We start from the raw sequence: 64,855 nt of genomic DNA on the forward strand, positions 1-64,855 counted from the left end.
AGCATGCCAAAGCGCAGCTGGAGTTTGGAAGAGATCCCCCCCCCCTCGAAGACTCCTTAAACTGCTCAAACAGACTGTGTGATGTAGTAAGAATCAGAGGATGAACACATGGGGCACCCTGGGGACACTGAGCTTTCATGTCCCTGCAGATATAGAGCATTTAGGAGGTTTCTACAGTTAATCGCATACATGTGGTGAATCTGTTTGAAATAGAACAGGATAAAGAGTAGACTGACCCCCCCTACTCACAAACACACACACACAAATGGACCTCGCTTGTGTCTGCTGGTCTGGTTGCAATTAACAGGCCGAGTGAGCGGAGTTTATACTCAATATAAACACTAACAGGCTGTACATGAGTCTGCTCACCATGTTTATACGCGTGTAGGTGCTTCGGCCGCCCGTTTGCCTATTTGTACGCCTATATGTGTTGGTGGACATGGTGGGAGGTCTCGCCCTGTTACCGTGTATGTACACATCCAACTACACTGTGAATGTGTTCCCTGTCATTTCATTGTTGCTGATCATAAACACTTGTGCGTATACCCAAGGGTGTCCAATTTGCTTGAATTCTCTGATGTTTGTCTGCAGAGCTGCCAATGCATTAACCAGTAACACTGCCACTAATGTGTTATCCAGACCGGGAGGCGATGTGGGGAACAGGCTTTAACATCCCAGTTCACATCCGTTACATGGGAGGTTATCAGTTCGGAGAGGAAGAGATGGAAAGGGTCATTCGGGGTCATCTGAGTGTGACAGGTGCTGGTGTGAATCCATATTTCTTAAGAATATCACACCAAATGTGGAGACTTTATTCAGACCGGTAGCATGGTGGGAAAAGTGGGCAGACTACTTGTAATATATTGTTAATGTGGACAGATCTTGAATACTTGCATACACGGCACACATGTACACTCTTTATGCGTCTGAACATAAATTGTCTGCTTGTAAATTAGATTAGAACATGGTGCAGATTAAAGCTTCAGTAGAGAACAAGTTTTTGGCATCATTGGGCAAATAATACATAATAATCTTTCAGCATATTGTAATTCAAGTGTTCTGAGAGAAAAATAGACTTCTGCACCTCCTCATGGCTCTGTTTTCAGGCTTAAAGATATAACCCCATAACGGGAGACTTTGACCAATCACAGGTCATTTCAGAGAGAGAGCGTTCCTATTGGCTGCGCTAGCTGGTGGGCGGTGCTTGGTATTTCCTCAACTGATCTGGTCACAAACTTTCTCCTTTTACAGCTAAACAGTACACTACTAGATGTTTCTGAAAACATTTTACGGGAGAAATAGGCATTACAGTAACAGAATATTGATTCATATTTGGATCAGCGCTGCCTAGTTTGACCGTTTGATCGGAGTTCGTGAGTGATTGCAGCTGCTCATAGACCAGATGCCATTTGGAGCGCTGGAGGACACAGAGGCACATGATTTTTTTTCAGATTACCTGTCTCATGCTCTAATGTCAGGATATAGTGACCGTTTTATAACTTTTTAAAATCATATTTTCTCCATTTCTACCCACTGCAGCTCTAATGTAGGAACATGTTTTTGATTTGTGTTTCTTTTTGTAATTTATTGGTATTTTATTATTATTTTGTGGATATTTTATTTTTATATTATTATTTTGCATATAGGTGTCATTTGATTTGTTGATCAAAATGCCATGTAAAAAATCAATAAAATACTAAATACAAAAAAAAGGATATCACACCAAAGAGGCAGCCGTTAGACAATGCTGCTTTTGCACACACACGTAGACATAGCGTAGTTATGCACACAAGTTTTGATGTTTTAATCCTTCATTTATCTGAAGGTAGAGTGAGCTGTGATCAGTTGGCTGGGGGTGAGACAGCAGTACGCCAAGTGCAGAGAAAAGGAGAGTATAGTAGGAGGAGAAGGGCAGCTGCTGGCCAGAGTTATATTACTCTCTGAAGCTGTTCTCTCTCGTCTTGGCCCAGGAAGAGTTTTTCCTTAAAAAGAGAAGAAGAGAGGAGCGGTGTGTGTGTGTGTGTGTGTGTGTGTGTGTGCGTGTGCATGTGATGGAGATGGAGAGGGAGGGGGTTTTGGTCTCTCTTAAAAGTGTGACTCATAGAATAGGAATGGCCTCCCTCCCAAATGAGAGTAAACCAGTCTCTGCCTCTCTCTCTCTCTCCCCTCTTTCTCACACACACTCTTTCACTCTTTAATTCTTTTTTTTCATTTTTTTCTTTCACATGAACTGAAAGAGCGTTTCAGTCTGGGGGGATTTCTGTAATCAGTTCCAGAATCATAAAAAAAGCTCAACTTTTGCCGCAACTTTTTTCCCTTGCTGTTCCGCGGAAAGCCAACACGAGGAACTGACGTGAACTCAAAAGACAAAGCATATGCATGTAATTGCACAAATCCACACAGTCAAACAGCAGATGCATGTTCGTGATATCTGCAGCCTGCACAGATAGGATGGGATGCAGACTGTTCTTCCAGATGTTTTCCAGTGCAGCTCCTGAATCTGAAAACGCCATATTGAAGAACAAACAAACAGGATATTGCATTAAACTTATGATAAGCTAACATTTGCTCCTCTTTTCCCTTTGTTTCTTTTTGGAATCTTCTTCCCCCCCCTTCCTTCTCCTCCAGATGTGCTTTCTGCTCAGACAAGGCAGCTGGGAGTCGTTATCCCAGTGCATCATGAACACGTACGGTAAAGTCCATGTGCGAGACTTATGTCAGTACCAGTGAATTTCGGTGGAAAAAGGGTTGCGCCGAGGTCTGGGAGTAAGATGGTAGTGAAAAGTCCGGTCGCCAGGGCTTCAGAAAACAAGGAGAGAGGAAATTGGGTCTCAGAAATACCTACGGGGAGCCAAGGCAAATTTCCGAGGAACAGTCCCCCTCGCACACCAACACATGGACACATATGCACAAATCACACGTGCACACGCATGCTGTAAAATCCCGCACATAAATATGCATCGCCAAGCAAACGGGCACACCCATGCACATGCACACAAACAAACAAACAAAAACAAACTCAGGGGCTCTGTGGAATGCTTTGATAAGTGCAGTTTTGGCTCCGGATCTTCAAAAATGACCGGAAGGGATGTATCAAACAGTGCAAACACGTACAGAACAGCGCATGTACATGCACACACAAGAATGCACGCTGCGAATACAAAAACAGTGGCTCATAATCAGGACCACAGGAAAAACAACTCAAACTGAGACAGTTCCACTGAAATTCTGCAGAAGTCTGAGTGTGAACAATAATATGAAACATGTGTTTCATTGAGACATAGTTTGGAAGAAGACATTTTGGGACATTTGCGTGTCCACACGCGGTGTAGTTAAAGAATAAATCAGCTTCTTTTGACAACTTTGTTAGTGGTCATTATTACATTTCACTCTCAAAGTTAATTGCCGAGGTCAGGGGGCGTGATGACATCACTAAAGAATAACAGAGTACAAGAATGAGCAGCGGTGTCGGCGGTGTACGACAGGTTGGAAACATACCCTCACTTTTGACGTATTATTTAAACCACTGAGGCTCTGGGTTACTTGGGCACAGAGGGGCTAGAGCAAAATGCTAGCGTCAGCATACTATGACAATGCTCACATGCTGATGTTTAGGAGTAGAGGCGACGGGTCATTTGAGGCAAGCAGAGTGGGGCTTTGCAACAAAGGTAAGTGTGGTTTTAATGGCACTGAGTCTGGATTAGTACATAACATAAAAAAAAACTCAGTTGCTGCTGTTATTTGTCTGTCTGTGGCTGGATATAATAGTTTCAAAATGGTGTTTTGTTTTGGCAGCGAGTGTGGGAAAACAACATTGCACATGTCCAAAGCCTTTGGCAATGAAAGCAGATGTGCTTAGCGAAGGGTCAATTGCAGCGGGGCAACAGGTAATCAGCTGATTGTCCCGCCCCTTGAACGCAGAGTGGCCAATCATAGCGTAGCATCGGCCAGCTCCGACCATCTCTGCTCCATAGACGGGTTTCTGTGCAACGTCGTCATCACAGAGATGCGTGCACAGCGAGGGGGCAGAAAGTACGGCATGTCTAGCGGAGCCAAGCTGCAAAGCAGAGATGACGAGTAGTTGTTGTGCAGTAAACTGCACCAACCACAGAAAAGAGGGATTGACAATGTTTAATAGTCTGAGGGGATCACATGCTACTTTGCTAAAAATAGAAGGAGATTATGGATCCAGACAAGCAATCTAGTCACACAGCGCTAGCAAAGCAGCAGGTGATTATGGCGAGCTGTCATGCTCCACAGATCGATAAAAATGAACTGATCAACAACAGGGTGATTGACCCACACTCTAAGGAACTATTTATATATATTAAAGGGACTGTTTGTAAGAATCAGTGCATTTTAAATAGGTCTTTCAGTAACAGGCTGCTTCACCCGCGGTGTGTAAAAGAGAGATACCACAGGTCCTTCTGCTGCTGGAACACTTTATCAACATATAAAAAAGGATCATCTGACCTAACGCGGACAAACTGGTGAAAAATCTCACTTCATTACCAAGGTGGTAACTGAATTCAACAAAAGGAATATATGATAAATATCGAGTTAATTGTTCGAGTTATGGAGAAGGTGTAGGACCATATACTTCTTCCAACTTCTTTTCGGACATATATAACGTAATATATTTATTTATGTTGATTATTTTTTAATTGATTGTTTACTGTTCATTTTATTTGTTATTCTTATTTTGTTTTTTTACGTAGGTATTTTTTACATGTTCGAAATAAATAATTAATTAAAAATAAAGTGAAACGAAATGGTTGTCACTGTCCACTCATATTAAACATGAATCCCAATTAGTGTATGAAAATATAAAATAAGCATATAGTTTGTTTTCATGAACGGCCGAATGGCACGTCGCTTTAAATGCTGCGGCCGCAAGGAATTGTGGGATGTTATTCTCTCGTTTCCTTTGGTAAAGGATGCTCCAGTGTATCCTATGCTGAAGGAGATAATAAAGGAAGCATTGAAGCTCCTTTCCTTAACTTTTGGTGAATTCAAACAGCTCTTATCACGGCTGCTACTGAGGTACTTCCGCGTCATTTCACTCCGTTAGGAACCTTCCTAAGCAAAAAGGACTATTCGAACGCAACACAGGTGTAAATCTCCACTCTCCACTGGAACACTTGAACACAACAGAGCCATCGTTAGTGTTATTAGTAACACCTGTGCTTTGCCTACTAGGACAAGTCAAAATGTCTGCTATGAAAAAAGATTGTTGTTTCAGATTTTTTTCATTTTCAGGGTTGGTTTAGTAAAGTAAAAGTTGTGTAATAGTGACATTCATTACCAGGAAAGGTTGAGAAGGAGATATACATTTTCTAAAACGTTAAACGCCAAAAATACCCGGATGTCATACTGATTTGGAAAAAATCTCCAGTAAGCATCGGACCAGTCTATCTCGCCTACTGTATCCCATAATGCAACGCGCTGGACCGCTACAGGCTACGGTTACAACAACAGCAGCAGCTAAATACGGCGCGTTTTTTAAATTTTTTTTTAGCCATTTCATCACTAAATTCACTTCTGAAAGTTTTTGAGGCGAGAAATCAACTGTGTAGATTATTAATATCGCCAAATTTACGAAGTTAGATGGCGAATCGAACATTTGTTCCATCGTTGTCGGAGTTTAGAAATGCCTGCCGGGGTCGCTACCTCTCCAGCCGGGTAGTCACGCTCACAGACCGCTATGAGCTGCTGGAGCTCTCTCAAGAGACCGGTGTCGTAGACAAGAGGCTTTTATTTCCTTGTTGACAGATAGCTTGTTTATGTTATAAATTAACAGGAACCTGGAACCACTGTTTAGTTGCTGTAACTGAAAAAGCTGTTTGAGGAATGTAAATTTTATGTATCAATATTTAATATTTCCCGTCTCCCCTCGTTGATCATCCTGTTTTTCTCACTTCATTATGAGATGTTAGAATAAATAGTTTAAACCTGCAGTATCTTATAAAGTAAACAACAGAACATAAACAACTAAATCAAAGTTGTATTGTTCCATAATATTGCAGTAGTGATACGAGTTTGTTTTTTTGTCAAGCACTTTAAGAGCTGGTTTAAAGGCTAAAGCTTCATCTAGCATACTGCAAAATACATCACTTTAACCGTCATATACTGCATACTACTGAGGAACGCATGTAGTATGCAGTAGACGGTTTCGAATACAGCCATGCTGCTTCTGCTTTGTAATGATTGTAACAGTGAATACAGACCTACCCGGCTTTACAGGAACAGTGTAGATCCTTCTGTCTGCTTCTCTCTGAAGTCGCTTTTTTCAAAACCTAGACATTTATTCAGGGAGTGCAGTTCTGGGCTCCATAGTACCTCCATGGTAGTAGCTCCATGTGGTGGCTCCATGGTAGCTCCATCGTGGTAGCTCCATGTGGTAGCGCCATGCATGGTAGCTCCATGGTGGTAGCTCCTCCGTGGTAGCTCCATGCATGGTAGCTCCATGGTAACTCCATCCATGGTAGCTCCATCGATGGTAGCTCCATGTGGTAGCTCCATCATGGTAGCTCCATCCATGGTAGCTCCATGGTGGTAGCTCATCCGTGGTAGCTCCATGGTGGTAGCTCCATGTGGTAGCTCCATGTGGTAGCTCCATGTATGGTAGCTCCATGGTGGTAGCTCCTCCGTGGTAGCTCCATGTGGTAGCTCCATGGTAACTCCATCCATGGTAGCTCCATCGATGGTAGCTCCATGTGGTAGCTCCATCATGGTAGCTCCATCCATGGTAGCTCCATGGTGGTAGCTCCATGTGGTAGCTCCATGTGGTAGCTCCATTGTGATAGCTCCATGTGGTAGCTCCATGTGGTAGCTCCATGGTGGTAGCTCCATGTGGTAGCTCCATGCATGGTAGCTCCATGGTGGTAGCTCCATCATGGTAGCTCCATAGTAGCTCCATGGTGTAGCTCCATGGTAGCTCCGTGGTAGCTCTGACAGCATGACAGAGAAGCAGTGAGGGTCTGGGCTTAGTGAAGGCTGATTTTGATAGTATTTCTTTTAAAGGAGATAGTAACGATGTGGATTATCTGCTACAGCACAAATTTGAAAGCAATTCATCCAATAGTTAGGAAATATTAGGAGATATTTCACTTCATACAAAAGTGAAAAATCAACATTGCCATGGAGTCGCACCGCAAGCATAGCTCAAAACTGAGCCTGCAAAGTCTAGTGACCGTTTACAACTGAAAAACTGAATAGTAGTTTTAAAGTTTGCCACCATTTTTATCTTTTTTACGGCGGAGTATTAGGGCCACATTGAGGGGAAAAAAAATAAATCTGAGATTTTGAGAATAAAGTCATAATATTACGAGAATAAAGTCATAAGTTTATGAGAAAAAAAGTGGTAATATTCCGAGAATAAAGTCATAAGTTTACGAGAAAAAAGTCGTAATATTACGAGAATAAAGTCATAAGTTTATGAGAAAAAAAGTGGTAATATTCCGAGAATAAAGTCATAAGTTTACGAGAAAAAAGTCATAATATTACGAGAATAAAGTCATATAATTATAAAGTAGTAATTTTACGTGTTATTTTAGAAGGGAAATAGAGCAGCTTGCCGCCTGTGTAAAAATGAGGAACGTGGAGCATCTTGTGAAGTTATACTTTAGTTTAGGTTTCACAAATAATGAAATACTTCATCTTTTGGCACATCAGCACCACATCATCATCAGTATCAGGACCTTGAAAAGATTTTGCAAGAAACTGCGTTTATTCCGAAGAAAGAACCACACAGACCTCGATGGAAAGTCATCAAAGTCTGAGAGAGTAAGCGCCATGTCGCTATTGGGCTAAAATCACATTTGTCTTTTTAGGTAAGAGTTGTGGTTCATCATCCAGTGTTTAGATTTCACTGAGAGTGAATCTATGTCAAAGGAGGATCTTATATTTACGCATGCACATATGAAAATGGATCTTTGGAAGCTGCAGATTTGTGTGTTTGGACAAAAGTGAGCGTAGACACTTTGGTGTAGCAACCTTTATTGAAGGAGCTCTTACAACACTACTGAGGTTTGGTATCCTCAGGTAAAAATATCTTCTTGAACAACATGGGTAGAGGCTGATACACTGAGAATAATAGCACCACAGATAATAACAACAACAGTACAGTGACTCTGGGCCACTGATGACAACGAAACTTGAAGGTGTGGAACTTGAGGGGATCTAAAAAGGTACACACCGTTTCCTGTGTGTACGTGGGCGTGAGGAGCTCATAGTCCCACTAGGTTTCTTTTCCAGCCTTCAACCATGACAGATGTTTTCCTACCTCACTGATGAAGCACAGCGGTGTGTGTATGTGTGTGTGTGTGTGTGTGTGTGTTTGACAGAGGCCTCCCTGCTGCACAGACAACATAGAACAGGTTTCTGTCAATCTGTCGTTTGAACCAGTGACCCCAGCACAACTGTTTATAGAACAGTCGCCCAAGGCTACACGTAAAAAAATCACCTCCACACACATATTAGACAAGTAGTTGATGTAACCACAGAGATGCTCTCACACACACATACAGAGATACACACACTCGGGCAGAATCACACATGTTGAGTCCAGCTGTCGTGTCCTCATTAGTACCAGGTGAAGTGCTGATGGGTTTTGTTTGGGAGTCTGCCTGATGTCATGTCCTGTTTTCCCTGTCGGCTTGGCGATCGAATAGAGCTTTCAAGTGATGTCGGGTGTGAGTTTTCACCAACTTACGAATAACTCAAGGCTTTTCCAAGTGACCTTTTCAAAACCTAAAAATAAAGTCGGCTGGACAATCGTGTGCCAGCCTTCCAGGTTAACGATCATTTAGGTACAACAAGTAAGTCGCCAAGGAATTTTTATGCGCTTGGTTTGCTTACGTTGTAAAATTGTGACACCACAAATCCGACATCACTTGAAAGGGGTGGTAAGAGATACAAAAATGAGTCCACATTAAACCCTAAACACAAATCCTTCGAACGGCAGGAGCTCCAGTCCTGGAGAGACAGGAGAGTGTAGCCTCGATGAGCCATTTTCAACCCACACTTAGTTAGTTGAAGTAAGGCAGAGCGTGCGTCCAGACTAGCTAAAAGTGATGCGGAATACCTGAGTAGAAATCAGCGCAATGCATTTTAAAAGCTATAAATTTAGTTTAGGCGTGGCCATTACTGATGGCTCTCCAGGACCGAAGCAACCCCCCCTTTGACTTGGGACATTCTTTACCCTGAAATTTGCCTTACAGGCAGCAATTTCTTCCAGTTGTGTACTGTCACAACAAGCTTGTTTAGGTTAGCACCATCATTTGGGTTATAGTCTAATGACCTCAGCATAGAAGGTGGAAATTGTACACGGCAGATAATCTGCCTTGGAGGCTAAACTCAGGGTAAAAAAGTCACAATTTTGTTTCATGAAGACATTTCCATTTGTCTGCCACACAATCATTTGTCATTTTGAGACATTTATTATTTAACCAACACAGTGTACGGTAAATGAGTGAGACTGAATATTCATATTGGGACTAAAAATCTATTGCATGTTGGAGACGGACACCCTGCGGGAGACGGTTTGGTGGAAGACCCCGCGGAGCAGAGAGGCGTAATCTGAGACGCGGAACAGGTGGCGCTGGGCGTAGGTGATGTCGTCCGGCCGCCCCCTGCTCACCAGCGTGCGCAGGTTGACCTCACTGACTTGGCTGCCAATGGCGATGACAAAGAGCTCAATCCCGGCATCCGATACCTCGCGAACGCGCTTTTCCAGCTGGGGCTCGGTGATGGCCTGAGACCTACCGTCAGAGAACATCACCAGCTTCTTCTTGCCTCCCGATGCGTCCCCGCGGCCGCGTAGATTCTTGATGGCGAAGTCCATGGCCCCTAGCACGTCGGTGCCGTCATTTTGGAAGGCCGCCTGTTCAATGTTCAAAGACAGCAAGGTCAAATTGGTAGTTGGCGTTTGCTCCATGCGGGGGCTTCGGCTGTACTGGCCCGCGCCCACTTTGACAGTGACACCCCTCTTCCTCTCGCCAGTCAGGAAACGCTCGGCCAAGCGGCGGACAAAGGTCTTGCTTGTTTCGAAGTTCTTCTGGCCCACACTGGCCGAGCTGTCCATCATCACCAAAATCTCGGCACTGTCAGCGAAAGAGACTGCAACAAACACACACAGACGCACAATACATCTGATCAATAGCTGTTTCCAGTGGTTCTGTAAATGTCAGACGTAGCGAGGCGCAAGACAGCCAAATAGTATTTATAGACATTTTCAAACTTGGCAACATAAACATTCTAAATGGGTCCCTTTGTATTTCCTGTTTTCAGTGTTTGTGAATGCAGTAGGGTCATGTCTAGAAGGTAACCTGTAAATTGCGAAATCTGATCTGAAATCTGCAAAATTTGGCAAAAACTCTCGCGAGACTCGCTGCACGACGACCTATCCTAACCTTAACCATCTCGTGAGAGTTTCCCCAACTCACGGGTTACCTTCTAGACAAGCAGTAGCTGAGAGGGGGTAAACTTGGACCAAAGCTGTTGCCCTAGCAACAGAATGGCAATGAAAAGGTCTGTACAATTCACTACATTTCATGGGTTTAAATTGTTTGTTGTTTTATTGGAGCCTTCAAATGGGGTTGTGTTTACCGTGTTCACGAGATGAGTCCATATGAACGCCCCCCTCATGTCGTATTCACGACCTCGTAAGTGGAAAGTTTCTGAAAGCTCAGAGTTCACGACTTGTGAAATGTTTGTTGATGTTGTCAGAAATGGCGGAGCCAATGCAAGTTCATTTTTCAGTGCATAGTAAGTTAATATATTGTAATTTTAGTCGTATATTGTTTTTCTTGATAATTTTATAATATGTCTGAAGAAAATGTTGATATTCCCAATGACCTCATCTTTTTCCTCTGTCATTACGCCTTTACATTTACTGCATTATGTTACCCACTTGCTAGCTTGCTAAATCGTTAGCCTCTGTGGCTTCTAGACGCCGACAGTAACGTTAATATTGCTGTTGCTTAGCAGCAGTGTTCACACGACTTAACCACTTAAACGCCAAGCATATCGTGTACATGACTTCCCGTGTTGTAAACACGAGCTCACGAGTTTCATTTCAACTCTCATTTACTGCGTGTCTTTGTTTTAACTTATTATTTAAATGTACTTTAAACTAATATAGACAAAATGTGAGAAAGGGAGGAAAATGTTACTAAAGATATAAATGGCAAACTGGGTCAACAGCAGTAAGATAAGACATTAAACATTAAAAACAGTTAACCAACCAGTGGTCAGACCTAAAACTTGTATTGTTGAAAAAGAAAAACAAACTTACTGGAACATTTGTAGTCTGGGCACCTCTTTTCTGAATGAGAGAACAACAGGAGTTAATAAGTTTGTTTATTTGGAGTTGGTACAAAAGATTGACTTGATGGAAATTACCAATGATGTGTGTGTGTGTGTGTGTGTGTGTGTGTGTGTGTGCGTGCACTTATGTGTGTATGTTTACCTAGACAGATTTTGGCTGTGAGGTTCTGCAGGAAAGTGTCATCTAGCAACACAGCATAGTTGTCCAGGACAAAGGAAAAGCCTGGTTTGGGGTCAGTCTTACAAACCAATTCCCCAAGCTGCTCGGTGTTGGGCTCACGGCCTGAGTAGTCCTTCACTCCTAAACCACCCACCTGTAGTGGAGGAAAGAGGTTTTTAGTTTTGCGGGTTCTACGAGTGCGGCAAGGACGCTTATAGTGGAAATGAGTTAGCATCCGGTTCCCTCATCTGGAAGTCAATGGGGTTTTTGAATGGGTTTTTAGTTAGATGCCTGAATAAGGTCTGTGGTTAACACAAGCTTGAGAGATTTTAACGTTTTGTTCTACGATATAAAATACGTCAGTAAATATTCCACTCGTGAATTTTGAAGCTTTTATATGTCTTAAAAAAGGCAGTTTCTAACAAGTGGCTAAATGAGACTACTAAACGTCATCACGCCAACTCGTCCGCCTTTACAGCCTCGTTGCTTATACTCTCGCTCATGTGACCGTGGTGTAGCTCGTTTATAGCCCAACGTTAGCTTTTTACTTCTGCTGATTGCATTCACACTCCTAACATCATAGAAGTGGTGTTCATTTGTGTCGATTATTTTACGGAACATAACATATCATAAAGGTTTGTTTGCCACAGAGCTTATTTTCTGCAATAACCCAAAACCCAATGGAGCAATCACATTGGCTTTTTGTCGAGGGAACCCAGGGCGATGCTAACTTCTGGTCGGCCTACAAAAATACGTCATCCCTGCAGCACTCTATACGGGCATTCACGACATTTTAGTATCGACTACTCCCAAAAAGTCGTTATAGTCGATAAATCGTGGGAGATGTATCTTTTTTTTTTTCAACCAATAACAATGATTAATTCTCGTCAAAAAGGTCTCAAATACAACCAGTAAAGGGTTAACTAATGTAAGCAGAACCCAGCTAGGCTCTGATAGGCTGTTTACAAAATGAGCCACGATCTGATTGGACTAAACCCAGCAAGCTTTTCTGAGCTGGAGATACCTTTTAACTTGCAGTAACGATGCGACTGCAGAAATACCGTTTTCATTATTTATCAATTCAAGTTTATCACATTTAATGTTTCTATAATATAATGAGTTTTGAGACTATTCTGTGTCTATCTAGGTATATTGTACTCACCCGGAGATTTTTACCACAGAGTACGTTGAGGGGAACCGTGTCCCTGATAATATCAGAACGTCCATCAGTGAGAACGATGACGACTTTGTTCTCTTTCTTCATCTCGGCGATGGTGTTGGTCAGAGCATAATCAAGGGCCTCACCCGTGTACGTAGCCTCAGCCAGCCACTCCAATTCTCTCACTTTCCTGTACAAACACACAGACACACACACAGAAATGTTGTCAGTTCAATCACTGACATTAAAAAAGTCATTGTAGTGCAGCTAGTTTATTGGGAGCAGGAGGAAACGGTTAGCCTCCGTCAAAATTGAGAAGAAATATGCCTACAGTTCGAAATTCTTTTTAACAGTAGCATTGTGTTAGCCAGCAAGCGAGTGTGAAGCAGTTGTTCAAGAAATAGTAAATACAACATTTCTGCTTGTGTACAGATTAAACAAACAAGACACAACGTGTTAGTTATTAATGTTTTAGAGGTGTAGCAGGCTAGCTAGTACACAACGAGACCAGGCTGCACCCGTCTGTACGCTAAGATATAAGCTAATTGCCCTCTGGCTCCAGATCCGTACTTATCACATAGACATATGGTGACATGATTTTTTGATCTTCACGTCATTCTTGGAGAGACAGCCAATATGCGCATCACCCAAAATGTGAAACTATCTATTTAAACTAGCGCTGTCAAACTTAACGCGATAATAAGCCGTTAACGCAAATTCGCCACTAATTTCTTTAACACATTGACGCAACGTGCAATTTTTAAAGCCAAAGGGAAGTTACAGGCATCATCGACTAGAAAACCTAATGAATCCATTGGTACCAACCATGTCATACTAGGAGTTTAAATAACGCTACAAACTTTCGCTAAATTTTGGCGAGGAAAAACTGGCGTGGCCATTTTCAAAGGGGTCCCTTGACCTCTGACCTCAAGATATGTGAATGTAAATGGGTTCTCTGGGTACCCACGAGTCTCCCCTTTACAGACATGCCCACTTTATGATAATCACATGCAGTTTTGGGGCAAGTCATAGTCAAGTCAGCACACTGACACACTGACAGCTGTTGTTGCCTGTTGGGCTGCAGTTTGCCATGTTATGATTTGAGTATATTTTTTATGCTAAATGCAGTACCTGTGAGGGTTTCTGGACAATATTTGTCATTGTTCTGTGTTGTTCATTGATTTCCAATAATAAATATATACACACATTTGCATAAAGCAGCATATTTGCCCACTCCCATGTTGATAAAATTATTAAATACTCCCTTTATTTTGAACTGATAAAAAATGTGTGATTAATTTGCGATTAATCATGATTAAATATTTTAATCGATTGACAGCCTTAATTTAAACCAGATGTTCACAAACTTTTTCAAATCAAGGACCCCTAAACTGACACAAATTAAACTGTCATCGTGTTACTTATAGATTTAATTATAGTGAAAATAAAGTATTCCCCTTTTTGCTGGGGACCCCCTTGGAATCGCCTCAATGACCCCTGGGGGTCCCCGGACTTTGGGAACCACTGATTTAAACAACATTTAATTTTCTATTCACAATAAAGACAGTAAATACACAAATGTGTAAATAAGAGAACCGAGATGTAACAAAGTGCTTTTGATAGAGCTAACTGTATTCCCCTGCTTACCGTCATTTGCTAAACTAGGCTGAAAATGTGGGGAGACAACACAACTGAATTGGGTGCAAAGAGATGATTTTATAATTGACCTCCTCACTCTTAATATGACAGCACTGTTGAAAATATTAATAGCCAATCCTGAGTTAGTAAATTAGAAACTGCACTGCTAGTTCTTGGAAAGGATTAGGGGCTTATTGCAATACTAAAACGCAAATACTGTCTGACTGATGTAAAGTTGTGGCCTGGAGAGGTAACACTGAACCAAGGAAATCAAACCTCGGCAGCAGCGTCGATGACATTGAATCATTTACCGAACCACCACTACAGTACACAGTCAAAGAGCAAGCCAGCAAGGCAGGCAGTGCTCTGGTCGCATGCATTTGAACTCACTGTTTAAATATGTTGAGGTTCCCGACATCGATCAGTCGGACTTTTTCCTGGGCTTGCAATCCACTGTACTGGACGACGCTCAACCCGGACTCATCAGGTGCAAACTGGAAAGAAAAGCAATGCATGGTGACCATGTGTTTTGGTCCGTGTGTGTTATGTCTACAAGCATGTGTTTTGCTCTGTCAACATTTCTGCGTCCCACCCATCCTGACTAATTATATTCAAACTGGAAGAGGAGAGTCACTGGAGAGACATAAAAGCAAGTTCCAAAACCCCAAGACTATTTCTTTCATTCACACTTTCTATTTTGAGGTCTGTTCTCAGGGCAACGTCTCGGAAAACAGTTTTCGCAACGTTTTTTTTGGTGTAATTTTGAATAAACAACACAATCCACAAAGGTCAAATGCCGGTTATCCTACAGAGGCTAGGCAAAAGATGGATGAATATGAAATATAGTGGAGTTAAACCGACTGTAGGCAGAATATTTTTGGCAACATTAGGCAGAAATTCCATATTAACCTTTTCAGCATATTATAATTCAAGTGTTCTGAGAGAAAACTAGACTTCTGCACCTCCTCATGGCTCTGTTTTCAGGCTTTAAAACATCTAGCCCATGACGAGAAACTTTGGCCAATCGCAGGTCATTTCAGAGAGAGAGCGTTCCTATTGGCTGTTCATTCAACGGAGGCAGCTGTCTCTCGTGAACTCCGATCAAACGGTCAAACTAGGCAGCGCTGATCAAATATGAATCAATATTCTGTTACTGTAATGCTTATTTCTTGCCTCAAATGTCTTCAGAAACATCTTGTAGTGTACTGTTTATCTGTAAAATGAGAAAGTTTGTGACCCAGCATTCATGTTGAGATCAGTTGAGGAAATACCAAGCACCACCCACCAGCCGGAGCAAACTTTCTCATTTTACATAGCAGCCACTTTGTGTTTCTGAAAACATTTGAGGAGAGAAATAGGCATTACAGTAACAGAATATTGATTCATATTTGATCAACGCTGCCTAGTTTGACCGTTTGATCAGAGTTTGTGAGTGATTGACAGCTGCTCAGAGACGGCAAGGCTCCAGCTCGGCTCTGATTGGTTGTTTTCCTCCGGTCTGTGAAATCTTGCAGATGCCATTAGGAGCACCAGAGGGCACAGAGGCACATGATTTTTTTTCCAGATTACCTGTCTCATGCACTCCTGTCAGGATATAGTGACCGTTTTATAAAAATAACTTTTTTAAAATCATATTTGCTCCATTTCTACCCACTGCTGCTTTAAAACCAGAGATAAACAGCTCGGACATTACCTTGAGTTGCTGGTCTTTGCTCAGCCTGTCTATGACTGTGATGATAAAGTCTTTGGAGAGTTCAAAGTTTGAGGAGCCGATACTCTCTGAGCTGTCCACGATGAACGCCAGGTCCAAAGGTGCACACTTACACTCTGGAGACACACACATAAGCAAAACCAAAAAAGGATCAGGATAAGCCACGGAGCAAAAGAGAAACTTCCAAATTATGACGGTGACTTTGTTTTAGATTGAGCACAAACTTACCACAACAAGCTGCGACGCGATTAGGAGAGGATGGGGGGAATAAAAACACAAATCAAAGTTAATTAACTGGGCAGTAACAAAAAACATAACCTGCGTTACCCTCACATTCTTCAGGTTTCGATTGCTAATCAGGCCCAAAGTTGAAAAGGGCAAAGTGTTTAACGTGGAGTTCACGTGGCTTCATTTCAGTCGAGCGTTTCGACTTACAGCAGAGCTTCATGATGATGTCCAGAATTTCACATTCCTGAAGAGAGAGAGAGAGGGAGTACAATGTTACAGTACAGCAATGCACTGTTAAATCACATTACATAACTTTATGTAGACTAGACTGTTTCAAGCTGCTCCAGAATGAAAAATGAAACACTACAACGGCGATATTTTACTCAGAGGAGTCGTCGGTGCTCAGGAAATTGAATGTGTGGCTTTTGGACTGAACATACAGTATCAGTTTTAGAGTCAAAGCTAGCACAGCCTCGAGGGGGGACTTAAGTCTGTGGTGCTTAGCCGACCTTTCCTGCGGGCGAAAATGAGGGCGACGGTTCAGATTAAATGGACTGATAAGATTCTTTTTATACTCACATCAGTTCCTGGTGGTCCAGGAGGCCCAGAAGGTCCCTGAAGAGAGAGGAAGAACGAGGGAGAAGAGAAGATAGGGGGGGGATTGAGTGATTCATAGATGTGTTTATCTGTTTCAAAAAGAACTGGCCGGACAAAAGTTAAGCTGGTCTGACTTCAAGATGACAGAATAAAAAAAATAAAAAGTGATTCTTTGGAAAAACCATTACTCCTTTGACTGCAAACCAGAATCCCTCAGTCATCGAAACCCACATCCACACCCACACATTTGGTATCTTTCTGCAAACAACATGTGAGAATCTTCCCAAAGTTCATTGCCACAGCGTTTTATTTTTATTTTGTTCACTCGGCTGCAGGAAAACCATCTGTTTTGTTTTAACAGACATTGAACTCAGTTTAAGAGCATTCTTTTCGGTGACAAAGACGCCAGTGTAGCTTGCATGTGTGTGTGTGAGAGAGAGAGAGAGAGAGAGAGAGAGAGAGAGACTACCGTTAATTGCAGACGAGAGAAACTGTCTCGAGAATACATGACGCAAACTGTTCATATAGAAAAATATGCAGCAGAGACACAAGCCAGAGGAGAGGTGGAAAGAAGAGAGGAAAATAGGGAGGAGAAGGAGGAGAGACAGAAAGTAGGGGAAAGTGTGAAAGGGTAGAGTTTAAGGAGAACATGTCTGCATGCACGATGTTATATTTAGATCCGATCTTTGTTCATCTTTTCACATGATCCAATACCACAAGATTTCACTTGCCAGTTGGTGAAAAGGAAAAGGAATTACACCATCTTTCCGACATACTGTAAGCCAAACTAAGGGATGCCATTTTCTTTTATGTCTTTGCATGCGGTTTGATGTTATGTTGAGTGGTGAGATTAGCTAACCTCAGCTCAGTTACTGGGATAAGTGTCAACCTCTGCCCACAGGTAGGGAAACACACAACCCTGGGTTACGAAAGGTCATGTGATATTCTGTATTTCTATATTCAATGTCAACGAATCCCATAAAAAGACCAAAACCAACAATTGATCCTACTAACAAGTAGCACCTGTGTAGCCAAAGCCTGTTTTACAGCTTATTCCTCCTCGACACAGAGCTCCATTGTTGTCCAAAAACTATTAAAAACACATCAGTGAGCTATTATCATGAGCACAGGCACTGCAGTTTATTTTATTTACTGTTCTGGTGCTGTCAATACCTATTAGAGCACCAAATGTGTATTAATCCACAGCTGAAAATAGTTCCCAACAAATACAAATTTTCTCCTGTTATTATTATTTCCACGAATCCTTTTTTAAGTCTTTAGTGGGAGCAAAATGCTTGAGGCTGAGTAAGTCACACACACTAACACATTGTTGGTTTGGCTTTGTAAATATGTAAATTAAAATGTGACTAATCTATGCTAATCTAATATGGAGCTTTTTTCCTATCTTTAATCAAGAGCGTGGTCTTTCCATTTGAGAGCATGACTCATTGATTTCACGTTCAGATTTTGTAATGCTTTCCCTCAAAACCCTGTCCTCGCACTCAAGTAGCCTCTGCTTGCACTTGGATTTGCTCTGCTTCTGCTCAAACTGAATGCTCGTATGCACTCAAGATACGTTGTTGCTTACACAGATTTCCTGCGCTCCAGCTTCAGCTCTTCTCCTCGCACTCGGACTGCTGCTGTGCGCTTGTGAAACTCTCAGATTTCTCCTCTGCTCTCGGATGTTTTGTGTGCAATAAGCCTGTCAAAATTCTCCAACCAATAAAATGCCAGGCATAGCGTTGACCAATGAAATGATCCCTGCCTTGTTGCGGGTGTGTCCTCCAGGAAATTTAGCCTCTCTATGGCCTCTATCCATTTGGCGTAGAGAGGAGGTCGTGTTGCTCTGGCTCTATCTACTTGGCATGGAGAGGAGGTTGTGTTGCTCTGGCTCTATCTACTTGGCGTGGAGAGGAGGTTGTGTTGCTCTATCTCTTTGGTGTGGAGAGGAGGTCGTGTTGCTCTGGCTCTATCCGTTTGGTAACGCCGGGAAGCTGCTTGACATCTTCCTGGATCCACCTTCTCACATATATGTTCACATTATATGTATTCATTTTTGTCATATAGATCGTCTATGCAGTATTTTCATTACGTTGTTACTCTGTGCACACGACATCTATTCCACGTCTGTCCATCCTGGAAGGGGGATCCCTCCTCTGTTGCTCTTCCTGAGGTTTCTTCCATTTTTTCTTTTTTCCCTGTTAAACGTGTTTTTTTTTGGTGGGGAGTTTTTTGTAAAGCCCCCCCGAGGCAAATTTGTGATTTTGGGCTATACAAATAAAATTGACTTGACTACTAGAACGTACCTGATGGGCGGTTACTCTTTAACCCGGCGCATCCACTTCCGCCCTCCAAAGCTTTATTATATGTACTTCCCCTTGCTTTCTTTTCAACTTTTCGAATAAGAGGACAGTTAATATATAAACCAGCGCCTGTACTTTTGTTTTTTTTACTGCTCTCAAATTGAAAGATCACGTTCTTGAATAAAGATATAAAAAAAAATCTACAATCTTTAACATAATGTTCTCTTGACGGTATTTACAACAGTAAAACAGTAAAATGACCCCAAAACTATGTTTGAATGTCAGAGTAGGTTAAAGGTTTAGAGGGAGGGGTCTGCTTTATATGTGTGGACAGCAGTCCCTCCAGAGTCTCAACTTGCACACACACACACACACAGTCAGCTCATGCTGGGGCTCCATGGTATTCTTACCGGATTGCCCTCGGGTCCTCGGTGACCTTTGGCCCCTTTAGGTCCTCCAGGTCCTGGGTCGGTGTTCTGTGAAAAGAGAAAATTAAAGGAGATTGAGAGAGAGGCCCATACATGCAATGAGTTTCTTTCTCTTTGTTTTTACAAGAGTACAAGGTGCTACAAGGATGGAAACACTTTATAGTTATACTACAATGTTTTTATATGGTCTCTATGTTGAATGTGTACTGCTATAAAAATCAGTCACGGTCTGGGGCGTAATTTAATTCTTTTATGACATGATGACAGCTTTGTGTCCTATAGGTATGTTTTATCAATTAGGAAGTCTTCATATGGCTGCAGGCCAGCTATGTGCATGTGCTGCTTCTCTTCTCGTCTTTAGTAACATGAGTGTTTCTGTACACATCACATCCAGGGCTCAACTCAAATCTTTTCACGGCATTACTGACAGTGTTAGCCATGATCAGCCTGCAGTACAACTGTACTGTTGTACTGTTCAATCCTTTGCATTGAATAAGGCTTGGTGCTTAAAAAATTATATTAAAAAAATGTCTAATACTGGATTGACTATTGCTATAAATACTTAGTTCTGCCAAAAAAAAGGTGGTACTAAGCAGCCATTCGTTTTTTTTCTGACTGGGAAGGCATAGGAAGCCACTCAAGTGAAAACTGACTTGGTGTCTTTGATTTGTCTTTGATAAGAATTCTTGCTGCTGTATTTTGGGCTGCTACTGAATTTGTAATGCTGCAATTTGTAAGGTCTGAGAAGAACACATCACAGTAGTCTAGTCTGGATAACAAACGCGTGAATGAAATTATGCACCTGACTACAAATGGACATAACAGAGAAGGATGAAAGCTTGAGGACGTCATTCATGTGTTGAAAAAGAAGTTCTCCAACAGCTAAACGGTGGTTTAACAACACTCAGTTTGGAGAAATAATCTGGACCACCTGGTGGGATAGCAATGTAAATCCGGGTGTCATCAGCATAAAAACGGAAATTTACATGAAATTCATGGCGGATGTGACCAGATAGGGGCATAACACAGTGAGAAAAGTAATGGTCCTTAAATGGAGTCTTGAGATACCGCCACTGGAAAGAATGTGACAATGAGAGAAAGTGTTTTATAGATTACAGTGCGTGTTCAGGGGGTTGGATGATATAGTTAAATTATTCTATCACAGAAAATATAATTTTGTATCACGATAGCAATATATTGTGATATAGTACATGTTTTGGAATAGGGATGCTCATTTTGAAAGATTTTCTTAACCGATAACCGACCCTCATTAACCGATTATTAACCGTTAACTGACAAGATTTGTGCCTCGTACCAGCTGCAAGAGCACAACAGATATTCGTTGATGGTAGTCCCCAGTTCACCCGTCCAGGAACGTTAATTTAGCACTTTTGCATTTATCTGGTGGCTGCAGTTACAAAGTTACTTTGCAGATCAAAATTTTTGCTGAACATGTGAAAACCTTGTGGGTGTGCAGGGCCTTTAACTAAAAAGTTCAGCCAATATTTGACTGTATTTCATTTAGGCTTATCTGAAATGTCAAAAAGGTCTACAATATATGTCACAAGACGTAGCGCTTTTTAGAAAATGGAATGAACACATCGGAACAGTTTCAAAGAGTAGAGTCAGTCTGAGAAAAGCCTCTGAATCCAGTTCAAATCTTAATTGAGGCCAGGTCTGGTCCTGTCTGGCTCACTTATCTGCCACACCAGCAAGGCTGCAGGGACAGAGAGAGTAGCCGAAGCCACTGCAGCTGCTGCTCTCTGACCCACAGCTGATCGCTGTGAGATTACACTGATGTGTGGAGAATAAAGAGCTTAAACACTGAAAATCAAGTTCCATCTTCCTACAGACACTGTTACACACTATAAAGGTTCTCTATGCGATATCCAGAGCATTAATATAGTATATATATAATTGTCTATGTAAAGATATAGAGGAGTAATGTCTACCTGAGCAGAGGATGAAGCCGGGCCGACAGCACGTACCTTTTAGTGTATGTTCGTGCATGTGAGCGTGCCCTACTGGCAAGGCGTCATCACGAAAGCGTAGCACCCACCCTCCAGCCCCCCCGCCCCCAGGTTAACACTGTCAGCTCTGTCAGCATTGTTGCGGTTGTTAGCACCGTTAGCTGCGAGCCACTGGCTCAGCCGTCGCCATGTTGAGAGCCGTGCGGAGGCAATAGATATGCTCCAAATCTCGCATTTAGTAGCTTTAGAGAAATGTGGACATCTTGGTTTGAGGAAGTCGGCAGACAGCTGCAGAGAATTTCAAATTGATGCAAAATTGAGAGCGGATACCGCGCATAATGGAGTTATGAAACAGCTTTCAAAATGTCCTGCAAACACATGTGCAGATTCAAGGGTAGCAGATGTTTTAAAGAACGTATTTACTCACGTACAATATTGAACTCTTTAACAAGCTCATTTTTTAGAAAGAGCTGTATGTATTTCTCTTCAGCAAAAAAAAACTGAGAAGGTTTTGAAAAGTTTTGTCTACACAGTTTCTCTCCTCTCTGCTCCAAATACGTTTTGATTGATAGTTACATAAATACGTTATTTGTAACTCAACGTGCCGGACAGAAATGAAATGCACAAATCATCCCAATTAATTCATTTTACTTTTTGATCGGAGCTGGAAGCCGACTCAAACTAGCAGATATGCACCGCTGCTATACAACCACCGACCTACAGTGGACAGATATGAAAGAGAAAGAGAGACAGAGAGCGAAGGTAATGCCAACCACCTGGCTTTTAACTCACACACACACACACACACACACACGCATAGTTGCTGTCAGCCTTGAATAAGTACAGACACACACACACACGCACACACCTGTATATACACACACACGTTTCCTATTACTACACGCTCTCAACTTCAAACACTCTGATGCAAAGAACATGGGCCATATCATCCACAGTTACACACACGTCCTGACCCTGACTCAGATTTGACGACACACAGCCAGATGTGACCGTTTGTTGTACCTTGACAAATATATCGTGTATATTATCATTCCACAGTGCGTTAGCTAACAAGTTAAAAAGGTGAACAAGTCAAAAGATCCGTCTCCACCTTTATTTTCTCTGACACACTTCTGTGTGTACCCCCGAGCCCTCTGGCCAGGGAAAGTGCAGGCAACAAAGTACATGCCTGCACAGTGTGAAAATATTTAAACAATTTAAAGTCCTGTCGCTCAAAAATCCCAATGAAACCAGTGGCATTAGGCTCTCTGAATATGTTGTTGGCCAGTTTGGTGTCTCATGATTTCAAGTCAAACTGGTAACTGTTTCTTCCGTTGTACTGTCCAAAACAGCGAGTGTAAAACTCGTGGAAACAAACAAGTGATTGTTCAGAGAAACGGATATAACCGACTGTTAATAGAGAAAATAAGAGTTGGATGAATGCCTCTAGGGATAAGTGAAGTTTAATGGATTCAGGTTTTTTTTTTTCCAATGAGATGATCTTATTATGTATTTTTATAAAGGACATGGTCATGGACTGAACAATGGAACAGCAGCAGGGGGAAGATTAGAGATATTTTGTTAAAGGCATTTGGGATATGCGCTCGTTCGCTTTTATGCCAAGAGTTAGATGAGAAGATTGATACCAATCTCATGTATTGCCAAGTTAGCTTAGTTTAGCATAAAGCCTGGAAACAGGGGGAAACAGTTAGCCTGGCTCTAGGGGTCACTGCTTCAGGCAAAAATAAAAAGTCAGGCAGATAACCTCCCGGCAGCTCTTCATTTGTTGTATGAATTAAACAAGATTATGTCTCAAAGTTACTACAAGGAACTTTACGAGGACCTACAAAAGTTAACAAGACCATCAGAGAAAAGATAGGCTATTTCTATTCAGTTATTCTTAATGCTGGTCATCGGTGCCACCGGGTCCGATTCTAGAGAATTCAGACAAAATCATGCAGGTTCACTAGAAACTCCTTCAGCTCAGACTCCAGCAACCAGCCCACCACCGACAGACCCAGATCCAGCTTCTCTGCTGCCTTCGACCTGCAGTCGGATCTCCGGCAGGAGGGACTCTGGTGCTCGGAAACACTACCGCTTTTGTCCACAGGGACCGCCAAAATCAACACAAAATTAAAGTTCCTCGTAGTAACTTTAAAGGTACAATTCATATCGTTGTATTTACGCAACGTTGTTTTTAAGCGACGTTGTTTTTAAGCGACGTTGTTTTTACGCGACGTTGTTTTTACGCGACGTTGTTTTTACGCGACGTTGTTTCACGCGACGTTGTTTCACGCGACGTTGTTTCACGCAACGTTGTTTCACGCAACGTTGTTTTTACGCAACGTTTTTTAACGCAACGTTGTTTTACGCAACGTTGTTTTACGCAACGCTGTTTTACGCAACGCTGTTTTACGCAACGCTGTTTTACGCAACGCTGTAACAACGCTGTAACAACGCTGTAACAACGCTGTAACAACGTTTGTTACATTACGTAAGAAAGTCTGCTATGATCGGTTATTTATTTACAAGAGTTACGTTGTTACGGTTGCTGCAGTTGGTACAATTCGCGGTTACGTTATTACGTTAATTATTTTAACACAAACTATGGTCTTTTTTCTAAACTTAACCAAGTAGTTTTGTTGCCTAAACCTAACCAATCGTTTCACAACATTAAACATGTGGCATTGTGCGTTTCTGCAAGCGTGATATGAGGCTGATATGAAACATATTCATGAAATGTATTTTTGTTTCAGAAACCTCGACATGCAACGTATCCTGTGGTTTGCAGAATCGTACAAGGTCAACATTTTTTCTGACGACTGGGTTGATACAGTACAATAGTTCATAGATTACGTTCTAATCTAACAAATATCTTTAATACATGTCTAATATCTTTTTAATGCATTTCTCTTGTGTTGGTCTTTCACATTACTAAGACTGTAGAAGTGTAAAATATAATAGACTACGTCAAATTATACCAAGGGACATACATGAGGGGGTTCCTGGTACATTTTCTATCTTGTAAGGGGTCCGTGGCTGAAAAAAGATTGAGAACCTCTGCATAAGAGGACCATATGGGTGATTGTGTATGTTTTTTCCCATCTACTTTACATTCCTGACAACCATTTTCCAAAGCTCACCGAGAGTTTATAGACTAATTTGGGCGTGGTGTTGATTATTTATATTTCCGTAAGGGGAGCAGTCTAGATAAAGTCAATGGAGCAAAACAAACTTCAAGTCGCACTAGCAAGTTTGAAATCAAGAAGATTTTGGGAAATGTAAGTTGGTGATATGGCACTTTACAATCAAGCTGAGGTTTACGGTCCTTTAAACATATCTGTAGAATCAGTTAGAGAGGTTATGAGATGTTTCCTGTATGCTGCTGTCACTACTCAAGGACAAGCACAATAAGGAAAAGGTAAACACTGGAAAGACTGGGTGAATTATACTCACATTGAGAGCACACATCTAATCCTGCTCTGTGCTAGAGAACCACAAGTTCCTGATGAATGGTAAACTGAACTGACACAGTAAATCCAAAGTTTACAACGTGTGACTCCTCTCGAAGAAAAGAGGGTCAGGGTGCGCTGATGTTCGGATGAGAGAAATTACAAACGTGTGTTTATGCCGTGAATCATGAACCTTGGAAATGCAATTATTTTAATGTAAACGTGAACAACTTAAACTCGGGGTTAAAGTGTTAAAACGGGCACACTATATGGAAACGGGTGATCACACACATGTACGGTTGCTATGCACACTCGCTCACACACACACACACACCAACAAAATGATGCTGTCCCTTCATCGTTTCTGCTCATTTCCTGGTATCCTTGACAACGACATATACACAGCTGCATCTGCTCAAAGCCCTCTTCCCCAAAGACACACACGCACACACACACACACACGCACACACGCACACACGCACACACACACACACACACACACACACAAAAAATGTGTTCAGATCTACTTAAGAAAGCATTTCCAGCTGCAGAACAGAAGGAGAGTGTGAGAGCGAGATGGCTGGACTTAGCAAAATAAGAGTAAAATATGTGAGGGGCTAAAGCAGAAAAACAAAATGAAAGACTTATTATGTATTATTCTAAGCGTTAAAAAAGACCAATAAAAAAGAAATATGTATTATGCGCCAATAAAACGAGACACGTGACTCACATCCTGTCAGCACTCTCTGCCAAGAAGGGATTTAGGAAAGATAAAAAATGAGATCAAGAGCGAGGAGCAACTGCAAAGAGGAGAGAAGTCAGAGGCGGACACTCACATCTGTGCCTGGTTCTCCGGCGTCTCCATCGTCTCCTTTGGGTCCAGGGGTTCCCCTGCCACCCTGAAGGTAACGCAGCAAAATGTCAGAGGTCAAGTGAGCATGACAATTTCACACCGTTGGCAGTGAACTTCAAACATGGACGCTCATATTCAGTGTAGACATGTAAATGTAGAGCTTAGCTCATATTCCTAAAGAATATATCTGTTGTGAACACATGTCTGCCCAACAACTGAATTCTAATTAAAGTGAAAGTTAAAATAGAAATTTGAAAGACAACTTACCGGTTCACCAGCGTCTCCGCGGGGCCCGGGATAACCCTAACAAAAAAGACAGAAATGTTCAGAATCTACAAAATGTCCATGGAGGACAGTGTGTCACACATGACATGCAGTAACTATTAACACTCACCTGGAAACCAGGACAACCTGCAGTGCCATTTCCTGGAGCACCATCTCCTCCCTGAAATTAAGAAAGAGATACTCTTACAGATCCAGCCGCATACACACAGAAACCTCTTGGCAGCGAATATGATGGATAAAACACATCTGTCTCCCACACATCTGTCTCCCACACTCACCCTCTCCCCCATCTGGCCTCTGTCTCCCGGAGCTCCTTTGATTCCTCTCGGTCCTTTTTTTCCCTTGGTGATGAAAGGATTGATAAGATTAGAAACATGTGAAATGTGACGTGCCGTGTGTTTGTTGAAAACATTTGGATGTTGCCAAGACATTGTGTGTGTGTGAACAAAACAATCGACATGTACTGTAGCAGAATGGCTTGAAGGGTTTACGTAACAATCATTTAATGCAATCTGTTACAGGTTGTCGTTGGCCGATCGCCTGGATCGTGTGACAATGTGTGTAATATACATGATTTATGGCTATTTTTTGCAGTTCATACAGTAAACTGCACATTTTTATGGATTTTGGATTTAAATCAATGGCGTTGGAGCTCCTCCGGTTTAGGATTTCAAATCTTAAAGCCCCTGAAAAAGCAGCTTCAAATCGTCAGTATTTCTCTATAACATTAATGACTTAATAAGCACCAATCATTGTTTAAAAAACATCTTCTTCTATTACTTCTTATGAGTTAAACACTCAAAATCTCTTAAGCTTAGTTATCTGTAACATATAAAATTCATTGGGGGCATTGTTTGATCAGATTTAATTAACAGTGACCTCACAACCCACCAACTGTCATCAGATTCTGATTCAAACGTCGCTAAATCCTGATTGGTGCACAGACGTATGTGACATCACCTTTTTTCCAACTGAGCCACGCCCACTTGAAACGAGGAGAAGAGGTCAGATGACATCACTGTTCTAACATGTGTTCAAGTGGGATCGCGTCACTAACAGTAAGAAGCTGAATGAGTAAATGTGTTTTCAGTGCCTTTAAGCGTAATGTACGCTTATCAGTGATCCATGTGTGCGTGTGTGTGTGTGTGTACGTCCTGTTGGACTCACTTCAGGTCCAGGTGAGCCTTCATCTCCCCTGTAGCCAGGAGACCCGGCCTTGCCAGGCTCGCCCTGGAAAACAACAACACCGTTAATGAGACAGTTAAAACACTTTCTCCAACAAAAACAACCACATAAAGCACACTGAAAAAAACTGGCAACGTGCTTTGACACCATTTTGAACCAACACAACCTACAAACACAAAGTCCCGTCGCATGTTCGGGACATCTTTTAAGACTTTTTCATTGATTATGTTCTGTTCATATTCTGAACTAACTTTTTAACACCATGTTTTTAAAAAAAATAAATAAAGATATGACAATGGTTATAGTTATCATTCACAACTACGGCTCCCATGAGTCTTTGGCATAGGCAAAGTATTAAAATTGGACGGCAAGTGAAACAGAAGCTAGCCGGAACTGTCTCAAACTTACGAGTTACTTAAAGGGGAACTACACCCATTTTCAAAATTCATACATGTTATTCCTATGGTCTGAGACAGTCCAAAAATATTAGTAAACATGATCAATGTTCTCCCAAATCCAAAAACCAGACTAAAATCAGTCTCCCATTCATTGTCTATGGAGCAGCTCCAGGCTTTGTACCCGATGACATCACAAGTTTGAGTTTTAGCACTCTAGTTTTTGAGTATGTATGTTGTTGCATGTATGAATTTTGAAAATGGGCGTAGTTCCCCTTAAATACGAGGCTGGAAATCTGTTTTTTACTGCCCTCTCTGGTTGACAGTTGCAAGGCAACAGACCAGTAACCACACCCAGCAGTGATGTCACAGTGTCCTGGAGTACACCTGTACATCACTGCAGCAAGGTGAGGAGTTAAACCACTGGAGGTCAGCAAAAACAAGATTTACAGTCTCTGTTAGGTGATTCATTAAAGACACATTCTTTCAATTAAAATATCATAACTTCTCATTTCCATTGATTTGGCCATCATTTCTATTGATTATAATAGCATTGTACTAAGATCTGGCAACACGGCAGCATCCTTGCAACAGTAAATTGAAGCATTAGTTGCTAGCTGATTTGGTAATCTGTCAACTAGATTAATCTGAAATTCTACAGAAGTGATTATTTTTATGTATGGATTTTTTTTTTTTAGCTCAAGTGTCACATCCTAATCAGAATAAGATCACAGCTTGTCAATTTGTGGTCAATTCAATGAGTTAATTGTCCACAGATCTGCTACTAGCATCGTTAGCCTCCCATTAGCCTGTTTTGAAGTTGAAGTTTCACATAGTTTTTAACATGTTGACGCAACATTGCAACATTTTAGGTGAAACACTTGTTTGGAATCAGGTAAAAAGATCGATGCTAAGGTCATCTCTGTGCATTCATGGCTGAGATTGAGACATGGTCAACCTAGCTTGGCACAAAGACAAGACTGGACGCATTGGAAAACAGTTACGTGTTGAAGTGAGCTCTGACAAAAGTGAAAAAAGTACTCCTTCCAAACTTTCAAAGCTGCCTGATTTACACATTGTATCCTGTGCATTTGACGCATAATTTATAGGAATGAAAAACAAGGCGTTGTAGTTAATAAAAGGATTTAGCTTTTGGACTGGAGCTATTTCCTGGCGAACAACAGCTGGGTCCAGCTGCTGCATGCAGCGCCTCAGTCCTGTCCTAACAGTGAAGTCACACTGTTGAAATGGAACAAATCACTTGAATATGTAAATAGGAAAGTTTTAGAGTTCCTGGAGGCCAATTTTTTTAACGTTTGTTCAAGGCTAACTGTTTGCCCGTTTCCAGTGTCTGCTAAGCTGGGCTGAATCAAAACCGGACCTATCTATGTACTGGATGCACAGAGTTGAATTCTCATTTGACTCATCTGAAATTAAAGAGGACCTATTGTGCTTTTATGCGTTTTCCCTTTCCTTTAGTGTGTTATATAGTGTTTTTGTGCACGTAAAAGGTCTGCAAAGTTACAAAGTCCAAAGTCCCCACAGTAACAATGCTCATGAGCTGCCTGAAATGCCTCGCTTTAAGCCTCGCCTTATCTTCCGTAACGTGGTGATGTCACCAAGTCACACATTTGCATAATACCTGCCTAGCAACTAGTTTGGCACGCCCTCAAACAAAGCTGGTTAGAGCGGAGCCGGAGCAGAGTCCGAAGAGTTTGGTTGGGTTGACCAATCACAACAGTGGGCCAGCTCACCAATAAGTCAGAATAAGCTATTTGCATAAATATCAGAGTGCTTCTTTAATTTCAAGTTTATTTCAATTAAGTGCTGTACACATTTAATACAGTGTACTATGGCTCATTTAATGAGTGCAAATGATGTCCAGCACATTACTGTATGTGAGGATACCGTTTTTTCCTGAGTGTATGAGGTAGGCCCTACATGTCAGTTATTCCATGTTTTCTGTACTATTCAGTCCTTTGCTATTCATTCAGCTCTGATGAGGAGAGGAGGCCTAGCAGAAAGCACAAAAGAGCCATTGAAAGTTCTGACATCACGGAGGTTACCACAACTAATGCTTGTAACGTATTATTATTATTACACTGCCTGGTGCCTTATAAAGAAAACCATACTGAGGCTTTGGCTCGAGCCGACGGAGAGAAGAACTGAGTCAGAGGGGAAAGACTGAGTGTAGATGTTCCCAGGAGGAGTAGAAACTGAGAACGAGAGAGGGGAGAGGCAGCCAGGTTCGCCTCTGTTTAAGCTTCTGCCCAATGTACTCCCCCCCTCAACATGAAATATGAATGCACATGCACATGCACGTACGCTAGGAAGCATACGCGCACTCAGGCACAAGTTCTCCTCTCCGACTGGAAAAAAGAGGATGCTGCCAGAGGGAAAAGTGGGTGGTTCGTACTTGGGACTGTGCCGCCTCCTGAACCTCTAAACAACAGGCTAATGAACAGTGGTACTGTAGCTCCTGTGTGTCTATGTAAATGTGTGTGTGATTATATTTGAGTGTGTCTTACAGGGTCTCCGTTGGGGCCAGCTGTGCCCTCCCTCCCCTGGTCTCCACGGGGTCCTGGCTCCCCCTGGTAAGGAAAAGAACAAATGTAAAAAGCTATAGGCATTCAAGACAGTAATAATAGACAAGAGAAGCAGACAGAGCCAAGTTTTAAACAAAGTTAGATCAGTAGGAGTACATGGGGAATTACTTTATAAAAACACCATTCCATTAAGACCAGTGTGGTTAAAGTTGACTCAATACATCTGCCAAACAGCATTTCCCATGAATTTCTAAGGAGGAAGGTCTAATCTTCATCCCTACTCATCATCATCATCCTTATCATCACTTACCGCATCTCCTCTGGGACCCCTGTTCCCACGAGATCCTTGCTCTCCCTTCTCTCCAATTATTCCCTACAAGAGATTTCAAAGATGTCAACTCATATTTTGGCGGCTGTCACGAACACAAACACACTCATTTAAAGTCAATGTTAATCTTATATTTACTCCCTCGCCGCGTTTCCCATCCCCTCCAGGTGCGCCCTGAAACACACACACACACATAACAGGATGTTAGACGAGCCATCAGAGATCACAAAGTTGATGTTTCTTGGCGTTGTCGGCAGCTTCATCGCTTACATCATCACCGCGCTCTCCTTTGTCCCCGTTGCTTCCGAGAGGGCCCTGATCACCCTGTCATGACACAGATATTCACACATGTATTATCATATTTCTTGCTTCGTACAGATCTGTCTCTTGTATTCATTCTCTTCGCACTGATTTACCGGAGGACCCAGCGGGCCATAGTTTCCAGGCCTTCCTGGTTCGCCGTCTCTTCCAGGATCTCCCTGAAACAAGCATACGATGTCTTATAACAGACCAACGAAAAGGCTTTTTGAAATCTTCAAGAGCACAGGTTTATATTTCTTTCATATATCTTACTTTTCCTCCTTTCAGTCCATAAGGACCAGGGTCTCCCTTTGGTCCAGGCTCTCCCTGCAGGCCCTGGAAGCAGAAAACACAGTCTCTCAGTACATGATCACAAGCAGCTGAAGCCACAACACTCAATCTCGGAGGCCCGCCGTGCACGTACGCACACGTATGCGTGTGTGCTTGTTCACAGTATGACTATACGGCTTCATTTAAACAATCTGACAGCAGAGAATGTAAACGCGGCAGTGATTAAGAGCCAACGGCTTCAGTCCGCCTGCAGCAAGGCGCGATGCTGGTCAGGGCTGCACCGAGGGAGGTATTCCTAAACATGCAACTGTGGCTAATGGCTAATCTGTAAACAATGTGTCTGAGCCTCAGGCAGAAAGGGAAATGGCTGAGTGTGTGTGTCTGTTCAAGAGAGACACCAAACTAGAAAGACTCACAGAGTGTGTGTCCTAACACCTACACATCTGTGTATTTGCAGTCGTTAAACCTGATGTCAGTGTCTTGATTCAGTGATTGGTTCCCATCTGGTTGGGATTCAAACGGTCTGCAATGTGTGACATTAGCGCAACTAGGCCGAAATGCAAGACCGTAGCAGTGGGATTACGAGATGTACGACTCACGTCTGATCCAGGAGATCCTTTACAGCCGGAAAGACCAGAGAAACCAGCTTCACCCTAATGAGGAAAACCAGAGAAACATATCTTCAAACAACTTTATAAGATCAACAAAAGAAAGACAGCCAGATAACCAGTGCTTATATTGTTTGGATGTTCGGGTCTATAACTCACCTTGCGTCCATCGGTTCCATCATTTCCCCTTAGACCTTTGTCTCCCTGGGATGTAGCGAGAGATAAAGAAGATTTAGTGGAAGAGAATAAAAGTGATAGAAGAATAATTTAACCATTAACTTTCAGAGCAGTCACAGACAGGAGAGCAACCCTATGGAGGAAGAGCTCACCTTGAAGCCTTTGTGTCCTCTTTCACCCTGCAGAAAACACACACAGCGTGAGTCAGCCATGGATTATACAGTACAGCAACCCTCGAACATCTTGTTTAAGTATACTTTTTGTGTTTTTGTGTTCTGATAGTACCTTTCCTCCTCTGCCACCACGGTCTCCCTGGAAACAGAAATACACACGTCAGAATAATCATCATCACACGCAGCAAAAAGAAATACATTACAAATACATTCAGGCTTACGTTTGCGAATGTTTCCTCCAACAAACTTCCTGTTTTTTTTCTGGGTAATAAACATTTCTTTGAAGCTAAAAAGGTGGATAAGGGCCATCACACGGAAATGGCTGCAGACAAAACCTTTATGTAAAACACTGGAAAACAGTGGCCTATAATACGTGCCTATAATGGTGAGTTCACACCAAGAGCGAAGCAAACTTTTTGTGCTGCACGCTTACATACAAAGTCAATGAAAAGAGACGAAGAGACGCAAATTTGCACCGGGCGACTGCGAATGGCGCAACGCGAACACGTCATTTGCGTATCCACAGGAGCTGAAATATTTCAACTCGAGCGAGAAATTGACGCAACGCTGTGACGCGAAAGCTTATCAGCATTGAGATTCTCCTCCTGTCGTCGCTGACATCCTGACGTTGCTGAATCAGAAATAGAGGAAAAAAATATTGTATCTGTCTGTGGGCATTCAGAGCTACGATAGTACATCATATCTGTACAGAGACCGGTGACTCTGTGTATAAATGTATGTGTATAAACCACAGATTGACGTATTTATGCCTAAATGACTTAATCTTGAGAGTTTATGGAGCAGCTGCATAGCCTGGCACTGACTGATCTGAACTCCATTCAGAAAACAAGCAATTTAAAAGTTGTTTGCTTGTCGTCTTGCGGACCTGACAAAGCATGAATTCAGACTTTTTACAAATCGGCATCATTATGGCATCATTATATTTCGGCATAGTTTTGATCCGTTTATTGCAATAAATCACAGCACAATCTGTTTATGTTGGCTTCGTACCGCAGTAGCGACGTGTGGCTTGCTAGATACAGTGCAATGGTACTGTATGTGAATACAGCTCGCCGCCGGGTTATGTTATGAACCCACACGAGACGGCGTTTGGTTTTCTGACATATCTGGGATTTGTACACAACATGTGCAAAGCAGCAACAGTGATTATTTCTTCCATGGTTGATGGCGGAAAGAAAAGTTGTTGGTAGCTATGGAGACAAGCTTCTTCTCTCCGGCATGTCGAGCGCTAATGAACACAAAAGTTACCGGCGGTCAAACTCACGCGAGTAAAGCGAGGCGAAAATTCGCTTTGCTCTTGGGCTGAACACAGAATAAGATGTAACCCATTACATATGTCACTTAAAGACTCTGTTCCTGTTCCCAGCATTGTTTCACTCTACCTTCATTCCAGTGTAACCAACAGGACCAGGATCTCCAACGTTGCCCTGTAACATAGAGATAGAAATATTAGATCATCTGAATGACACGTCCATTAAGCCTGCATGACAAATCCAAATAGATGTGATGATTGTTTTGTCCTTTTGCATGCATGTTGGTATGTTGGGGATGGTGTTGGTGTTGGTGGTGATGGTGGAGGACAACGGTGAAAGACACCTACCACGGCACCAATATTTCCTTTCTCTCCTGGCATCCCTGGTCGACCCGCTTCTCCCTGTAGAGAGGCAACAAAATAAAAGATGAGACGATGTAAAGTTCTGTACATTTGTGCATTTTCCTGACAACCATCTCTAGTGCAACTGAATGCATTGGGTGCATTGGTTGTTTTCATATTATATCATCACACCTTAAAGCCAGGGTCTCCTTTTGGTCCCTCAGGCCCTCCTGGAGCCTGCAGACAAAACAATAAAACACAAAAAGTGAAACAACCGTTCAAAAAAACACAGCCGGAGAAGAATTTATGTTGGCATTACAATAATAAATGGCATACTTACATTGCAGTCGAAAGAGCAACACTGTGGGGGGAAAAAAGAAAAGAGAGATTATGTGTCTCTATGTCTCCATATATGAAGAAGAGTTTGGGCTATTCTTGATAAATCTAAGAAGGAGACATGGCATGACACTGTGTTTTCTGGTCTGATCACAAGTGATACTTAGTTTAACTGTAAGATGACAGCATGGCTGGACAATATGTCCAATATTTAAGAAATAACTGCAGTGATTTTGTTGGAGATACAAAAGTAGGCAAGATTGTGAATATCACTGCAATCTCAGTTGGCTTTTTATGTACTCATTGCAGCTTCCTGTAGCGGTCCTGAGTGACCCCTCCTTGTTTCCTGAGTATGAGAGAGTTTAGGAGGCCAGCAATAACAAGACTTAATACTGAGAAAGAACAAGAAATCTAAGAAAAAGAAAGAAATCTAAATCTAAACATCCTAACTACATTTATTCCACTAAATTAACAACTCTAGTAGCCACAAAGTCATTTGGCTTGTAAACATTTTTAAGCCACGACGTTTAGCCAGTATACAACAATTTGTCTTAATTCAAGTTGCATCAGCAAAACTTGTCCCAAACAATTCTGCTGTTGGGAGGAAAAATATCACGATACCAACTGCCAAGAAAGTTATTGATGACCTTTTTTAGCCACGTTGCTCAGCCCTAAACGAGAACAAGATCTGCAGTAGAGCAGTGTAATGTGTTACCACATTAATTGTACAAAATGTATTAATATCCTTTCAAAAACGTCTTACCGTATCCTTTGTCTCATTTGTCTGGAAAAAAGGGAAAAAAAATAGACAGTTAGTTCAAAATCCAAATGTTGAATTCTGCTTATACCTAGGAGAGGAGAGGAAAGGAGAGGAGAAGAGAGGAGAGGAGAGGAGAGGAAAGGAGAGGACAGGAGAGGAGAGGAGAAGAGGTGAGGTGAGGTGAGGTGAGGTGAGGAAAGGAGAGGAGAGGAGAGGAGAGGAGCGGAGGGGAGGAGAGAGGAGATGAGATGAGATGAGATGAGATGAGATGAGATGAGATGGAGAGATGAGAGAAGAAGAGAAGAGAAGAGAGGAGAGGAGAGGAAAAGAGAGGAGAGGAGAGAAGAGAAGAGAAGAGAAGAGAAGAGAAGAGATGAGATGAGATGAGATGAGATGAGATGAGATGAGATGAGATGAGATGAGAGGAGATGAGATGAGATGAGATGAGAGGAGATGAGAGGAGATGAGATGGAGGGATGAGATGAGATGAGATGGAGGGAGATGAGAAGAGAAGAGAGGAGAGGAGAGGAGAGGAGAAGAGAGGAGAGGAGAGGAGAGATGGGATACATACGATCATGTCAATGATGGTTCGAATGGTTCCCATCTTGGTGCTTCTGGTATCGTCTGCAGCAGTGAAGTTCTGTCTGTAGCGCGGGTCTGTGGCGATGACTGACAACCTGGTGTCCTGATGAGAGACAAGATACAAACATCATCATCACAAGACCTGAAAGTAGCAGCTTACGATATGCGACAGCATGACTGAGCTCCAAAAGATTATTTCTGTGACATTGTTTTTTTTTTTGTTTATAGTATCGTAATTAGCTTCTGTCAATGTTGTCGCTAGTCCTACTGCTGTCTATCTGTCCTGTCTATCTTTGTGAGAACCACTTTTTAGTTTAGACCTTGAGAGAAATGACATTTAGGAAATGTTGGTAAATTTACTCTACCTTCACTTCACTTTACTTTCAACTCATTTTATTTTACTTTTCTTTACCTTTACCGTCAACTAACTTTATTTTACTTTACCTTCAAGTCATTTTAATTTACATTAGTTTGCCTTCAGTCAACTTCACTTTACTTTCAACCTACTTCACTTCACCTTACCTTCAACTCACTTTATTTTACTTTACTTCACTTTCAACCCACTTCACTTTACTTTCAACTCACTGTACTTCACTTTCAACCCACTTCAACTTACTTAACTTTCAACTCACTTTACTTTACTTCACTTTCAACCCACTTCACTTTAAACTCACTTTACTTTATTTCACTTTCAACCCACTTCACTTTACTTTCAACTAACTTTACTTTACTTTCAACCCACTTCAACTTACTTAACTTTCAACTCACTTTACTTCACTTTCCAACCCATTTCACTTTACAACTTACTTTAATTTACTTCACTTTCAACCCACTTCACTTTCAACTCATTTTACTTTACTTCACTTAACTTTCAACTAACTTTACTTCACTTTCAACCCACTTCAATTTACTTAACTTTCAACTCACTTTACTTCACTTAACTTTCAACTCACTTTACTTCACTTTCAACCCACTTTAATTTACTTAACTTTCAACTCACTTTACTTTACTTCACTTTCAACCCACTTCAACTCACTTTACTTTACTTCACTTTCAACCCACTTCAACTCGCTTTACTTTCAACTCACTTTACTTTACTTCACTTTCAACCCACTTCAATTTACTTAACTTTCAACTCACTTTACTTTACTTCACTTTCAACCCACTTCACTTTACTTAACTTTCAACTCACTTTACTTTACTTCAATTTCAACCCACTTCAACTTACTTAACTTTCAACCCACTTCACTTTACTTCACTTTCGACCCACTTCACAACTTACTTTAATTTACTTCACCTTCAACCCACTTCACTTTACTTAACTTTCAACTCACTTTACTTTACTTCACTTTCGACCCACTTCACAACTTACTTTAATTTACTTCACCTTCAACCCACTTTACTTTACTTAACTTTCAACTCACTTTACTTTACTTCACTTTCAACCCACTTCAACTTACTTAACTTTCAACCCACTTCTCTTTACTTCACTTTCAACTAATTTTACTTTACTTCACTTCACTTTCAACCCACTTCACTTTCAACTAATTTTACTTTACTTCACTTTACCTTACCTTCAACCCACTTCATTTCCCTTGACAACACGGCCGGTCTGTTTGAAGGTTAAGACTCGGTTTTAGGGTTACGGTTTGAAATAGTTTAAGGTTAAAGGTGTTCTGTGTGAAAGCAGTGTGTTCATGCAGGACACCATTACTTGTGTTAAGAAGCTGACTAGGAAAACGGATTTTCAGGGCTCTTTACCTTTATTTTTATATGTTTGGGGTTAAGGATTGGGGTTACGCATTTAGTTGCGGTGATTAAAGTTTGGGTTAGGGACTGGGGAATTATGCTAATGAGGGTCCTCACCCGTATACAAGTACAAACGTGTGTGTGTGTTTACCTCCTGGTCAGGTGAGATGGCGACAGCGAACACTTTGACTCCATGTTGTTTGGCTTCATTAGCAGCCTCCTGCACGCCTCCACACGGCTCTTTGTAACCAGTAATAGGGTGGCCATCAGTCACTACCACGATGTACTTGTTATCATGGTAGTGGGAGCCCCTGCATTCAGGCAGACAAACACACACAATGACATCACTCTTCTTATTACTTAATCTTCTGAATTGCATGCGTGTTTGTGTGTGTGTTGTTATTACCCGATGAGCAGCTCAGCAAGGCCCTTCTTGATGGCACAGTCGGTGTATGTGCCCTTGCCGATGTATTCGATGCCCCTGATGTCATCCTTCAGGGCCTGGCGATCAGTCCTCAGGGCACTCAGCGGTCGTACGAGTTTGACATCGTCACTGTAGTGCAGTGCTCCTGAGTTCCACGTCAGGGTGCGATCACATCGGTGGCGCCTGGACATAAACAGAGGTGACAACAAATCAAGTCAACTTCTCACTTAGTCACTTGTTAGCAACCAACTTTTTAAAGACACGTAAAGGCTTCAAACTTCACGAGTGGGATATATATTGATGTATTTTATATATCGTAGAACAAAACGTTAAAATCTCTTGAGCTTGTCTCAACCACAGACCTTATTTCAGGCATCCAACTAAAAACCCATTCATCGACTTCTAGATGAAGGAACCGGAAGTGTTAAAATGCTAACTCATCTCCGGATTTTAGGACTCATTCCTGTAGCTCTCTATATTACAAAGCTATCAGACGACTTCAGTTAATAGTCACTTTGCAGATTCCGAATTTACATACAAAACCTGTGATGACCGAATAAAATGTGATGCATCAGTATAGATTAAACTAACCATCAGTATATAAAGTAGTTAAATAATATATATGACACTGACGGGGGCAATTCTGCTGTATAGCGAAAACGATTTAACCTTTGATGCTATAACAATTTTGCGCATAGTATTTCTGTGCTTTTACTTAAAGAGTAACGTAACACCAGGCTGAAAAACAGTGTTACACTGCCCTCTGTGGTTGAAGGTTTCAATCAGTGATGGGCGTGGTTGGGTGTGGTGATGTCACGGTGTCCCAGAGTACACCTGTGCATCACTGCAGCATGGTGAGAAGTTAAACCACTGGGGGAGTTATGTTACTCTTCCAGATGTTGAATGCAGGACTTCTTTCTAACATGCTAATGCTACTTTTATAAGTAAAGGATCTGAATTCTTCTTCCAACGCTGCCATGAGTGTGAGTGAGTGTGAGTGTGTGTGTGTGTGTGGGGCTTACATTTCCTTGAGTTCATCTATGAAGTTATAGGTGAAGGTTTTGATCTGGTCGATATAAAAGTTGGGAGGTTTCTTTCTGAGGGCGACACTCTCAGATGTATCCAGTACAAAGAAAAGGTCAACTGGACAATCTGCTCACAAAACAAACAAACAAACAAACAAACAAACAAACAAACAAACAAACAAAGATGGCGGTCAGCGAATATCATCCACTGAACAAGGTTGTGTCTGTCTGGATGGTAATGATTGAGGTAAGGATATGTCGTCGGGAAGCGAGTCTCGCAAGAGTTTTCGCCAAGTTTCCCCAAAATCTAGGGTTACCATCCAGACACGAGCATTCAACAACCATAAAACTAACAAAGTGTTTATGAACCGTTAAATCCAAAATGCATTAACGATCAATCACCAACCCATCAATTCAAGTAATGTCAGCACAGGTATCACTACTGCAGCACTATAGAGGCCTACATTAAGCCATAGCATGATGCTGCTTGGAGGCGTCATGGGGGCCGATCTACCTGATCTGACCTGACCTTTATACAGGTAGACGGGCGCAGGCCTGTACTGACTGCATGCATCCATAACATGGCTGTCAGCATACACACCTGTACTGCAGGGTACACACCTGTACTACAGGGGGAAGCAGGCCTGAGGTGACATCACCTTTGGTTCTTGTCCATATTTATCACTTTGGCATCCACAGCACTGCTAGATCTCAGTCTGCATTACACCCTAACTCTTACTATTCAAGCCCATTAAAACAACCGTGAGACCAAACAAGGGCCTGCCTATTAATGGTGGTATTAGGCTATACTCTGATCTTGCTTTCAGTCGTTAGTGCATCTGCTGATTTGTAAGGCTTCTCAGACTTGGGGGCAGTGTGTAACCCAAAGCCAATGAACATCTGGATTAGCTCTGGCAGCAAACATCACTTCAGCATATGACATTCAAACCTCTTTGCATACAACATAACGCAATAAACAACAGATACTAAGAGTATTTTTTTGGATAGCACATCATATTTGTCAGCAAAACTTACCCCCAAACTTGTTTTGTTGGTCGTGCGTTTGCGCTCCAGCCAGGAAAACGCACAGCAGTACGAGGAGACCACGGAGAGTCTCCATGGTTAAACAGCAAAAAAACTACAAAAAACAACACAACACCCCAGTCCCCTGACAAAAAACACCGAACCACTCCGGACCCCAAACCCGGTTCCCTCTAAACAGATTCGGCAAACTTTTGGTGATCCAGCGCTCCGCCGCAGTTTGTCCAAGGCGAAGACACAGAGCGCGCAGAGGAGGACCAGAGCGCACGGAGAGGAGGAGGAGGAGGAGGAGGAGAGGAAGGAGGAGGATAAAAGAGTTCACGCGCTTTCTCTGGTAACGATGAGTGGGGGATAGACCAGAACGCGCACGGGGCCGAAAGTTTACACAAAATCCCAGATATGCCTGCTTCCTTAAAAGGGTCCACAGGGATGTGGATACATACACAGGAATAAACAATACAGACTGCTGACTGTGTAGGGAGGCTCCAATACGCACAGATTGTGATTTTTTTTTCTTTTGCAGGAAAAGGGCGTGCATGTAGGAACTGATCTTGATAATGTTTTTAATGATTTCAGAACAAGTATAAGGAGGAAATCTTTGCAGCTTTCCTTTTGCACTCATATGAGATCTAATATATGACCATGTGCAAGAAATGCAACCATGAATAGATGCATACTGCAGTGATTTCATCAAAACTTAATGAAAAGCAGCTGACACATCTTGGAAGCATTTTGTATTCTCTTTCTGTAAAAAAAAGACTTTTCTGTGGAAGAAGGGGGTGGGTGGGGTTTGACTACATCTGGTTCACTTCGGCGTCCAGACCTGACCTGAACATAAAAGTAAAAGGAGGAGGAGGAGGATGGAGGAGGAATGGGTGTTTTTTTTTTTACTAATTTTTCCTGGGAAGCAGGAAGAGACACAGTGCCATCTAGTGCTCCTTTTGGGCACATCTTGGAGAGGACTCTGGAAAGAGTTTCGGGGCGCAGGGAGGCACTTTGTGGGCGTTGAGTGTCCATTTGGCAAGGTGTTGGTGGGGGTGGATGTTGCACGGTTGCTGTGGATGTACGAGTATGTGTGTGTGTGTGTGTGTGTGTGTGTGTGTGTGTGTGTGTGTTCAAACTGTGGGACTGCAGGAAAGGTCTGGCCTGGACTCACTTTTTCCACTGAGATCACTGTTTCAGGGAGAAAAGGTTGTGTGGAGAAGTAGGGAGGGAAGGAAAGGAAAGAAGGAGGGATGAGGAGAGAGGGGGGACATCTGGTAATGATCTGTGTTTATTAGCAAGCTCTCATAGTAAATCTGTTGGATTTCTGGCAGCTGTTTGGAGGGGGTGGGGGGGGGGGGGTATGAATTGTGATGCATGCATTTAGAGATGTGTCAATACCAGCCTTCATCAGGAATACATTACCCTATAAAAATTCTTGAGGAATTCATTAGTCAAGCATTTATTGCAAAAGTGTTTTCAGTTTTCAGTTACACTGGGGGTATTGTTCAAAAGGAGGCAAATTTTTTTGGGGCCCTTTTTTTTTTACAGTCCTGAAACTGGCAGGTGGGATTGAGATCACTGAACGACCTCATTAGGGAGCTATTATCTCTCACCCTGAGGAAACAAAAATGGAGTATGTCCTCAAAAAAGGTCAAGATAAAGCTCCACTACATGTAGAGAAAAGAACACACATACTTCCTAAAGCTGAGAGGCTCTGCATAATGTCTTCTTGGGTACAGGCCGGTTGGTTGACAGGATGTAGCTCGGAGTTTTCCGCAGGATCTCAATGTTCGGCGTAGAAGATTAGTAGCATTTCTGTTAGTCAAAGAGAAAGAAGGAACTGTGCTGAGTACAACCAGTGTCTCCAGCCTGACAACAATTTGTGGGTTTTTTTAACATCTTGCAACATTTAACATTCATCTTTGTGGTTGATCTCCATTGTGAATGGTGATGATTTTAGTTTGTTTTAGAGAATATGATTCAAAAAGTACTATGCATAAGTGACCGCAGATGAGATGAAACATGAGCATGGAACAACGGGGAAATTGAGGATGCAAAATTTTTTTTAAAAACAGCTTCCGTCTTCCAGCGAAAACATGAAAGTCAGAGCACAGATGGAAGAGATTAAGGTTACAAGGTACTGGGAACAGTGGTGGTCCAGATCAAGCTGTTCTGTTTGCTAAACTGGACTCAAGTGGCACCATGCAGACACAACATAGCGTGTGGAATTCTCTCTGTCATGGTTTAATCCACTTTAGATACTGCGAGGCGCCGGTCAAAACAAGAGGAAATTGCAGACTAATCAAGATTCCGAACCACGCCAAATGATGTTAATGACAGGAAATGGGCCAGACCAGCTTCCGCTGCATTAGTGCTCATCAATCTCTAGTCTCCTCGGACATCTTTTGAATCGTCTCCAGTTGCACCAGTCGGCAGCAAAACAGATAATACTTGAGTAATTTTATTATTCATTTTAATACCTACAGTATGGTCATCAATGGCCACCACTGCCTGATAATGCATGAAGAGCAAATGGGGGGGGAAATGGTTACTGGTCACCTACTGCCATCTAGTGAAACATTATATTATTCTAATAGCAAATGTAACTTCCAATACTGTTTTCTTACAGATGTTTTCCTCTGTTAGATAAATTCAATCAAAATGCACAAGGTATAACCAAGGTAATTTAATTTGAAATTCACAAAATTTGCAAACCATAATGGGGGATATAAAAGGCCTACAGGAATAAAGTTCATGTCATGTGGAAATAAATGGCGTCGTCATTTTAACTTTGCACTCTCACAATATTTGTCTTTCAGCATATTTACAGAGAGCCAAAATTTCAATTTCTATCACCATTATTGAGGCCTTTCCAAAAATATATTCTCACCAATATCACAGCTTCTGAACATCCAGTATCTCACCCAAATGATATCAGGAATAACATCCAAACATGTTCATGCATAAGAAACTGATGTAAGAAGAGAAAAAAAAAAGCTCAAGGAATGGGATTGTCACGTCACTGACAGCAAGTCGGCCATTTTTGGAGGATAACGGTAAGCGTGCTATCCGCTGGCTGTCAAAAGACAACACAAAACACTGCACAGTGAATACGTTTCAAAAGCCGAAATGTAGTATATATAGTATACAGTCAGACACGAAGGTAGGCTAACGTTATGGGTTTTATTTTGTAAGATACCGTTAGATTAAATATGCAGTATTAGCCGATGTTTTCTTAGCATTCAGTTAGCATAACAAGCTAGCTTATCTTTGTCTGGATGATTGTGTAGTTGGCATTTGGCTTGTAGATCTTAATGTCATATACCTACTTGTTTTTAAATTAGTTCTCGGCCTCAAAAGATTAGCATATTTTGAACTGCTGACAGATGTTCACTGACGCCAAAACACATCAGTGACTGTAATGGGTGCAAGCTGTCAAGACCCTCCTAGTTCGTAAGGATCAATATCATAATCTAACTACAATTTTGTAATATATCGCCCCTTTGCCTCTGTCAGCTTCTCTTTATATGGATATTTGTCTTTTGCACGTACTTTATACATTTCTGATGATGAACGATTGACAGATGAATAGACCGGTGTCAGATAAGCTCCGTACGCTACCCTCCAAAAATGGCGCTGCGCCCCAGAACACTCTGCAATTCCCATTCCTTATAGGCTGGTGGGGAACGAGGGAAGAGAACGAGCTTGTGCTGTTAAAGAAATGGTTCGACATTTTGTAAAACACACTTATTTACATTCTTGCACTTATGAGCAACAAAGCGAATAAGTGCATTTCCCAAAATGTTAAACTTTTCCTTTAAATGTTCAAATAGTCCTTGATGATACATTTTACTTTACATTGGACACTTTTCCTCTCAATCTTAACAGCAACTGTACAGCATCATTCTATACTCCTTCATGTATTGCTTGGTTTAGTTGGTCCGTTGTAATTGTAGTAGCGTAACTGCCAAATGCAGTGTGTGTATGTGTAAAATGTTCTGCTCCAGTTTGCCTTCAAGCCTGACTCAGTTCATATTAGAGTGGCTCTTCAGGTGCCTCCTCAGGTGGTTCAGACAGGTGTAGGTCTTGGGACAGATCTGGCAGTGGTACGGTCTCACCCCCGAGTGGTTCAGCATGTGCTGCTTCAGCACGCTTCCATCCGAGAAGGCTTTCCCACACTGGGTGCACACATATGGCCGCTCTCCCGTGTGCACGCGCATGTGAACGGTCACCTTGTGTGCCATTGTGAAACCTTTGCCGCACACTGTGCACTTGAACGGCCTTTCTCCCGTGTGGGTGAGCCGGTGGGTGCGCATTGCGCCCATCTGGGAGAAAGCCTTGCCGCAATCTGGGCAAACGTGCGGCTTCTCGCCGGTGTGAACCCTGGTGTGGCTCCTCAGTCCTCCCGCCGTAGAGAAACACTGTGAACAGTGAGTGCACTGGTAAGGCCGCTCTCCTGTGTGAGTGCGCATGTGCTGCTTCAGGTCGTAGCGGTTCCTGAAGCCGCGGCCGCAGACGAGGCAGCTCTCCGGCCTGTCGTCATTGTGGCGCAGCTCGTGGTTGGCAAGGCATTTTTCAGACAGGAAACACTTGCCGCATTCCTGACACTGGTAGGGTTTTTCGTGGTCAACTCTCTGATGGTACTTCAGCTCGCTGATGCCAGGGAAAGTCTCATCACAGTATCTGCACCTGAAGCGGTGGTTGGGGCTGTAGGGGAGCTGGTGTTCACTCATCTGATGATTCCTCAGCAGGTGGGCCATCTTGAAGGTCTTTCCGCAGTGAGAACACTCGTATTTTGTCAGCAGCTGGACGCACTGATGCCTGACCCGCTCGTGCAGAGACCTGAACTGACACCCGCACTTTGTGCAAATGTGGGAAGCGTTTTTACACTTTCTCTTCCTGTGCCTGGAGAGGTGAGCCTCTGTGCGGAAGGCTTTGCCACACTGAGAGCATTTGTATGGCTTCACCGCGGTGTGGAACCTCTGGTGCTCGAGAAACTCAAAACGATACTTGAAGCTCCTTCCACACAGTGGACAATTGTGCGTGACTCGTCCTCGTGGGTAGACGGCTTTGACCGACGTTTTCCTGGAGGACATAGATGAAGAGGAAGTCCGATGTGCAGAACCGCTCTTCCTGTGTTTACCCCTACTCATTAATTTAGCGGTCTCCATTTCACCGACCTCTTCGTGTCGTTGCTGATGTTTGGTCAGACACTTGGAGGAGATAAAGCTCTTGCCGCATTGCTTACACTGATAAGGCTTATCATGATCTACCTGCTGGTGATACTTCAGGTCACCAATTCCTGAAAAGCCTACCCCACAATGACTGCACTTGAAAAGGCGGCTTTGGACATGAGTTAGCAGGTGTTCTTTTAAGCTGCTGGACTTTTGAAAACTCTTGCCGCAGTGCCCGCAATTGTAGTTACGGCCCCGTTTTGGGCAGTGGTGCCTGAATTTGTCCAGTGACGTCGGGAAACTGTTCCCACATTTAATGCACAGGTATGCGGCATTTTTGCATTTCCGTAACCTGTGGCCGGCTAGCAGGGTGGCGGTCCTGAAAGCCCTGCCGCACTCGGAGCAGTTGTAAGGCTGCAGCCCACTGTGGACTCTCTGGTGTTCGATGAGGACGGAGTGATGCTTGAAGCATTTGTCACACTCGGGGCATTTATGCAACCCTGACTGCTGTCTCCTGCGAGGAGATGATGACATATCGGCCCTTTTTGGCGATTCGGGAAAGTCAGTCGAGGTGGAAGGGTTTGTAGACAGCTCTTCGTCGAACATGACAATCTGAGGAACGTCGTTGTTTTCATCGTCGCAAGCACTCGGGTGGGAGGCGATGGCCACTTCCAGAGATGGAGGGAGAGACAGAGAGGGAATGAGAAGATCATCTGACTGAAACGGAGCTGCAGGGAAAGTATGAGGAGAAAAAGTGTTAATACATCAGTCTTCCTCTTCTTCAACTAATAATGCTAGTTCATAGAAAATGTAAATTGTGCACATACCAATGCTACTCTTAGCCAATTTCCCATGGCACTGTTTGCTTTGGAGAAGAAATTTAAGGTCATCTCCATTTGAGACACACTGCATGTACTCCTCTAGAACAGATGGGGCAGCACTGATCCAGGATGCAGTCTATAAACAAGAGAGGCACAAATTAAGACATATTTTGAATTTGAAAATGAGCGGTCTCCTAATTTATTGACTTTATTTTCTAATCTTTCGGAAATCCTCTTTGCACCTGTTTGAAATCTGGTATTGGCAGCAGCTCCTCCAGTCTGGTGAAGAATTCACAAACCAGCGTCTCCAGTGCTGTGTCGAAGTCAGGGCCATACTCCACTGGAAACACATTCTGTCAGATGGGAAAAAAACAAAAAACAACCAGACACCTTCAGCACATGGCAACATCCTTTATGATATGACAGGAAATATCTACATTTAATTCTTCACATTTTGTTAGGTAAAATTGTGATAAACAAATGGATTTATTCACAAAATTTGGCAGATTGTGTTATTTACAGCACCATATAAGTGAAATAAATAAATGAGTTAATTAAAATAAATTAAATTGTACCTTGAGGAAGTGTTCTCTGCCATCAGTGTCTTCAATGAGGCCTTGCACCAGCTTCATAAAGTTCGCCTCTGGTGCCTCAATTACAGGATCATTGGTCTGGGTTACAAAACAAAACGCTGCAGTCAGATAGATGATTACAGGCAAATTAAATGTGAAAAAATATGAAACAAACAATTAGGGTGGAAGTTATTTTCATTACTGAGTAATCTTGATTATTTTCTTGTTTAATCAAAAATGTCAGAAAATGGTGAAAAATGCACATAATTTTGTTTTAGGGCATTCCATAAGAAATCAATCACTTTCTGACCTCACCCCTTTCGATTTGAACACATTTGTTCCTATATGTTAACCTACCTGAGAGAGTGTTTGATTAATCAGAATGGCCAACCATTCAGGAGACAGGGGCTCTCAAAGTTGACCCATATATGATGACCATCCCACATAAAGACTCAAATGTTCGGACATTTAGGACTTTTAGTATTACAGAAACACGCTTCCTAACTGCATTTAAGGAAAAAGATCCTATCTTATTTTAGGATAGGAAGTTAGTTATTACAGAACCGTCCTAACTCAGGGATTACCCAAGTTAGGAATCCTAAATTAGGCGGGCATGGACCCTGTCCTAAATTCAAAATAACTGCCAAAAATGGCAGCAGAACTGTTATGTCTGTATGGCAATGACAATGAAGATGGGGAACATCACAACACTGAAATATAATGATTGAAAGGCTACTTGTAAAAGAGGTTTTAATCTTAATGTGACTTCCTAGTTATATAAAAGTTAAATATAATAATTTCAGTTCTACAAACCAATCAATAAAAGCACTCACCTCCTCAATGCAAGAAGATCGGATCCGGTTGAGATGGCTCTCAACAGCCTTGAGATCTTCAGGGTGTTCAGAACGCAGCAGCTCAAGAGTTGTCTAGAGGAAATGTAATTCATGATTTTAATGTTTCCTTTATACCCCTTTCTTGAGTCTCTTATTTGATGGTTCTCATTAATATACATGATGGATAAACACTTACCCTTGCCCTCAGGCCCAGCGAGAGCAATCTCCCTTCTCTTTTACTCATCAGTTCAGGGACTGCATCTGTTACCATGGACACAAACTCCTCCAGTTTCCCATAGTGTTTTATGTTCCGCTGGCGTACCACTTCCCACATCACTGCTGACATCAACCGAAGTGGTGGGACCAGCAGTGCCAGCGAGGACAGAGGGACGCTGAATTCTTCAAAAAGAAATTAGATTGGGGTCAAAAACTTAAAAAAGCAAGATGGTACACTGTAGCTGCTGTTCCATATGCCCAGAGGTCACTTCTTGTGTTAAATATGTTTTAACGATGAAGATGATGAAAGATTGGATTTAATGTTATATGCAAATAATCATTCATGAGCCATATTTCTACTGTCTATTTCCACTGACTCAGTGTTTACTAGGGGTGGAAGAAAATATTGAAAATCTCAAGTATTGCAATATTATGTTAAGTGATACTGTATCGATCCTCAAAAACCCTGTATTGATTTCTAATTAATAGTTTACAAGCAAAGATTAACTCAGTCAATACTTTATTTTATTTGCAAAGAGAAATGCAAATCCTACTATTCTGATTGCATACATTTTTTTTAAACTTTACTCAAATTTGATGCATATGGTGGTGTGTTTTTTTATACCATGACCGTTTTCCTAAAATTAGATTTTTAAAAAAATCACAATATATTGCCTTGCTTACAGTACCACAATATATTGAATCGTAACCCCTGTATCATGATACGTATCGTATTGCCAGATTATTGCTAATACACAGTCCTAGTGTTTACAATTCTAAAGCTTTCTACATAGATTTTAGAAGTTTTTTACATCCATATGTACCGTATACTGTACTATTTTAAGTATTTTATTAGTATTAGTACTATATTAGTATCATTTTATTTTTTTTTTAACTTTCAAGATGTTTCAAATTTCCTGTTTTGTGTTGTTAATTGTACTACTCTACGAGCCTCTACAATATCCCCTCTGGGACAAATAAAGTGATTTGAATTTGTCAATAATAAAAAAAGTCCGAAAAAAAAAAAAAAGTCGCAAACAGCTAGCTATTAGCATTAGGCTAGCTGTTAGCATTAGGCTAGCTGTTAGCATTAGGCTAGCTGTTAGCATTAGGCTAGCTGTTAGCATAACGTTAGCTACTTTATTTCAAATTGAGCTAACTATCAGCCAGAAAAACCCAACTTGTGTGGTTCCGTTTAATACATCAAAACACATTCGACCGCATAAAAACGTATTTAAAACATTTTATACAGTTTGTGCTCAAAGCAAAAGGTTAGCTAACGGCTCCATGCTAGCCAGCAGGCCGCTTTAACCCGGTACCAACCGGCGTCTAACGGGGAGAAACAGACCTTGTTCCAGGGATTAGTCGAGGCCTGTCGAGCCGCGGCTAATCCTTCACTTTAACAGCATAAGCGATAAATATACAGTTTTTCCGAGCTTCACAAGCTCATACATACCCGTGTCGTTCATTTTGGGAATTCTTTAACAATACACGGGACTATCTTTCATACTTTGGGTTAGCATTGCTAGCTAACCGCATAGCTAACCGGGGCTTCAGGCGCCAACTTCTTCCTGAAACAACGTTGTTCATTCTGGGGGAGCGTTGGTCGGTGTCGGTTTGTAACAGCGTGGTGGTTCGTTTTGCTTCACGGGGGCAGCCCGGAGAAGGAGATTCTAATTCACCCCTACTGTTAAAAATGCGAAGCACCGCCCTCTCCGGACACTCCAATGAATAAATCTCTAAAATTATATTTCAACTTGATAAACTGTGAGTTTTCTTGTACCCCCTCATGTTTTGTGTAATTTTAAAGGTCCCATATTATAAAAAAGTGACACTTTCATGTTTTTTTATTATAAAGCATGATTAAGTCCTATATAAATACTGTGAAAGTATCGAAACACTCAATCCACAGGGCAATACACACAACCTGTATTAAGAAACTGTGCATTTGAAACAAGCTGTCAGGATTTCTGTCCATTTGTGATGTCACAAATATACAATATATAGACCGTTACACGGTTTTAAACATAAACATTACAAATGTGTCCCAGTTTATTCCTGGTTGCAGTGTATGTGAATAACATCAGCTGACAGGAAGTACACATGGACCCAAGCTGTTGCCTAACAACGCAATTCTGTTGAAATGCACTAAAACGTAGCGTTTCAGACAGAGGGTAAATACAGGTATATTCAGGCAGACAGTATGAGGAAAATAATGTGGTTATTTTTTAACATTACAGCACGTTAACATATTCTAGCAGAAACACCAAATACAATTTTGAAATTTTTTATTATTTTTGATAACTTTTGAAAATTAGCACGATATGGGACCTTTAAGGTAACAGGTTTTGTTATATTTTCAGAATTTGCATTGGAGCTACGTATTTCTTTCAGTTGTTTAATTTATTATTATTATGTTTAGATATCATAAACATATAATAGTGTAAGATCACTGCAAGATCTTTCATGTTGGAATCAAGTATAAATTCTGCCTTTTGTCAGGAGCAAACACATAGGGTACTTCCATAGTCTAGTTGCAATTTATTGTTTGTTGTGTGTTTTCTTAGAGACTCTTAATATATGTTTTAGGACTTCAGAGAACAAAAGTAAAACACTTAAATGTAACTGTAGAGGGTACAATGAGAACATATCTGACAACACAGGATAAGGAATTAGTCAGTAAAAACAACAATTTATACAACATAGTCCTTACAAAAGAGGATGAATGCTATGGAACATATTCCACTGCAATCAGTACAGGCTAGTTGCATGAATACAACATTCATTTGAAAAAAATGGCATATGGTTACGAATGGAATTAGACAGTCTGCACTACACTGTGAGTTTTCAAGTGTCTCTTTAGGTATCTGAGGCATGTGTAAGTCTTTGCACACAGCTGACAAGCGTGGGGTCGCAACCCTGTATGCTTTGTGGTATGTCTTTTCAATTCGCCGCCACATGAAAAACCTTTCCCACATATACAACAGATGAAAGGGCGCTCTCCGGTGTGAATGCGCATATGAGTCGTCACTGTGCTCGCCGTGGTGAACCCCTTCCCACATACAGTGCACTTGTATGGCCTTTCCCCTGTGTGCGTCCGTCTGTGTATCTGCAGCTCGCCAGCTGAATAAAAACCTTTGCCGCAGTCAGAGCACACATACGGTTTCTCTCCAGTGTGGATCCTTGTGTGTACAATCAGGTTTCCTGACACAGAGAAACGTTTCCCACAGTATGTGCACTGAAACGGCCTCTCGCCTGTGTGACTGCGCATGTGAAGATCCAGGTCATGTTTGTTCTTGAAAGCTTTGCCACAACGCGCACAGATCTGTGTTTTCTGTTGCCTGTGACGCCACTCATGGGTTGTCAAACAGGCAACAGAGCGGAACAGTTTCCCACACTGCTTGCACTGATTGGACAAATCGGGAGGGTGAATCCTCTGGTGGAATCTCAGCTCAGTCATACTGGGGAACACTTTTCCACACTGTCTGCACGTGAGGATATGGTTCTTGGTGTTCTTGGTGTTCTTGGTGTTCTTGGTGTTCTTGGTGTTCTCGGTGTGAGTTAGCTCATGTCTACCCAGCAAGTGCATTGTCTTAAAGCTTTTTCCGCACTGAGAACAGTCAAACTTTTGGACACTATGAACACACTTGTGTCTAAATTTGTCCTGCACTGATTGAAAGCTATTCCCGCATTTGAAGCAAACATAAGCTGCTTTTGTGCACTGTGTCCGCCTGTGAGATGACATGTCAGAGCTCCTCCTAAAGGCCTTTCCGCACTGAGAGCACTTGTAAGGGTTTTCTCCAGTGTGCAGCCTCTGATGCTGCACGAGTAAATAGCGGTAAATGTAGCACTTTCCACACTGAGCGCATTTGTGTGCAACTCTCTGCCGTACAGGACCAATCATGGAGCTGGACAATACAGGACTCTCAGTAGATGTAGAGGGAGCTCGGCAGGTGTCTGAAGCTCTGTCATCATACTCCTCCACAACGTGAACATCAGGAACGCTGTCACTGCATTTCCCTCCTGTTTGTTCTGCACTGCTGCTGTCCAGAATGTTTGATTCCTCCTCAGATGGCCAACTTGCATCCTGAACCCCTATATCTCCTGCGTCCTGGGGAGAAATCCCCTCAGATTCTCTTTGGTTTTGAAATGTTTGTGTGTTAGATTCTACATCTTTGGTGTTGGTTTCTCGCATTGAAAGAGGGAGAGATAATGATGATAAGAGCCGCTGCTCTGAGGGAGAGGGCACTGTTTAGAAAGAGAAATTGAAAAATGTGAGAGAATTATTCATTTACATTTAGTCCATTTAAGGGTGTTACTTTTCAAAGTAATCAATAAACCATTATTTTGGTATTCCAGGCAGACTGACTTACCATTGGTATCCATCTTAGCCATTTTACCACGGTGGGCCTTGCTTCTGAGCAGTACTTTAAGGTTATCTGCTTTGGATACACACTGCATGTACTCCTCTAACACAGAGGGTGTATCACTGATCCACACTGCAGTCTATCAAACAAACAAAAGTATTATTTCGATGGATTGGAATAAGACTGTATATAAAGATGGACGACAAGTCTCCACTTCCTCCCACTGTACAGGAGTGAAGCCAAAATATCCCAGACATGGGAGCTGTCATCTGGAGATTTTGACGTCATTTGGATCAGAAAATGAAAAATCTATTTGACGTGTACTTTGACTTTTTTAGTTTGCCCCCTCAGCTATCATGGAGGGGGCAGGATTTATGACCTATACTGCAGCCAGCCACCAGGGGGCGATCAAGAGGTTTTGGCTTCACTTTTAGGGAGCTTTCATGTCTTCCATCTTTATATACAGTCTATGGACTGGAACCAAACAACCAATCTCTGGAAATGTTTCATCAACAGCAATTTCAATGGCATTCGTTGTTGTCTTTACCTTCTTAAAGTCTGGTATGAGCAGCAACTCTTCCAGTCTGGTGAAGAACTCACAAACCAGTGTCTCCAGAGCCGTATCAAAGTCAGGCCCGTACTCCACAGGAAACACATTCTGTGAAGTGTGAATATTTCAACCCAAAGCATTGTCGTAAAACCTCATGTTTCTGTATCATTTGACAAATCAAACAAACTGCTCCTTTTAATGTCAAAACGAACAATGAGGTGAAAGCAGAGACAAACCTTGAGGAAGTGCTCTCTCCCTTTTGGGTCCTCCAGGAGTCTTTGAACAAGCCTGACAAAGTTGGCTTCAAGAGCTTCATTTCCTGGATGAACCTGTGAAGTAAAATATACACACCTATAATAAGAAGAACGCTTCTTAGAAAGACAATATTTAATATCCATGATTGCAAAAAAAAAATCACACACCTGTTTTGAGCTAGATGGCAGGAGGCTGTTCAAACGTGTTTTAACACCTCTGAGATCCTCTGACTCTTCAGAACTTAACATTTGTAACGTCATCTGGAAAAGCCATTAAGCAGGAGTCAATGATAATTAAGAAATCTCAAGAATCCCCGTGTATTTACAAACAATAAAATCCACCTGCAATCCGATGTACTATTTACAAATCTGAAATTACATGTAGATGCTCCAACATCTTTCCTTTATGTTTGAATATGCAGAAAGTTAAGAATTTCCATGATAATTCTTTATCTGGTAAGATGCTTAACTGCATTGCATTAGTACTTACTGTGTGCAATGACAATAAAGCTGAATCTAATCTAAAGAACAGTTATATTAACAAATATAATCCTCCAGAAAGATGATAATCAGCAATAAAAACCAAGTTTGACATGATACAAACATTACTTTTTAAAGCTAATATCGCTGGAAATAAAACAGTATGTTGATATGGGTAAAGTCCATCTGTATCTCTTACCTTTGCTCTTAAGCCCAGAGTGAGCAATCTCATCTGTCTGTCTGTCAAGATGCCAGGGACGGCTTCAGTTACCAAGGACACAAACTCCTCCACTTTCCCATAATGCATGATGTTCCTGAGACGAACCACCTTCCACATCACCGCCGTCATCACCCGCAGAGGTGGAACCAGGAGCCTCAGCGAGGACAGGGGCAGAGGACCCTCTGCAAGAGAGAGGAGGAGACTGTAGCATTATTAATCTTGCTTAAGAATATTGCACCTAAAACATGCGGTCAGACCAGAAACATACAGCATCTCTACACTGATGTACAGTCTCCTGATTGCTGTCAGAGAGATGTAGTGGGAGAAGAAGTGATGAAAACTGTCATACAATCACATTTCAATCACACCAACAAAGTGATCTTTTTGAACACACATTTGCTGAATGATCAAGCAGCAGTCATATAAACCACACAGGGTGCGACAATAGCAAAGACATATAGCGTTAGTTTTTATTGTTAATGGATACCTATTGAGTACAGAATGTCACAGTTTTCTTAGCCTGTTGATGTTTAACTCAAGTGTGACTTTTACTTGGTTAGTAAAACTTAAAGAGGAAACGTAGCTCATCTAAATAGCACTTTAGGTGCCCCCAAAAAGTATCGTTTAGATCAAGGGTCGGCAGCCTTTACAATCAAGAGCAACTTTAGACAAAAAAAATAAAATAAATCTGTCTGGAGCCGCAAAACATTTGAGCATTGTGATGAAGGTAACACAGTTTATAATCTAAGTATATAGTATATAAGTCTAATGCAGTGAGGGCCAAAAGAGCAAATGTACTACGGAGTATTGGGGCCACATTGAGGGAAAAAACATCTGAGATTTCCAGAATAAAGTCATAATATTATGAGAAAAAAGTCACAACTTTACGAAAAAAAAGTCGTAATATTACGAGAATAAAGTCCTAACGTAACGAGAAAAAAAGTCGTAGTATTACGAGGATAAAGTCCTAACTTAACGAGAAAAAGTCATAGTATTACGAGGATAAAGTCCTAACTTAACGAGAAAAAAAGTCGTAGTATTACGAGAATGAAGTCCTAACGTAACGAAAAAAAGTCGTAATATTACGAGGATAAAGTCCTAACTTAACGAGAAAAAAAGTCATAGTATTACGAGGATAAAGTCCTAACTTAACGAGAAAAAAAGTCGTAGTATTACGAGAATGAAGTCCTAACGTAACGAAAAAAAGTCGTAGTACTACGAGAATGAAGTCCTAACGTAACGAAAAAAAGTCGTAATATTACGAGTAAAGTCCTAACTTAACGAGAAAAAAAGTCGTAATATTACGAGAATGAAGTCCTAACGTAACGAGAAAAAAAGTCGTAATATTACGAGTGAAGTCCTAACTTAACGAGAAAAAAAGTCGTAATATTACGAGAATAACGTCCTAATTTAACGAGAAAAAAGTCACAACTTAACGAGAAAAAAAGTCGTAATATTACGAGAATAAAGTCCTAACGTAACGAGAAAAAAAGTCGTAATATTACGAGAAAAGTCCTAATTTAACGAGAAAAAAGTTGTAATATTACGAGAAAAGTCCTAATTTAACGAGAAAAAAGTTGTAATATTACGAGAAAAGTCCTAACTTAACGAGAAAAAAGTCGTAATATTACGAGAAGTCCTAACTTTGCAAGAAAAAAAGTCGTAATATTACGAGTAAAGTCCTAACTTAACGAGAAAAAAAGTCGTAATATTACGAATAAAGTCCTAACTTAATGAGAAAAAAAGAATAACACGTAAAATTACTATTTATAATATGACTTTATTTTCATAATACTACGACCGTTTTCTCTTAAACTTATGACTTTATTCTCGAAATCTCAGATTTATTTATTGTTCCTCGATGTGGCCCTAATACTACATATATATACTACCGTCCTACCAGACCTACAACAATGATAAATAAAAATGAAAACGTAAACAATGTTGTTAGCATGCAAGCTAACAACATCAAAACAAACCGACATGCAGCAAAATACAAAACATTACCCATTTTATTCCCCCGAGGAGCTACGACAGTCAAACGGACCCTGAGGAATGCTTTAGTTATAAAACAATCTTCCTCCTGCAGTAACTCGCTGTGAAAACGAGCTTCTAGCTGATCCAGCACCTCGCTGCTTCAGCTGATCACCACCTCCTCACTCTTCTTCTTCGTGTTGTGTATTTCGGTTGACATCCGGTTTCTTTACCGTCTGCTAACAGCTCACTTCCGGTATCCAAACACAGCTGTAATATTTCAGGAGTCAGGCTGTCATTTCATAATTTCTTTCAACAAATCTGACTCGAATTAATTCAATTTTACTTAATTACTAATTACCACATATAAGTAACACAATTATACTGTAATGTAGCCACAATATGCACGTGTATAGCCTCTCTGAGAATCATTGAAGTACACTATGCACATGTAAACATAGCAAATCATAGCCCTACTAAAGCCTACATTTACCCTTCTATCTGTGTTTTACTGATATAAAACCTGAGATCAAACTTAACTGCAAAGAATATAACATAAAAAATCATCAAAACATAGTAAATCAACAAAGATGTATATATGTTTGTGTGATTATTTTTTATTAACTACACAGTGGATCCCTATCTATCCTAAAATGGTAATTAATGGAATTAGACAGTCTGGTTTTGCACTACGCTGTGAGTTTTCAAGTGTCTCTTCAGGTGATTGAGGCATGTGTAAGTCTTTGCACACAGCTGACAAGCATGGGGTCGCACCCCTGTATGCTTCATGGTATGTTTTTTCAATTCGCTGCCACGTGAAAAACCTTTCCCACATTCAGAACAGATGTAAGGGCGCTCTCCGGTGTGAACGCGCATATGAAGTGTCACTTTGCTCGCCATGGTGAATCCCCTCCCACATACAGTGCACTTATATGGCCTTTCCCCTGTGTGCGTGCGTCTGTGTATCTGCAGCTCGCCGGCTGAAACAAAACCTTTGCCGCAGTCAGAGCACAGATACGGTTTCTCTCCAGTATGGATCCTTATGTGTATGTTCAGGTTTCCTGACACAGAGAAACGTTTCCCACAGTATGTGCACTGAAACGGCCTCTCGCCTGTGTGACTGCGCATGTGAAGATTCAGGTCATGTTTGTTTTTGAAAGCTTTGGCACAATGAACACAGATCTGTGTTCTCTGTTGCCTGTGACGCAGCTCGTGGGCTGTCAAACAGGCAGCAGAGCGGAAAAATTTCCCACACTGCTTGCACTGATTGGACAGCTCGGAAGGATGAATCTTCTGGTGGGATCTCAGCTCAGTCATACTGGGGAACACTTTTCCACACTGTCTGCACGTGAAGATGCGGTTTTGGGTGTGAGTCAGCTCATGCTTACCCAGCAAGTGCATTTTCTTAAAGCTTTTTCCGCACTGAGAACAGTCAAACTTCAAACCAACACTATGAACACACTGGTGTCTTAATTTGTCCTGTACTGATTGAAAGCTATTCCCGCATTTTATGCAAACATAAGCTGCTTTTGTGCACTGTGTCCGCCTGTGAGATGACATGTCAGAGCTCCTCCTAAAGGCCTTTCCGCACTGAGAGCACTTGTAAGGGTTTTCTCCAGTGTGCAGCCTCTGATGCTCCAGGAGTTCATATCGGTAAATGTAGCACTTTCCACACTGACTGCATTTGTGTGCAACTCTCTGCCGTTGAGGGCCTATTATGGAGCTGGACAATACAGGACTCTCAGTAGATGTAGAGGGAGCTCGGCAGGTGTCTGAAGCTCCGTCATCATACTCCTCCACAACGTGAACATCAGGAACGCTGTCACTGCATTTCCCTCCTGTTGTTTGTTCTGCACTGCTGCTGTCCAAAATGTTTGATTCCTCCTCAGATGGCCATCTTGCATCCTGAACCCCTATATCTCCTGCGTCCTGGGGAGAAATCCCCTCAGATTCTCTTTGGTTTTGAAATGTTTGTGTGTTAGATTCTACATCTTTGGTGTTGGTTTCTCTAAGTGAAGGAGGGAGAGATAATGATGTTAAGAGCCGCTGCTCTGAGGGAGAGGGCACTGTTTAAAAAGAGAAATTGAAAAAAGTGGGAGAATTATTAATTTACATATCGTCCATTTAAGGGTGTTACTTTTCAAAGTAATCAATAAACCAGACTTACCATTGGTATCCATCATTGGTATTTTACCACAGTGGGCTTTACTTCTGAGCAGTACTTTAAGGTCATCTGCTTTGGATACACACTGCATGTACTCTTCTAACACAGAGGGTGTATCCCTGATCCACACTGCAGTCTTTATCAAACAAACATAAGTATCATATTGATGGACTGGAACCTGACAACAAATCTGTTTCATCAGATACAATTTCTATGGCATAAGTTGTTGTCTTTACCTGCTTAAAGTCTGGTATGAACAGCAACTCTTCCAGTCTGGTGAAGAACTCACAAACCAGTGTCTCCAGAGCCGTATCAAAGTCAGGCCCGTACTCCACAGGAAACACATTCTGTGAAGTGGAACATTTCAACCAAAAGCATTGACCTCATGTTCTAACTCACAAAGTCTCTGCCCTCTACTGAACTCTACGGGTAATACTCTACTCCAATCACACCCACACGTTAGTCCACTGAGATTTGCATAAACGTAGCCGGCCAATCAGGACGTGCCTATCGAACACTTGCGTTACCACAGTATATAGGGCGGCGTCCAGCGCTGACTGGCATCCCACGCCTTCTTCAGCCAGCGGCGCAGGACCTCAGCCTGCCTACTTGTTTATAATCTAAGTAGGTGAACACATGTGTGATTGGAGGAGAGTATTACCCATAGAGTCCAGTAGAGGGCTCTGCCTGTTCTTATAAAACTATGGTTACAATATCGTAACCTTCGTTAATGCATCATTTGACAAATCAAACAATGTCAAAACTAACGAGGTGAAAGCAGAGACACACCTTGAGGAAGTGCTCTCTCCCTTTTGGGTCCTCCAGGAGTCTTTGAACAAGCCTGACAAAGTTGGCTTCAAGAGCTTCATTTCCTGGATGAACCTGTCAAGTAAAATATACACACCTATAATAAGCAGAACGCTTCTTAAACAGAAAACATTTAATGTCCATGATTGAAAAAGTCACACACCTGTTTTGAGCTAGATGGCAGGAGGCTGTTCAAACGTGTTTTAACACCTCTGAGATCCTCTGACTCTTCAGAACTTAACATCTGTAACGTCATCTGGAAAAGGCATTAAGCAGGAGTCAATGAAAATTAAGAAATCTCAAGAATCCCCGTGTAGCTACAAACAATAAAATCCACCTGCAATCTGATGTACTATTTACAAATCTGAAATTACATTGAGATGTTCCAACACCGTTGCTTTATGTTGGAGTGTGTATAAAGTTAAGGCTTTCCATGATATTTTTTTTTATCATGCTAAACTGCATTGCACTGGTACCTACTGTGTCCAATGACAGTAACTCCACAATCAGACAAATATCACCAATAAAAACCAGGTTTGATATGATACAAATATTCCTTTTTAAAGCTAATATCGCAGGAAATGAAATAACAGTATGTTGATATGGGTAAAGTCCATCTGTATCTCTTACCTTTGCTCTTAAGCCCAGAGTGAGCAGTCTCATCTGTCTGTCTGTCAAGATGTCAGGGACAGCTTCAGTTACCAAGGACACAAACTCCTCCACTTTCCCATAATGCATGATGTTCCTCAGACGAACCACCTTCCACATCACCGCCGTCATCACCCGCAGAGGTGGAACCAGGAGCCTCAGCGAGGACAGGGGCAGAGGACCCTCTGCAAGAGAGAGGAGGAGACATTTATTTAAATGATTTTTTGTTGTTTGTTGTTTTTTTTCTCCTTCCTGTTTGTTTGTTTGTTTTTCTTTTCTTTTTCTGTAGCTGCTTGCCAATTTTGTATTGATTAGTACATGGACATTTGTGATTATATTCTTTTACTCTATTGATGATCTATCAATTTGTAACCCCACCCTAAATAATTATGCTTAAATACCAATACAAAAATGATCACAAAAAAACAATAGCAAAGACATGTGGTGTTAGTTTTAATAGTTGATGGATACCTATTGAGTACACAATGTCACAGTTTTCTTAGCCTGTTGATGTGTTTATGTGTTAAGTCTTGGCCTCTCTTGAAAAAAACACTTTAACCTCAGTGTGACTTTTATTTTGTTAGTAAAGAGGAAACAAAGCTCAACTAAATGCAGCCCTTTAGGCAGCCCCCTCATGTATTATCATTAGTTATCATATGTTTGGGCTAAACTGGGGTTAAAGATTCACAACAAAACCTGTTTCTCACCGAGGTAGGAAGACTTGTATACTTATATTCAAATAGTATAAACTGCAATGACATCTCCCCTTCACGTTATATGCATCTAAAACACCTCCAGGAATGATTAGATTAGTTTAATAAGTCAAAGCTGGCAGGTTGTTGTTAGCATGCAAGCTAACAACAACAACACAAAACTGACATGAGTCCAGCAAAATAAGAAACATTACCCATTTTATTCCCCCGAAGAGCTACGACAGTTCAACACTGAGGAATGTTTCCTATTAAAAAACCTAAAAACACTCTTCCTCCTGCAGAAACTAGCTGTGAAGATGAGCTTCTAGCTGATCCAGCACCTCGATGCTGCTTCAGATGAACACCACTTCCTGACTCTTCTTCTTCGTGTTGTGTATTTCGGTTGACATCCGGTTGCTCTACGTCACCCACCGTCTGCTCACTTCCGGCATCCAAACACAGCTGTAATATAATATCATTTCATAATTTCTTTCAACAAATCTGACTCGAATTAATTATAATTACCAGTAACACAATCAGCATGAAAAGACAAAAATATCCTACCATCATGAGAACACAAAATATGTAGGTCTATTGTAATGTAGCTGTAATATGCAAGGTTCAAGGTTCTTTATTTTTAATTTTTGTTTGTCTTTAGTCTCAGGTTCCTTCAATAATGCTCATAGTATATATATATATATATATATATATATATATAAAAGGGGAAATCACACAGGTAAATGTAAAAGCAAAAAATGAATAAAATAGTGCAGTTAAAACATATATAAACATAAGTAAATATAAAATATTAATGTAAATTAGTAATTTTGTTGACGACAGTATTTCAGATGGGAAAACTGAATGTAAACAGGATGTAGTATGTATATGCATGATGAGAAGTAATATATGTACATAGAGGTGTAAACAGGAATGTAGTATGTATAGAGAAGTTTCATATATATATATATATATATATATATATGTATATACAGAGAATAGAGAACAGAGCAGGGAAAATCATAAAAACATAACACACAATAAAAAAGATACATACATGTTTGTGTGATTCTTTATTATTCTTATTCTTATTCTTATCATTCTTCTTCTTATTATTATTTTATTATTATTAATAATAATAATAATAATAATAATAATAATAATAATAATAGTAATAATAATAACTAACTAACTATTCAGTGGATCTATATCTGTTCTAATAGTAATTTAAATTAATTAAATAATAATTTAATAATTTAATTTAAATTTACTTTTAATGTCAAAAGCTTATTTTAGCCTCTGAATTCTCTGCCATGCTCTCCAGTTAAATAAAGTATTTCATGTTGTTGGCCTCTCTGTTGTTTCTTACAGTCTTTGTCTCGCTCCAGATTTACACACCAGCCAGTGTATATCACCTGGAACTATACTGTAGATGCATGAGTCCCCTGGTGGTGGCAGTGAAGGCTTTCTAAAAGGGAGGACTCAGTAAGTATATTCATCACAAATAGAGGAAGCATGGGAAAAGTAATTAGATAGTGCCTCATCAGACCATCTGGGCAGCGTCAGCCACCATGACACCAAGTAAATCCCTGCTGTGCATGTTGAATGACAGAAGGGCCCTGTTGTACTTAAAAAGGCTATTTTCTCTACTCTTCTTTTATTGGGGGATTCACAGCCCTTTTAGTGTGGTCAAGCTTGATTTTTACTTTGTCAACATCAACAGCCGACCAGCAGTACAGGGCTAATAAACCTGCAACTATAACAGCAAATACATAGGCTAAATGTTAACATTATATATAGCGTCCCAATCACTGGATTTTTTTTATTGCATTTCCATCACAAGAAGACACATAAGTTAAATGAACTTCAGACCTGGAGAAGGGGAACATACTGTAATGAGTCCTGCTTGCCCGTTAAATATTGCAAACTGGTTTAATGTGGTAATTTTTCTTACTTATAAAGTCTTCAAATAAAAACAATAATAATAACCTAAACTATTAGGACTGACTTTGAGTAGTTTGTACATATTTCACCAGCGATGGACAGATTTAAAGACACAGAATTCATCATGATGAATCACAAAAATTAATCACAATCCCACTGACCTCTTTGACTGATGATGTCTCGACCCGATGTGACCCATGACCTCCGTTTGACTAAATGTTATTTGAATAAATGGCACACACACAACATGCAATTCATCAAATGTCTTTTCTATTAGAGTTAGCATGTCTACATTATATGTATTTGTAATGCATTACGTTGACATTGCTGTGTTTTACTGTGTGCTGGTGCATTTTGTAATTAGACATAGTGCCTTTTTAATCTTTTTAAAAATGTTTGCTCTCTCTGATGAAGCTTTAATCTCCGCCACATGTCCAAACGCTTAAAAAATCAGATCAATTACCAAGTCACATTCAGTCAAGTCACATTTTTCTGGCACTTCACGCACAAACCCAAATTAAATTCAAAGTAAGCATCTGTCTATTATGAGGATGGATGGCAGAAGTATAATGTGTGTGCGTGTGGTAGTTGCATGTATGTCCACATGTGTACTGTATGTAAGTGTGTGTGTGAAAGAGAGAGTGCGTGCATGTGTGTGTCTGTGTGTGTGTAATTAAAACAAGTGATTTTTTTTTTTTTTTACACACAGATTATCCCTCTATCCCAGCTGGTCAGAGTTGGATTTGACCACCCCGACAACCAGAGAGAGGAAATCTCTTTGGGGCTAAATCCAAATTGGCACACTTCATGATTTTTTTTTCCAAACTGAAAATGTGGGAGTGCTCAACTATTAGCTTGAATTCGGCACTGAAATCTAAACAAAATATTTTTTTGTAATACAACTCAATGTTGTCTTGAAGAATGAAATCCTTGAGATGGAAATCACACAGATAAATAAAAAGTCCAGTTTATTTTTTATGGCCGTGCACTATTTATGTTTGGGTTTTTCCACGACTACAGTAGATTTTTTGGGGGGTTTATCATGCAGCAGCATCACCGTGTCGTGGTATTTCTTTGCGTGTGATTCTCTAACATCAATCAGATCATTTCAGTTATGTTCTTGTACTGCATTTATGCAAGCAATATAAACAAATTCAAGCTTTAAAGGGCAATACACTATTATTTCTTCAAACCATGATTTTTTTGGTCTATTATTTATATACATTTTATTCAATATGTTTATTTTTTTAACATGCTTTTATGTTTTTTTCTCTATTCATTTTTCTTTATTTTAATCATTACTTTGAATGTATCTTATATTTTTATATTTTCATTTACTCATTATTTATTATTATTATTATGTAAAGTATATTTGATACAAGGTTAGGTTCATTATCAATAATATCATTACAACATTTTTCTTTCTATAATTATTAATTTATTATGTTAATTTATTTTTCTGGTTTCAATTGTTGTTTTAAAAACTTTGAAATTGAATTGTAAAATAAGCCTTTCGCTAATAAAAATAAATCTTTATAAAGGGCAATACACTCAGAGAGACAGACAGCCATGGAGATGCAGAGGTTTGTGCACATCTGTCCTGTTTTTTATACACATGGACTCAGAGAGAGAGAGAGAGAGAGAGAGAGAGAGAGAGAGAGAGAGAGATTTAACAGTGCCTGCCTTGTAATGAGGTCAAATCAGCTAACTGGTTCCTCATGTGAATATAGAGAAATACTGCTCAGTTTTGACATCTGCTTTTGTTTTTCTGTACAACAAAGTATATTCACAATCATATCAATAAACGTTATGTTAAAATACGTTAATGGCAATGTGTTAACGATTATAAAGCCATGCCAACATTTTTTCAGAGTAATCCAAAACATGTGTCATCCAACTATGTGAACTGTACTGAGAGTTCCACAAATATGGAAAAGAGTTTTATTACCATTTCATTAAAACAATCCATGAAACGATCGACCTAAATGCAATACAGACAATCAGGCTCTCAAGGAAAGTCTTTTATATAAAAATGAACACAGTATATTTATATGATTTGATCTTTGTTATGGCTGTCATGAGAGTCACTGAAATGGTCTTTCGATATAAATACGTTACAAAAAAATAGTTAAAAATTAGCTTTACATATACATTACACAGCCTCGAAGTACTTTACACAGTTAATTACAAAATGAGCTTTCAGTGCATTCATGCTCTTCCAATCCACATCCATCAGATCAAATTAAATGGCCTAAAGAGATTCAGTGTGCGGACGACAATCAAAATCAGGCACATAATTCAGGGATTATTAGAACACACAGCTCGTCTTAGTACATTGATATACGTTAAACTTGTAATGTGCTATGTTTGACAAATTTATCAGAAATTCGAGTTTTTTTCACATAAGAACCATTTCAGAACATACTGATTAATTAGATAACAAGAAATTGTGCTTTTCTTAATGTATTTGTGTCATGACCTGAATACACTTGATGCTATTTTAACCAGGGGCCACATATCTCTATCATCACACACAGTTTAAAGCACCTTCATTCAATCAAAGTGCATTAAAGGAATAATTTCACGGATTCTCATAACTCATAAATAAATACATAAATCCCAAACATGAGAAATTATTATAATTCTGGTTTACAATTAGTTATATGCTTTTCTTTGAATTTTAAATTGTTAAGATTTAAATTGGAAAATGCTATGAGCAAATGTTAGCTTTGGTTAAAAATCATATTAGTAACACCTGAATAATAGCAGCTACAGTCATTAATGCAAAGTCACTCCTCATGTCAACATTAGTTAGCAATATAGCCTGCAAGCTACAGTGTACTGGGAAATGTTTTGTAGGAATTGTGTGCTGTTCGGTATACTCAATCTGCTTTTAAGTAGTCTGTTGGTTTATGAGCTGTGTGACTACAGTATGTTGGTGAACCAAAGTGTTTCCAAACCTCGGAGCACTTGTAGAGTGGAATTTATATCAGTATCAAAACAGCTGAACGTGTACAAAATAATTTGTATTTAAAGAAAATGTGACATTTGTGTCATATTCTCACACAAATATATATATATTCATACATAGTTTTTTTTTGTCACAAACACAGGTTAGTAATCACAGCTGCTTAAATCTGTTGAAAACTCAAATGCTGTTTTCTGTAAGAAATGTTGCTAATGATTAGCTGAATTTGTTTTTCGTTAGCTACTTTAGTTCATTAGCTACTAGTTCGTTAGTAACTTTCGTATGTTAGCTACTTTAGTTTGTTAGCTACTTTAGTATGTTAGCTACAGTGTGTTCCAATCTGCGTACTTCCGTACTTACACTTAATATTTTGAGTGCATAAGTGCGTTCACACTGTGAAGTACGGCAAAATACAGTGCACTCGAAGTACCCGGATGTTGTACTCAAAACGGTCAAATCGTTGAGTGTTGAACGCTGGACAGCTGCTTTAGTTCGTTAACTACTTTAGTTCGTTAACTTCTTTAGTTCGTTAGCTAATTTTG

The 64,855-nt window shown here is 40.9% G+C and overlaps 4 protein-coding genes across 5 annotated transcripts; all 4 read right to left on the reverse strand.

The window, feature by feature from the left end:
* Positions 1-7,981: 7,981 nt before the first annotated feature.
* Positions 7,982-39,941, reverse strand: col6a1 (collagen, type VI, alpha 1). Its single transcript, XM_037787127.1, has 35 exons — positions 39,642-39,941; positions 38,604-38,733; positions 37,564-37,764; positions 37,309-37,468; positions 35,398-35,511; positions 34,830-34,850; positions 34,071-34,091; positions 33,923-33,967; positions 33,737-33,790; positions 33,519-33,563; positions 32,228-32,254; positions 32,095-32,121; positions 31,925-31,969; positions 31,757-31,810; positions 31,140-31,202; positions 30,983-31,045; positions 30,837-30,890; positions 30,705-30,740; positions 30,549-30,611; positions 30,221-30,283; positions 27,280-27,342; positions 26,391-26,453; positions 26,222-26,272; positions 26,095-26,130; positions 25,811-25,873; positions 19,535-19,600; positions 16,804-16,839; positions 16,432-16,468; positions 16,225-16,233; positions 15,979-16,112; positions 14,676-14,779; positions 12,651-12,837; positions 11,471-11,642; positions 11,297-11,326; positions 7,982-10,119 (listed from the first exon to the last, which is right to left on the reverse strand). The coding sequence occupies exons 1-35, from the start codon at positions 39,724-39,726 to the stop codon at positions 9,506-9,508; spliced, it is 3,036 nt and encodes a 1,011-aa protein (XP_037643055.1). The 5' UTR covers positions 39,727-39,941; the 3' UTR covers positions 7,982-9,505.
* Positions 39,942-42,303: 2,362 nt separating this feature from the next.
* LOC119498844 (zinc finger protein 420-like) lies at positions 42,304-48,905 on the reverse strand. The gene is made up of 7 exons (XM_037787917.1): positions 48,705-48,905; positions 47,229-47,431; positions 47,033-47,125; positions 46,203-46,298; positions 45,870-45,980; positions 45,634-45,763; positions 42,304-45,534 (listed from the first exon to the last, which is right to left on the reverse strand). The coding sequence occupies exons 1-7, from the start codon at positions 48,715-48,717 to the stop codon at positions 43,658-43,660; spliced, it is 2,523 nt and encodes an 840-aa protein (XP_037643845.1). The 5' UTR covers positions 48,718-48,905; the 3' UTR covers positions 42,304-43,657.
* Positions 48,906-49,521: 616 nt separating this feature from the next.
* LOC119498837 (zinc finger protein ZFMSA12A-like) lies at positions 49,522-55,546 on the reverse strand. The gene is made up of 7 exons (XM_037787908.1): positions 55,127-55,546; positions 53,099-53,301; positions 52,588-52,680; positions 52,402-52,494; positions 52,163-52,273; positions 51,622-51,754; positions 49,522-51,496 (listed from the first exon to the last, which is right to left on the reverse strand). The coding sequence occupies exons 1-7, from the start codon at positions 55,128-55,130 to the stop codon at positions 50,067-50,069; spliced, it is 2,067 nt and encodes a 688-aa protein (XP_037643836.1). The 5' UTR covers positions 55,131-55,546; the 3' UTR covers positions 49,522-50,066.
* Positions 55,547-55,691: 145 nt separating this feature from the next.
* LOC119498838 (zinc finger protein ZFMSA12A) lies at positions 55,692-59,813 on the reverse strand. 2 transcript variants are annotated; one of them, XM_037787909.1, is made up of 7 exons: positions 59,620-59,813; positions 58,695-58,897; positions 58,228-58,320; positions 58,047-58,139; positions 57,494-57,604; positions 57,261-57,393; positions 55,692-57,159 (listed from the first exon to the last, which is right to left on the reverse strand). In XM_037787909.1, the coding sequence occupies exons 1-7, from the start codon at positions 59,621-59,623 to the stop codon at positions 55,763-55,765; spliced, it is 2,034 nt and encodes a 677-aa protein (XP_037643837.1). In that variant the 5' UTR covers positions 59,624-59,813; the 3' UTR covers positions 55,692-55,762. The 2 variants fall into 2 exon arrangements, with proteins under 2 accessions (XP_037643837.1, XP_037643838.1); XM_037787910.1 differs by lacking the exon at positions 59,620-59,813 and adding an exon at positions 59,420-59,574.
* Positions 59,814-64,855: the final 5,042 nt, after the last annotated feature.

The sequence above is a fragment of the Sebastes umbrosus genome, chromosome 12 (assembly GCF_015220745.1).
Source record: "Sebastes umbrosus isolate fSebUmb1 chromosome 12, fSebUmb1.pri, whole genome shotgun sequence".
Classification (NCBI taxonomy): domain Eukaryota; kingdom Metazoa; phylum Chordata; class Actinopteri; order Perciformes; family Sebastidae; genus Sebastes; species Sebastes umbrosus.

Excerpts from the sequence above, each read along its gene's own strand:
- LOC119498844 (XM_037787917.1), bottom strand. Across the intron at positions 47,126-47,228 it reads CGCTGGGCCTGAGGGCAAGG|ACAACTCTTGAGCTGCTGCG; the intron begins GTAAGTGTTTAT and ends CATTTCCTCTAG. Across the intron at positions 46,299-47,032 it reads GATCTTCTTGCATTGAGGAG|ACCAATGATCCTGTAATTGA; the intron begins GTGAGTGCTTTT and ends TTTGTAACCCAG.
- LOC119498837 (XM_037787908.1), bottom strand. Across the intron at positions 52,274-52,401 it reads GGAGAGAGCACTTCCTCAAG|AATGTGTTTCCTGTGGAGTA; the intron begins GTTTGTCTCTGC and ends CACACTTCACAG. Across the intron at positions 51,755-52,162 it reads TCATACCAGACTTTAAGAAG|ACTGCAGTGTGGATCAGTGA; the intron begins GTAAAGACAACA and ends TTTGTTTGATAG.
- col6a1 (XM_037787127.1), bottom strand. The coding sequence starts at position 39,726 with ATGGAGACTCTCCGTGGTCTCCTCGTACTGCTGTGCGTTTTCCTGGCT. Across the intron at positions 35,512-37,308 it reads CCATCTCACCTGACCAGGAG|GACACCAGGTTGTCAGTCAT; the intron begins GTAAACACACAC and ends GTCTCTCATCAG. Across the intron at positions 16,469-16,803 it reads CTGGACCACCAGGAACTGAT|GAATGTGAAATTCTGGACAT; the intron begins GTGAGTATAAAA and ends CTCTCTCTTCAG.
- LOC119498838 (XM_037787909.1), bottom strand. Across the intron at positions 57,605-58,046 it reads GGAGAGAGCACTTCCTCAAG|AATGTGTTTCCTGTGGAGTA; the intron begins GTGTGTCTCTGC and ends TCCACTTCACAG. Across the intron at positions 57,394-57,493 it reads TCATACCAGACTTTAAGCAG|ACTGCAGTGTGGATCAGGGA; the intron begins GTAAAGACAACA and ends TGTTTGATAAAG.